Raw genomic sequence first — 71211 nt, 5'->3', positions numbered from 1 at the left:
TCTGCACAGAATTAGAACAAAAAAATCTTACAATTCGTATGGGAACACAAAGACCCCGAGTAGCCAAAGCAATCTTGAGAAAGAAAAACAGAATTGGAGGAATCAGGCTCCCCAACTTCAAACTATACCAGAAAGCTACAGTAATCAACACAGTATGGTACTTGCACAAAACCAGAAATATAGATCAATGGTGCAGGATAGAATGCCCAGAGATAAACCCATGCATATATGGGCACCTAATTTACGACAAAGGAGGCAAGACCATACAGTGGAGAAAAGACAGCCTCTTCAATAAGTGGTGCTGGGAAAACTGGACAGCTACATGTAAAATAATGAAATTAGAACAGTACCTAAAACCATACACAAAAATAAACTCCAAATGGATTAAAGACTTAAATGTAAGACCAGACACTATAAAACTTTTAGAGGAAAAACACTCTTTAACATAAACCACAGCAAGATCTTTTTTGACCCACCTCCTAGAGTAACAGAAATAAAAACAAAAATAAACAAATGGGACTTAATTAAACGTAAAAGCTTTTGCACAGCAAAGGAAACCATAAACACAACGAAAAGACAACCCTCAGAATAGGAGAAAATATTTTCAATGAAACAACAGACAAAGGATTAATCTCCAAAATATATAGACAGCTCATGGTGCTCAAAATAAAAAAAACAAATATTCCACTTAAAAAATGGGCAAAAGACCTAAATAGACATTTCACTAAGGAAAACATACAGATGGCCAAGAGGCACATGAAAAGATGTTCAACATCACTAATTATTAGAGAAATGCAAATCAAAACTACAATGAGGAATCACCTCACACTGGCCAGAATAGCCATTATCAAAAAAGCTAGAAACAATAAATGCTTGAGAGGGTGTGGTGAAAAGGGAACCCTCCTACACTGTTGGTGGGAATGTAAATTGATACAGCCACTATGGAGAATAGTATAGAGGTTCCTTAAAAAACTAAAAATAGAACTACCATATGACCCAGCAATCCCACTACTGGGCATATACCCCGAGAGAACCATAATTCAAAAAGACATGCACCACAATGTTCACTGCAGCACTATTTACAATAGCCAGGACATGGAAGCAACCTAAGTGTCCATCGACAGATGAATGGATAAAGAAGATGTGGCACATATATACAGTGGAATATTACTCAGCCATAAACAGAAACGAAACTGAGTTATTTGTAGTGAGGTGGATGGACTTAGAGTCTGTCATACAGAGTGAAGTAAGTCAGAAAGAGAAAAACAAATACCGTATGCTAACGCATACATATGGAATCTAAAAAAATTGTACTGATGAACCTAGTTGCAGGACAGGAATAAAGGGGTAGACATAGAGAATGGACTTGATGACATGGGGTGGGAGGGCAAAGCTGGGGCAAAGTGAGAGTAGCATCGACATACATACACTACTGAATGTAAAATGGTTGGCTGGTGGGAAGCACAGGGAGATCATCTAGGTGCTTTGCAATGACCTAGAGAGGTGGGAGAGGAAGGATGGGAGGGAGGCTCAAGAAGGAGGGGGGTATGGGGGCATGTGTATGCATATGGATGATTCGCTTGGTTGTGCAACAGAAACTAACACGGTATTGTGAGGCAATTATACTCCAATAAAGATCTATTTTTAAAAAAAAGAGTACAATGGAAGGGTAATTGTGTAAAAATAGTCAGGACCTTTAAAATAGCCAGAACCTTTAAAAAGAGGAATGGAGAGGGGAGTTTTGCTCTACCATATATGCTCTGCCTAAAAAATTTCAAATTTATATAGTGATGGGTGGACTCAGGAGGAGCTGAGTATCTCAGCAGAACAGATAAAGCCCAGAAACTCATCTATTTGTTCACTCAAGAATAAATAACAATAAAAATTGATAGCCACTGTGTTTTTTGCATTGGGAATACAGCAGCGAAGAAAATAGACACAATCCCTTCCTTCCTGAGGCTTATATTCTAGTGCATTGTCTGTGTGAAAGGTGTTACCTCAAATTGGGGGAAGGAAGGGAAGAAAGGAATTGTGGACAGGTAATGAATGGTTTGTGCAAAATTAGCAAGCTATTGGGGGAAAAATGTTAAATTCCTACGTTACAACATTCACAGCTGAAACTCACACAACATTGTATATCAAGTATATTTCAATAAAATAAGCAAATTAAAAAAAAAGTTTCACATCCATTAAAGTCCTAAATATAAAATACAAAACTATGAAAATAAGAAAAAAAATTGTATAGGAGAATGATGTTTAAGGTATTGGAGTAGAAAAGCCTTTCTAATATATATATATATATATATATATATATATATATATATATATATATATATATGGAAAAAACATTCTAATTTGTCTCCTTTAAAATTTAATTTACACATACATGGTCAATTGATTCATGACAAAGAAGCCAAAAAATTACAATGGGGACAGGATAGTCCCTTCCATAAATGGTGCTGCGAAGACTGGCCAGCTACATGCAAAAGAATGAAACTGGACTCCTGTCTTATACCACACACACAAATCAACTCAGTATATAAGTTGCAATGTGTGAGTGTATCACATCAACACATTGTACACCTTAACCTTACAGAGTTTCTGAACAATGAGAAAAAGAATTTACAAACAGACAACAAATCTAAATAGGCAACTCAGATATAGAAATTCAATTGACCAGTAAATATAAGATGTTTAAATAGTAATCAATGAAATGAAGATTAAAAGAAAAAGAGAGAGAGATACTATGTTTCAACCATCAATATGGCCAAGAGCAGGGATGGGGATGAGGTGGGAAAGAGCCCCAAACCAGAAAGAGCCCTGCCTTTCCCGCCTTTGGGGACAGCCTCAGACCTTGCTAGCAAAGCCTGGAAGAGGGCTATAAAGTCCTAGGGCTCCTGTAACAAAATACCACAAACTGCATGGCTTAAAACAAAAAGAATTTACTTTTTCACTCTTCTAGAGGCTACAGGTCCAAAATCAAGGTGCAGCAGGGCTGGGTCCTTCTGGAAGCTCTAGAGGAGACTCCTCTCCACGCTCCTCCATAGCCTCTGATGGTGGCCGGCAACCCTTAGCTGGTTGACGCATCACTCCAGGTCTCTCCAATTGCTGCCTCTGTCTTAACACGGCATTCTCCTCTCTGTGTGCCTCTGTCTACATTTCTCTCTTCTTATAAGGAGACCAGCCATTGGATTAAGACCCACTGTAATCCAGTATGACCTCATCTTGACTTGATGACATCTCCAAAGACCTATTTCCAAATAAAAGCATGTCCACGGATTCCGGGAGTTAGGACTTCAACTTATCTTTTGGGGAGCACAATAGCCCAAAACAGAGACCGTGGTCTCTACACCAGCCAGACTGAACTAGAACCTGCCTAATGGGATGCATCCTCAGCAACAGGCCCCCGCTCAGACAGGAGGAGAACTTCCCCCTCCACACCCAGGAGGCTAGTGTCTACACAGCCAGGGTCACTCCAGTGGGGACAGATGGAGATAAGCCTTCATGGCAGAATCACCTCTTAGCTCCACTTAGGACCCTGAAGGATCTGGAACACACTGAAAGAGGCACAAGCTGAGTTCTACCCCCAGTTTGGAGACCGCAGCCAACAGAACCTCAGTTTCCAACACACAGAGTAAAAGTTCTTCCTCCAAAAAGAGTCCAGGGACCCCCGCAGACATGAGGAGCAGCAGGTGGTTCTAGGCCCCCAGGTTCCCATACATCTGCAGTCCCTCCCTGGACACCAAGGATCAGCCTTGGCTACTGTTCAGTTCTCAGAGGTGAGTAGCCACACAGAGGAATGGGGCGGGCTTCTTGAGCTCTTAGTTAGCCCTGACCCCTGACCTCTGTCTGTCAGTGTCCAGGCAGGGGAGCCAAGCTGAGGAGAGAAGAACGCCTTGCAGGGGGTCAGCCCCCCCCACCACGGAAGGATGGAAAGCTGATTGTCTTGGGTGAAGAGAAGGTCTTGACAACTCCCAAGGGAAAGAGTCCTTCATGGGGATTCTTAGGTTGCCGTGGACATAAGATTGGTCCCCACGTTGAGAATCAGACATAATTGTGTGGATTGAGTAGTCACCTAAGAAAGTGGACAGTCACAAATTCACAAACACAGGTGAGCTCCCGGATCCTTCTGAATGGAGCCCCTTGGCCCGCTGTTGGTACACTCACCCCCCCCCCTCGCCAAACACACACCCAGGGCAAGGCTTCAAACAGCAGGTACTGTGACATCCTTCAGGGTTTGGAGCAGGGATCTGGGGCACATCCCCTGTGTTGGGGCCGCCAGCACCAGGCTGAAGTTAATTTCCTGCAAGTGACAGCAATATCTGTTGTAAAATAGCATAAAGTTGCCGACCTGCTTCCGAATGGCAGCGTGGAGAAAAGAAGTGAATAAAAGTCAACTGCAGGTTCCTTCCCTCAGGCTGTTTGAACTCTGTCGTGGTTTGAAAGTCCAGAGCCCAGTCGATGTGTGTAGCTGACACATCTCCCATGCGTGAGGGTTGCTGTGAGCGGGCACACCAGGCTCCATCCTCACCAGAGGAGACGGGGGACCAGGGACTCAGGACAGACTCCATGCTCCATTCCCCAAACCTGACTAAACCATGAGTCTGTGTCATGTTTCAGAGAAATTATCCCAGCTTACCTGTGCAAGAATCACTTTGGAAAGTGGCATAGATGTTTGTCTCCTAGTTTTAAAAACTACCTAAGGGAGAGTTTGATGTATTCTTTCACAAACACCCCTGCACACTACGTGGGACAATCCTCTCAGCTGAACTGCCGTCCTTTGCTGCATGCATTTCATTTCCTGTTTCCTGCAGAAGATGAGCATCTTGTCACCGAAGCAGCAGCGAGCTCTGCTAGGTCACAGCGTCTCAGGAAGTTGAGCATAAAAAGCGCTCTGGTTGTGATGGTGATGGCTGAGTGAAACCTGTCTTTCATCCCAGCATAGTTGTCGTGTGACTGATTCATGCAGCCGGGTGGACCTCACAATTAGTGGAAGCAGACAGCTCGGCCAGCTTCCTGGGCACCTTCCTGCCACCTCTGTTCTCCAGGGGGAGTGTCTCCTCACTCATCCACGGGCACCTCCAGCCACCTGGGAAACACACAAGAACATCAACTCTCCCTGTGGTGCCAACGGCACTGCCAGGGGGCTCAGCACAGCTGTCACACACCTGGATATGGTACCTTAACAGAGGCTGCCCTCGAGGATGCAAAGCAATGTACTCGGGGCCTCCAGCCTCCATGGTCTGCTTTCAAACACAAGAAGCTGACGGAGAGGACAAAGGATGGAGTGAGTTGTGAATCAGTCCCATTCTCTGGACCCTGTCAGCGAAGCCAGCAACTCTGCCTCCTTCCAGGCAGGGGAGCTGAGTAAAAGAGAGAGGAGCTCGCAGAGGACCAGGGGTCCCCCTACGTAAGGATGGGAAGCTACTTGTCTTGGGTGAAGAGAAGGTCTTGACAACTCCGAAGGGAAAGAGTCCTCATGGGGATTCGTAGGTTTCCATGGACATAAGATTGATCTCCAAGTTGGGAATCACACATAATTGTGTGGATTGAGTAGTCACCTAAGAAAGTGGACAGTCACAGACACAGGTGAGCTCCTGGATCCTTCTGAAGGGAGCCCCCTCCACTAGCTGTTGGTACTTGCTGCCCTCTCTCTGGTGCTTCCCCTCATCCACCTTCTCAAACCAATATTTGACCTCGTAAGACATCAGTTCTTATGAGAATTTGAGCTAATTAATAAATTTAATAAACAAATTTAAATAAATGTTTTCCTCCGGGGACTACCCTTATGAAAAAGAATATCTGTCATTGTCTTTTATAAGCATTATAAAAATAATAAATATTGCAAAAAAATGCATGCTAAATTTAGAACACTTGAGAAATGAAGTTAATTTTAAAAGATGAAATCACCTTTAATCCCACCACGCAGATAAACACTCATGTATGGAATGCTTAAGACACCATAGCACGTGGGTGTTCTGTGGTATTTGACATGAGTTCATCATGGATTTGCCTATTAGACGAATGCAAATCAAAACCACAGTGAGATATCACTTCACACCCACTAGGATGGCTAGAATCAAGAACTCAGATATTCATACAACTCAGTAACAACAACAACAAAAAAAGCAAACAACCCAATCAAAAACTAGGCAGAAGACCTAAATAGACATTTCTCCAAAGAAGACACAGGCAACATGAAAAGATGTTCAACATCGCTCATTATTAGAGAAATGCAGATCAAAGCCACAGTGAGGTACCACCTCACACCATTCAGAATGGCCATCATTAAAAAGTCTACAAATAACAAATGCTGGAGAGGGTGTAGAATAAAGGGAACCCTCCTACACTGTTGGTGGGAATATAAATTGGTTCAGCCACTATGGAGAACAGTATGCAGGTTCCTCAGAAAACTAAAAATACAGTTGCCATATGATCCAGCAATCCCACCCCTGGGCATATATCTGGAGAAAACTCTAATTCGAAAAGATACACGCACGCCAGTGTTCATAGCAACATTATTTACAGTTGCCAAGATATGGAAACAACCTAAATGTCCATCAACAGATGAATGGATAAAGAAGATGTGGTACCTATATACAATGGAATATTACTCAGCCATAAAAAAGAATGAAATAATGCCATTTGCAGCTACATGGATGGACCTAGAGATTATCATACTAAGTGAAGTAAGTCAGAAAGAGAAAGACAAGTAAAACATGATATCGCACATATGTGGAATCTAAAATATGACACAAATGAACTCATCTACAGAATAGAGTCACAGACATAGAGAACAGACTCATGGTTGCAGGGGAAGGGGGTGGAGGAGGGATGGATTGGGAGTTTGGGGTTAGCAGATGCAAACTATTATATATACAATGGATAAACAACAAGGTGCTACTGTAGAGCACAGGAAACTGTATTCATTATCCTGTAATAAACCAGGATGGAAAAGAAGATGAAAAAGTATATATATATGTACATATATATGTGTAGCTAAATCACTTCGCTGTACACCAGAAACTAACACAACACTGTAAATCAACTATACTTCAATTTAAAAAAATTCAGATAATCGTGAGCGTTGGTGAATATGTGGAGAAATCAGAATGCTCACACATGGCTGGTGGGCATGTGAAATGCGGAGGCCACTTTGGAAAACTGCTTGGCCGTTCCTCCATAAGTCGTACGTCGAATTGCCACATAACCCAGAAACGCCACGCCTAGGTATATACCCAAGAGAAATGAACAATATGTCAGCATAAAAACTTGTATATGAACGTCCATAGCAGCATTATTCAAAGTGACTAAAAAGTAGAAACCAACACCAAATCCATCCACCGTTGACAGGGTAAATGAAATGTGGTACCCACACAAGCCAATGTTATTTGGCCATAAAAAGGAATGAAGCACAGATACATTATGCTCAGTGAAATAAGCCAGACACAGAAGGTGACATATTGCATGATTCCATTTGTAGGAACAGGACGTTAGCAGATGGAGAGTGTGTGAAACTAGTGGGGAAAGTAATAACAACAAAAACAGCTGCATTGCATTCTCTCTCCGAACGGGAGTTGACTCTTCGTCCTCACAACACTGGGAGGTGGATATTACTTTACCCCCATTTCACAGATGCAAAAGGTAAGACCCCAGGCCAGGACCCCACCTCTAGGAGGTGACGGGGTGGTGAGGATGAACAGGCAGTCCCGTCCTGACTGCACGTGCCCCGAGGGAGGATGGAAAGGGTCCCACTCACACTGGCCCCAAACGTCTGCACTCACGCCCCGATTTCCACAAAGGCCAGTCGAGAGGCTAGACCCTGCACCCACCATGATCTCTCTCTCAGAGGATGGGAACGCTGGAAACCCACGGGAGCAGGGGAGCGGTCCCCAAGCTGATTCACATGCCAAAGACTCAGACCCGTGGTCCAACGCCCGATGAGGTTGACCACACATCACCGCCTTGGCATCACAGACATGACATGCGGAGAGCTGAACAGGTGACCTTCCTCAGCCCCTCGAGACACCCCAGTCCTTCGTGTCCTCCTCTCCATCAGCCCCATCACTGGACAGTCCCTTCTGTACCATCAAGGAGGCAACGTCTACAGAAGCTGGCATCTGGGCCATGCCCACTAGGAGACCCCTGCTTACCTCCTCCAAGGGACAGTAAGCGAGCACTCTGGGCTGCAGGTTTGGGACCCCACAATCCACACGTGGAACCCTAACGCCCAGTGTGATGTCATTTGGAGGCGGGGCTTTGGGGCATGGCCAGGGTTAGATTAGGGTGGAGCCCTCATGATGGGATTGTTACCAGCTCTAAGCTCGTGCTGCTCACGTGAGCAGTTCGGTGCCGACGACGTGTTGGAGCAAGAAATAGCGACTTTATTCAGAAGGCCAGCAAACCAAGAAGACGGTGGGCTCGTGCCCCAAAGAACCGTCTTTCCTGACTTAGGATTCAGCCTCTTTTTATACTACAAAGGGAGGGAGTAAAGTCAAACATTTCCTGGTTCCCATCAGCTTCTGGAGGGGATGTGTTCATTTCTTCCTTCCTGCAGCCATTCACCGGTGGGTCTGGTCAGGATGTTTCCTGTGAGCTAAACAAAGGTATTTCAGCTTCATGCTCATTACATGGGAGGCAGGGTTCCCAGAGGTGGGCCATGATGTGTAATTTAAGCTTGTAGGCAACATCCCTTTAGTGATGAACTTGTAAGAGAATGCAAAATGTTCTTCCTATTACAGGATTAGTGCCCTCCAAGGCAGAGGAAGACAGAGCTCTCCCTCCATGGGCACACACCAAGGAAAGCCCACATGAGGACACAGTGAGAGGATGGCCGTGTACAAACCAGGAACAGAGGCCTCCCGGGAGCCAAATCTGCTGGCACCCTCATCTTGGACATCTGACCTCCAGGACCGTGAGAAATAAACACCTGCTCTTTAAGGCGCAGAGTAAGCTGTGGTACTCTGTTGTGGCAGCCAGGCTGACCAGGACGGGGGTGAGCAAGTAGTTGGTTGGTGTACTGGGTTGAAACAGTGTCCTCCAAAAATCCAGGTCCACCAGGAACATCAGAATAGGACAATAATTGGAAATAGGGTCTTGACAGATGTAATTAGATAAATTAAACTCATCCAAAGCTGGTGTACTTATAAGAGGAGGGAAATTTGGACACAGACGCAGAGGAAAGACGGTCATGTGAAGACGAAGTGATGCTTCCACAAGGCAAGGAACGTGAGAATTGCCAGCCACCGTGAGAAGCTGGAAGAGGCAGGAGGGCTCCCGCCCTGGAACCTTCAGGGACAGCGTGGGCCTGCTGACACCTTGATCTCAGGCTTCCGGCTCCAGAATATGAAAAGATTACTGTCTGCTGTCTCAGCCCTCCCAGCCTGTGGTGCTGTCAGGGCAGCCCTAGGACACCAGCATGGCCTCTAGTGAATTACTGAGCACATGCCCTCATTCGTCTGGACCACTGGCTCACCGAGCCTTCAACCCTGATGGAGCACCAACTTTGGCTGGCGGCATCCCTCACCCGCCCCGTGGGTGCTGCTGTGCTGGGGGAGGGGGAGGGGTGTTCCAGGGGGCCACAGGCGCCACGGGAGCAGCCACGGAGCCGGAGTCCAGCCTGGCTCGCTGCCAGCCGGGAGGGGAGCCGTTCACGCACACTTCCCTCCTCTCTCCCCCCCACACACACTGCTGACAACTCTAGTGCCCATGTCCTAGGATCTGCTGAGCGTTAGATAAACCGTCCCTTCGGAGCTGCGCCTGGTGCATAAGCAGCCTCCGTGGAGACTGCCCGCGTGTCCTATGGGGCCACGAGCAGGGCTGTGCTTTTGGCTGAGTTGCCTCTTCTCAGGGGTCTGAGACCCCAAACACCGAGCACCTTCTTTCCATGGCTCAGGGGAGCTAAATGTCCTGCTCGTTCTCCCAAGCAGCGCCTCTGCAATTTCCTTAAATCGATAAGTCAAGAGCCCTAATTTCTGCATTTATGTCAAGAAGGGAAAGGTTAAGTCAGGATGAAAAGGTTAAATTGGAAAGATTAAACGTGTTCCTGTCATTTTCTGGGTTAGATGGGTTTCACTTGGTACCTTGTCAAACAGAAATTTAACTTGAAATTGTTTCGGGGGAAAAAATGTAATTATAAGAGAACAAAATCAACAGGCCCCATCGCAGGCCCCTGGGTGATTGCCTAGAAGCATCTGCATTAAGTCTAAGGGTGTGTTTTCCTGCATGTGTGCAGGTAAACACACATATACACGCACACAGGCACACACGTGTGTACACACACACATATACACGGCTCCCTCAATTCCATCATCCACGCCTTTCCCAGGTGGAGTCATTACTGCACGATGCTGTCCCAGGAAGGTGGGGATGAGTGTGCATTTCTTCTCAAAGTCACTAATTCTGTCTGTGAGAGTCCGGCTGGGGCAAGTCCCTTCACAGCGGAGGTGACATCGGGTGGCTCTTGGAGACTCAGTAGAGCTTTGCAGTCAGACAAGAAGAGCTCCCAGCACAGGGAAAGAACTTGGGCCTCATGGTGAAGCCAACATGAGCTCCCACCCAGTCCCCTGGACCCACAGGCACACTGGTCAGCCTCACAACCAGTCCTCATGGCCGTGGTCACCAGCCCAGGCTTGACCTTCCCGTCTCTTTGCGGGTGCCTCCAGTCACCACCCTCAGCAACGTCGGGACTGAAGGCACGCCTCCCTGTGGCTGGCAAGTGCTGAGGGAAAGTTCTGAGAGCCCCCGGCAGCATCAAGGCCCCTACCTCTTGCACCCTTAGTGCTGTGGCTGCACCAGAGCCGGCAGGAATAGCCCAGGATCTGGGCCACAGACCACCATCCAAATGCCACCCAGCTGTGCTTGGGTCCCTCTGCCCTGCTAGGCCACACACGCCTCTGTGACAACTAGGAGGAGATGCCCCGTCCTCTGGGAGGACACAGCCCCGCCGCAGGTTGCCCTCAGCCAGGCCCCTCGTGCAGAGAAGATTCTGTGTAGCCCGAAGCATCCCGAGGAGCCCATCAAAATCCCAGGCTCCCGGGCAGACACACGTGCTGGGAGGGCCAGAGTTGGTCCCAAGGGGCAGGGGGTCTGGCCCAGTGGGGGGTCACCCTTGCAGGACGGGACAGTCTAAAGCGGCCAGAGGAGCCCCGTGGCACCAAAGCCCATGGAACGGGATCACAGAGAAGCTGGAGGGCAGATGGCGAGGCAGAGGGAGGTCCGGGCCTGCGAGCTCACGCAACGGATGGCAGCACCCGCTCCAGCGAGGACAGAGCCCAGCGCTGGCCGGCCGTGGCTTCAGCCTCTGGCTGAGGAACAGGGAAGATGGGATTGCAGGTCTCCTGCTGGCAGAGATGACGACTGGCCGGCCCTCCTGCAGCTGCCGACCTCCCCCACCCCCGACTCCCGTCCCCAGGGCTGCTGGCTCCCGCCTCCCGGAACAAAGAGGCGAAAGCTCAAGGCAGAAATCAGCCCAGGCACACTGACCGCAGAGGACGGCCAGATGTTACACCCACAGAGCACAATTCTCCCCGGGACAGCCCCACCCTACGGGACCTCTGGTTCGTGAAGGCATGCTCCCTTCTCCCCCAGGCTCCAGGGAAGCTGGGGTCCGAGCTGAGCCAATGGGGACACACCGGCCTCTAATCACAGAGGACTGGCGCTTCTGAGCATCTGCGTGCTGGGCAGCGTTCAGGACTCAGCCGTGGAGAAAGCAAAGTAAAAGGCTTCTAAAGCCCTGCTTCAGGGCTCCCACATCAGGCAGAGGGGGCCGGTGAGTTGAGTGTGGCCTGAAACTCCCCATCCAGCTGGGGCCGGGCCAGAGCCAGGTTTCGTGGGGCTGAGGGATTCTGCCAAGGTGCACGGGTGGAGGAACAGCCCCACGGAGTGTTCTGGAAGCCAGCCCTCTCCCTCCTTCATTCCCTCCCTTCCTGACGAATATCTGCTGAGCACCCACCATGCCGGGGGTTGGGGGGGAGGTCAGGGATTAAGATTCAGGATTAAGTGCCGGTGATACCTGCTGAGCTCTGAACGGCCAGAAAGAGCCCAACGGCACGTGCCCTGCCCACTCGGCCCCTGCAGGTAAGTGCCCACACAAACAACTCTCCTGAGGGCGGGGACGAGGCACCGCGCCTGCTTCTCCCCGCGTCCCGGGCTGCAGGGTCCCACCACCCCTCACGGACCAGAGGGGCTCACTGTGTCCAGACCATGCCGGCAAGAGCTGCTTCCTTCTGGGGTCTGAAATTTCCGGCCCTGCTGGGCAGTGGGTGCCCACGTGACCAGCCCCCAGGAAAAGCCCTGGGCACCGGGGACGGCTGAGCTTCCCTGGAGGACAGCACTTCTCGCGCGCTATCTCAGCTCCTCCCTGAAGGAATTAAGGCCTCCCCCGCCCACCGTGGGGCTCCCCCGGGAGGGGCTCCTGGCAGCTCATGCCTGGTCCCTTCTGGACTGCACCCCGTGCACCTCTTCTCTTTGCTGGTTTCGCTTCGTATCCTTTTGCTGGAATAAATCTGAACCACAAGTACGATCGCATGCTGAGTCCTGTGAGCCCTCCAAACAAATCCCTGAGATGGGGTGGCCTTGTGGAGATCCCACACAAGCCCCCCAAAACCCCAGGCAGACAGTGTTAGGGGCTCACAGCGGCTGAGCATCTGGCTCTCAGAGCGTCCCCGTCGGGGTGAAGCCCCACACACTACCCAGCTTAGCTCACCTCCAGCTCGGCCACCGCAGCAGTGCTGGGTGACAAGTTGTCAGAGACGAAGCACATGTGAGCCAACTCTGCCAAAGCCCCCGGCCCCGCCCTTAGCATCCACCCAGAGGCTCGGGGAAAGCAAGCCGGTCTCTGCCCCGGCAGTGAAGGCGGGCGGTTAGAGGGCAGGGGGTGCGGGTCTGTTCACAGCTGTGCGCGTGCAGAGAAGTGCTGATGTCACAACATAAACCAGCAGCAGACTCGCTGCCTTGTGTCTAAAAGCATTTCTAAGACCCTGGGAAGAGCCAGTCTGGACACAAGGGTGATTCCCTTGTTCTCGGTACCGTCTCCTAGACGCTGAGGGGCGGCCAGAGGGCAGCTCCTCTCTGCTCCCTTGGGACTTGCCTCCGTGCCCAGGACACGCCGTGATCGCTCCATCCACGTGGTGGCGCCATGTCTGAGCGAGTGAGGAGAAAACCCCGCGAGGCTGGGAAGCGAGGCAGAGGCAGGTCCTGTGTCCTTGCAGAGTCAGATCAGAGCAGCCCGAGGCCGGCCCTCCGGAGGACACAGGACACACACGGCTGTGACCCCCTCGTGACTGCTGGTGAAGACCAGGCAAGCCGCGTGCTAACTTGTGGATGTTGACAAGTTGTAGGGATTTCTGTGAGGCGGTAGAAGCATCCCCAAGGCTAGAGCTTTACTATCCCTCAGGACATGGCACACTTTTCACCTAAGTGAACCAAGCTCATTCTAGAACCTTCTTTCACTGACTCTATCAGTCTCTCATGTCCTCCTCTGAACCAACCGAATGGAAAAACCAATTTAAAGGAGCAGGTACGCAGCTCCAGGGCCCTTCCTTCTGCCTCAGGAAGAGGAAGTGATGCCGTATCAGTTCCTACAGCTGCTGTAACAAATGACCACAAACTTGGTGCCTGAAAACAACACAAATTTATTCCCTTACAGTTTTGAAGCCCAAAATCAGTGTCGGGGGCTAACGCTGAGGGTCGGTAGGGCTGGCCCCTTCTGGAGGTTCTGGGGAGAGAGATTCCTTGCCTCTTCCAGCTTCAGGTACCACTAGCGTCCCTCCTCTTGTGGCCACATCACTCCAACCCTTGCTCCTATCACTGCATTGCCTTCTCCTCTTCCGTAGTCAAATCTCCCTCTGCCTTCCTGTTAGGAGAACACTTGCAATTATATGCAGGACCTACCCAAACAATCCAGAATAATCTCCCCATTTTAAGATACTTAATTCAATCACATCTGCAAAGTGCCCTTCACCGTGCATGGTAACATGCTCAGGTTCTGGGAATTAGGACATGGGCAGCTGTTATGGGCTGAATAATATTCCCTCCCCAAATCATATGTTGAACCCTGACCTCCAGAACCTCGGAACGTGAACTTATTTGGAAATAAAGTCGCCGCACATGAAACTAGTAAAATGAGGTCAGACCGGAGGAGGGCAGGCCCCTAATCTGACAGGTGTTCTTATCAAAAAAAGAAGTTTGGACACAGGGACGGACATGAAGAGAGACACCACTTGAACATGAAGGCAGACATCCAGGTGATGCTTCTGAGCCAAGGGTTGCCATCAGACCACCAGAAGCTGGAAAGAGGCCTGGACCGGAGAGAAATGCACCCTGCCCACACCGGGATCCCGGACTTCCGGCCTCCAGGACTGAGAGACAATAAAGCTCTGTTGTCTAGCTGCCCCGTCTGTGGTGCTTTGTCACAGCTGCCTCAGGAAACGGACACAGCATCTTGGGGCCATTCCTCAGCCCAGCACTGTGTGCCCAGCACTGGGCAGCCAGCCCAGCATGATCTGGGGCACAGGACCACCTTGCCCCGCCCCCAGATTTTATCCTCCACAAGCTGAGAAGCAGGGGCTGTGCTTCTCCAGCATCTCGACCCACAGACTGCACTCCAACTGCCGTCTCACCTGGGCCAGTGTCGGCACCAGATACAGAGCTCAAACTGCATCAGCACGCAGAGGTTCCCCACTCAGGAAGCTCCGTACAAGCACTGAGCGTGGTGGGCTTGCACCTGTGCCTGTCTCTGAAGAGGAGGCCCACGGATAGCCCCTGATGACAGTGAGATCCCTGCACTTCACCTCCAGAGCCCCCGTCCCTGGAGCTGGGCCTCCCTCACCAAGACAATCAGTGGTTGTGTCTCTGGAGGAGATGGCTGGACCCCCAGGAAATCCCTGCGTCCCAGCAACATGGATGTCAGTGTGTTTGTGCTGAATCTCCTCCCTCACCCGCCTCTTCCTATCTGAAAATGACAACAAGCAGAAGGGTCCCCACGTGTCACAGCGGTCCTCAAAACCACCTTGAGGTTCAATGATTTGCTGGAAGGACACATGGAACCTGGAAAAGCTGAATTTATGAGAGCAAAAGGATACAGACCAAAATCGGCAAAGGCAAAGGCTCCTGAGAGAGTCCAGGGCAGACAATGCATAAGCGTCCAGCTGTAGTGTCCACGGAGCTGTATAGACAGTGCTGAACCCTCCCAGCAGTGACATGGGACCACAGTGTGAAGTATTGCCAACCAGGGAAGCTTACCTGGGCCTTGTGTCCCAGGTTTCCCTGGGGGTTGACCTTGGATCCTCAGTCTCTGGACCCTCTAGAGGTCAAACTGATTACAGCATGAACAAAGGACCCCAGGAATCACACTGCCAGCCTGACAATCTACCAGGGCCCAAAGCCCCAGATAACCGAAGACCCTCTCATCAGGAGGGACATAGGGGCTTAGAGGTGACCCCCCTAGGATGGTCAAGGACCACAACTTTTGGAAGGATGTGCAGGATTTATCACCCTGCTGAGTGAGCCTTTCCCTGTATACTGAGCCTGTGCGTCTAAAAGCCCTGTCACGGCTGATCCTGCTGGGAGATGCTCTCCGCAGAGCCCAGCTCCAGAGCTTTTATTGCCAAAGCCACGGCCACCAGGATCCAGCCCCCCCAGATGAACCACATGTCCGGACCTGCCCAATTTAACCCCCTGTGTTTCTGTGGATGTGAGGCGCCAACTGGGCTTCTAACATGATGGAACCTCAGAAGGTTTCTTCTTTGGATGGAAAAGAAGCTCTCACCCACCCGGGTCCTGTGATTAGAGCCTTGAATAGCAATCTCACAGGTAGTGAAAAGTAAACATGCTTCATAGCTTCATTAGTTTTTATCCCACATCAGTTGTAGATTTTTATAATAAAAGCAGTATAAATATAAGGCTAACATAAAAACTCTTATGAAGCTGTGACCACAAAACTCACTGCCCTCTAGGACAGGGATTCCCTATACTGGTGATAATCAGAGCAAATTCTGAGTCCACAGAAACTATTACTTTACTGTATTTTTATAGTACATTTGGGTAAACTGGAAAAAACTGGGGGCATTGACATGAAGTGTGGCAAAAAAGTTTTTCCCTTTTTTTTTTTTTTTTTTTTTTCAGTACGTGGGCCTCTCACTGTTGTGGCCTCTCCCGTTGTGGAGCACAGGCTCCGGACGCGCAGGCTCAGCGGCCATGGCTCACGGGCCTAGCCGCTCCGTGGCATGTGGCATCTTCCCAGACCGGGGCATGAACCCGCGTCCCCTGCATTGGCAGGCAGACTCTCAACAACTGCGCCACCAGGGAAGCCTTCCCTTTTGTATATCATTATAATTTTACAATGAAATACAGTATATGGAGATAATAAATGTTGCATTTGTGTGAAATGTCCAAATAAAAGCTTTTACTATGTTTGTAATAGAAAGTTGGGGTGGATTTCTCTGAGCCTGACTTTTTTATGTCAAGCTATGTGTTTGAAATGGTTGTGTGATCCCTGTTCAGGACTTTTTAGCGACGATGTCTTCAAATTCTTTTTGACCCCATGGGTGAGACACTCTGTTAACGTGATTGGGGAACAGAGCTCAGGAGGGCATTCCCCATCACCCTTCAAACAGTGACCACCCTTGGAATGAGGGTGAAGCACCTGACAATCCTTCTGTCCCTTCGCTGATGAACGTAACGTGAATTTCTCGTGTGACGATGACTATGATCACTGAGTCCAGCGGACTTTTCGCAAGTAGGGATTTGAGTGACAACGATGCTTTGGTTCACCTAGGCTCTGCCTGGTTAGGGCAGTCTCCCTGAAGCTGGTTTTGAGCCACCGTGAAGACACATCTCCTTCCAGCCAGTGACAGAAGCGGGGTGGGAGCCCCCCCGGCCCCTCCCAACCAGAGGCCCTCAGGCTGGGCACCAGCATCTCGGATGTCTGGAACTCACCCTGTGGATTCCAGCGTCACCTGAGCTCACTGCCTGTGGGGTGCGCTGGCCACACAGACCCACCCTGCCCTTTGTCATCCAAGGAGCCCCCAGGCCAAGGGAACCGGTGTCCCCAGAGTGCTGGTCCTCGAGGGTGGCACTTTGGCCACAGGTGGGAAGCCTTAAAAGAAGCTTGGTTCAGACAAAGGGTCAGGCCACACTCACTCCCGCCACTTACAGGGTCAACCCCCCCCTCACCCTCTCCCTCTCTCCTGGGTCACCCTCCCAACTGCCATGCACCCCCGGGGTCTTGGGTGCTGCGCCCACCTTTGTCCTGAAGTGGGGGAGGGAGGAATGAGGCCGGCAGGGGGAGGCCGAGAGCCCGGCCTGGGCTGTGACTTGGATAACGTCACCAAGAGCAAAAAGAAGTTGGACGTTTGTGAAGTAAGATAGCTTTCATAGGGACTTCCCTGGTGGTCCAGCGGTTAAGACTCTAAAATTCTGCTGCCGAGGGCCCGGGTTGCAGCCCTGGTCGGGGAACCAAGATCCCACATGCCAGGCGGTGTGGCCTAAATAAATATTTAAAAAATAAAAAAAAAAATAAAAACACAAACACTGTATATTAAAAACTAGCTTTCATAGTTGTTTGCTTCAAACTGTCAGATACACAAAAAAACTGGGTTCTGGGACGAGCTGGGTTTCTGAGAAGAAAGCAGGACTTCCTGGAATCCCTCTGGTGGACCTGGGGGGCTGTGTCTGCTGGGGAGGGGAAGGGGCTGGGAGGCCCCGGCCCCATGGGAACAGGGCCTCCAATGCACCCCAGGACTTAAATAGGCAGAGAGAGATGGAGGTCCCTGAAGGAAAAGCAGAGAGAGAATAAGAAATATTTCTTCCACCAGCTCAGGCTCTGAGCATCTATTTGCAGAGTGTTTGCCGACGTGGCTGTTCTCAGAAAGGGGCCGTCAACCTAACAACCCCCCGAGTTACCAGCCCCCAGCGTCCTTGGCTGCAGGTCGGGGCCACAAGCAGTCCCTCCAATGGGGCCGAGTGACCCTCCCCTCCCCGCGGTGGCGGCCGCAGCTCCAGAGACCTCTGTCCACCCGCACTGCCTACGGGCTCCCCAGGGCCACGCCACCCCCAGGGCCAGTGCCCCCTCTCTGCGTGGGAAACTCTTCTCCCCCCAGGAGATGCTCCCCGCTCTGCTCCTGTGGGGCTGAGCGCCGTCTCCACTACGGATCCCTCCCCGAGGTCCAGCCGCTGTCCTGCAGCAGCTCCCCCCTCCCGGTCTCCCTCGCAGCACATCGTCGCCGTCGGGGACCTGTGGACAGCAGGGCCACCAACCCCCTGCCCGGGCCAGACACGCCGTCGGGTCTGCACGGAGGGTGGACGCCTGATTTCGGCAATTCGGGGCGCCCCCTGTCGGACCCGACGGGCATCCCCGGAGAGGCAGGAGCGGCCGCGGTCCCACCCACACTGTCACTGCTGGGAGGTCCCAAACCTCTCTTGGTCGCGGTAGAAGAAAAGAGCTGCTGCCCCCTTTCCCTGTGCTTTTGTAAGACCTGGGCACGTGGTTTCTTTCCAAATATTAACTGAGCTCACAGCCCGCCGCAGGGGGCCGTCCTCCGTCGGTAAAGGGACCCTCCCGCCGGGCGGAGGGAGGGAGGGGCCGCGGCGGCGCTGGGCGGAGGGAGGGAGGGAGGGGCCGCGGGGATGCTGGGCCGGGGCGTCGGCTTTGAGCCAGCAGCGCCCCTCCCTCCTCCGCGGGGCGAGGCTCCCTCAGGCCTTGCGAAGGGCCGGCAAAGCAGCCCCCAGGGGACAGTCCCGGGCCGGGAACGACAGCGAGGCCCGCCCAGACCCCGGTCGTCGCACAGAGGTCCCCTCGCCGGGCAGGCGGCGGCGGCAGGACGGCAGGAAGGCCTGGAGCACCTGTGAGGGAGGCAGATTGGCCGCCAGTAGACACCCCATCCCGGAACTTGGAGATGGGATGGGGTGAGATGGAACAAAGCGGCCAAAGCAAACGTTGACAATTGTCCGGCTTCACTGTGGCTCCAGCTTTTCTTCCTCCCGTTCAACTAGCTGGCAGGCAGGGTATCAAAGAACCAAACAAAACTCTCCAGGACAGGCAACACCGCAGTGAGATGTGTTACAGCTAAAGGGAGGACTTGACATTCTTTTAAATTCTAGTGTGCATCTAGACTCCAATTTTCCTAAAATGAACCTGGAGTCTTACTATTTATTTCCTGCTGCACTTTTCCACATAAAAGCATTTTTTTTAACTCACTGAAGCTTTGCTGTCTATTTGCTTCTTTCCTCCCTGTGTAACAACAGAAGCAGGGAAGAAGCATGTGCACCTCCCTATAAACCGGTAAGATCTCAGCAAGCAGTTTCGCGATGTCCCGCCTGGCACTGAGGCTGAGGGACACACACAGGCACGCACACACACTCACACACCTCAGAAAGCTCACGATCTACTAAGTAAAGAAGATAAATTTGAAAAAGTCAAGTAACAGCCTTCTTACCATGGTATAGTAAATATAGTAAATATCAGAGAGCAAGTTGACTGACTGACCAATGACAATTACGGGACCCAGCAAGGTGCAGACAGCCCTTCTGACCCTCCAGGAGGCTCCAAGCAGAGGAGGGAGCCGCTGGGTGTGGACGGAGGAGCCGGCCCTGGAATAAGTGCACAGAGAAAAGGAGGACCCAGTCACCCCCAACCACAGCCAACATTTCCCTATGCCAAAGAGGGACCTGGGACACACAGGTGGAGGCCAGGGGTGTCAGGGCCTCCCACACTCAGGAAGGACCCCCTGCCCTGCACCAGACCTACCTGGGCTTCTACACCTTCACAGCGAGCTGGAAATTCAGGACATGAGGAGGGAGGGAAGCCAAAAAAACTCCCAACTGCTCTTTGTTTTGCACCCCAAACAGAATTCAGCAGCATTTAGACTGTGACCACAGTGTCACCTCCAGCCAATGAGATGCTTCTCAAAGGGCCAAGCCCCTCAGACCCCACCCAGACAGTTTCTCTTGAAAGCAGCACAGGGGATGCTGGTCTGGCTCAGGGACCCCAGGAAGGAGCTGCACTCCGCTGGCTTCCCACCCTCCTCGACCGAGGCAGCTCATGTCCTCTCTGGGCTCCGGGGTCTTGTGCTTCAAATGATGGGTCCAGACCATCAGGGCTGGCGAGAGAGATGCAGTGGGTGAGGCCACCAGCACTCTGTTTTGTTTTTATTTTTTAACTTTTTATTGGAGTATAGTTGATTTACAGTGTTGTGTTAGTTTCTGCTATACAGGAAAGTGAACCAGTTATATACCCACTCTTTTTAGGTTCTTTTCCCATATAGGTCATTACAGAGTATTGAGTAGAGTTCCCTGTGCTATATAGTAGGTCCTTATTAGCTATCGATTTTATATATAGTAGTGTGTATATGTCAATTCCAATCTCCCAGTTTATCCCTCCCCTTCCCCCCCCCTTTTTTTTTTTTTGCGGTACGCGGGCCTCTCACTGCTGTGGCCTCTCCCGTTGCGGAGCACCGGCTCCGGACGCGCAGGCTCAGCGGCCATGGCTCACGGGCCCAGCCGCTCCGCGGCATGTGGGATCTTCCCGGACCGGGGCACGAACCCGTGTCCCCTGCATCGGCAGGCGGACTCTCAAACCACTGCACCACCAGGGAAGCCCCTCCTCTTCCCCTTTTGTTTGTTTGTTTGTAATGAGCTAGAGCAGGATAGAACAGAATCGATCCCACATGTAAACATGAGCAGTGGTTCATTTAACTTGCAGAGTCATATGTACGTGGCGGCAAAGTAACATGTTTTCCTTTTGGTGAGGTGGTCGTAGAAATAGGACACATGATGCAATGGGTCTCATCTGGGCAATGGGTCTCATCCTGACCCTACAGGAGAATCCCCTGAGGCTTAAAGCTGGTGGGCACAGGCTCCATCTACACAGTTAATTCAGATCCCTACAGGTGGGGCTCAGGCAGCCAGCCTCCATATAGACACCCACACAGGTCTTCCAATCACTTTTGTCAAGAGCAGTCGTGTAACGTGGGCACTTGATGGCCACCCACAAGAAGGAAACACCACAAGTCGTGTGTTAAATAAGTGTCATGGGCCTTCCCAAAGGATAAATGCTCCCCAGGAGGGCCGTGGAGAGACCTGAGGACAGGTGGGAGCCACGGTTCAGAGCAAGGTGAGGGACCAGTTGGGTCCCCAAAGCCCAGCCACGGCCACATAGGGAGGTATGAACATGGATGGGAACATTTAGACACCCGAACACCTGACAGCACAGCTTTGGTCTGACGGATCCAGTAACGAACCACATGAGCTTTTAATCTGTATATTTATAAGCAGGGTTTTGTTTTTCCACTTTCTTTTCCTACTAACTCATTTTTTACTGTATTTTACATGACTATTGGTAATGGCTGACCAGATATTAAAAAATAAACAACTCACAAGTCCTTCAGTACAGACCATTTGAGAGACAAGTGTTCAGAGGTCATCGGAAAGGGCAGCCTTCTCTTCAAAAGGGCTGCCCGGCCCCCTACAGGGGAGCCAGGGTGGTCCTACCAGCCAGCCACGACTGTCCAGGGCTCTTGAAGGCTCAGGCCGAGCTCTAAGGGAAACTTATGCGGGGCTGTGGTGAAGCCAGTGCCCCAGCGCCCGGGCTGGCCAGTGTCCCCTGAGAATGAGGAGGCAAACAGGAAATGAGAGGTGACTGGCTTCCTCCCTGTTCCTCTCTGGACCAGGCGCGTTTGGGGGTGCAGAACCCCAAGAAGCTCCCAATTCCAGTCACAGGATACAGTGCTCTGGCCAGCCCCGCAGCATTTGTACGACCTGCAAGTCTCAGCCCCAAACCACTTAAGAAGGGGTATCTTTTCCTTCCTACATAAATGGACCTGCGTTAAAAAAAAAAGGAGGTAAGTAACAATTCAGTAACAATTCAGGCAGTACACGCAGAGAGATAAAACTGGGAAGGAACTATTCAGTACTATAAAGCCTGATGTTGGGGAAGGCCGTCCTGAGGACCCCGGAGAGACATGCCGGGATTTGAGAAGCAGAGACAGGGTTGAGGTTGTGTTTTTGAAAGATGGTGCTCCGTGGAGGGAAGTTGGAGAATGGAGGGAAGTTGGAGAATGGACTGAAGGCTGACCCCTGCAGTGGCGTCCAGGAGAGGGAGAGGGGGGAGGGGAGGGGGAGGGGAGGGCCGGGGGAGGGGGAGGAGAGGGCGGGGTGAGGGCGGGGCGTCCGAGAGGGGCGGGGTGAGGGCGGGGCGTCCGGGAGAGGGGTGGGGATGAGGGCGGGCCCGGGGCGGGGCGTCCGGGAGAGGGGCGGGGATGAGGGCGGGCCCAGGGCGGGACGACAGGGAGAGTAGGGAGGGTGATGCGGGTAGGGCAGTCCCAGGCAGTCAGGTTGAGAAGGAAGGGATGGGTCTAGGTCCTGAGGAGTTGTAGGTAGCAGATTTAGAGGCCAACAGATGCCCAGTGGATGAGGTAGGATGATCGAGGAAGGCTGAGGGCAGCCACCCTGGAAGCAGGTGAGGTCACAGGTGGAGGAGAGACCAGTGTGGCCTTGGGAGTTGCTCCTGGGGAATCCAGCCAGGGTACAAGCAGAGTTGGGAGACGGGAAAATGCCGTCGAGGAGGCCAAGGAGGTGAGGGCGTCCTGGGAGCCCAGCCCAAGAGAAGCAGAGCTGAGGTTGCCCCGAGGTTTCACAGAGTCGCAGGGATGCGAGCCCAGAGGGGAGGCAGAGGGTGGAGAGAGCCATGCAGGCAGCTGGTTCCAGAAGAGGCCAGGAGCCTCCAGAGAGGGAGGAGACGGGGGAGACCTGAAGGGTTTGGAGGCTGGTGGGGGACAGAAGCAGGGGTCTGAGACAGAGGACAGGACAAGTGGGCCCAGCAAAGGCCGGGCTGCACTTCCTGTGTTTATTTACAACGTCAGGGAAGGAGCAGGGCTGGTGTTGCAAGCACCCTGGGGCCCGGGCTTGCTTTCTGACCCAGGAGGCAAGGCCATGTCTGAGAGGGGAAGGAGGGGAGCAGGGAGGTGGGGTGTGGATTTCAACCAAGTAGGGGTCGAGACCCTCCTCGCTAAGAAAGTGGGAAGGACCACCTGAGCCCTGAGGGTACGGGGAGTTGTGTCCCATCTCACCCCACACCTGTTAACTGACCCTGGCCGAGTCACCTCCCCTCACTCACCTGCAGATGGGACGGCACCTGTGCCCAGCGTGGAGGCATGCAAAGCCACAGCGCTGGTGGCGTCACAGGGTGATCCGGGCCCACTAAGTACTTAGAACGTCAGCCTCGTCTCTGCGGGGCCCTTGGCCCCGGCCTTAGCTGACCCCCATCCCCGCCCCCGCTGTCCCTTCCCCTGCGCGAAAGGCCGAGGGGTGCGGGTCTTGCCGGGAGAATGCAGTTGAGAGACAGCGGTGAGGGATCTGACCACGAGGGCCTGAGTGCGCTTGAAGCTGGATGAGAAAGGAGGTGCCAGGGGCAGAGGAAGATGGGGTCCATCAGGAAGGAGCCGAAAGGACCAGAGGGTGGGATGAGAGCGCACTTTCCGGAATCCGTCTTTATGAGGGCCACTATCTTACGACATAAACACTGGCCATTAAAACCAAGTCCAGGTAGTTTTCTCATAACCATTTGAACACATCAACCCGGGGGCTTCCGGCTGGCCCTCAACACCAGTGTGAGGCAAAGGGGTTCAGCCTGAAGTCAGCAGTCTCTCGGGGGATCATGGGAGACCTTGAGGCGCTCCGGGCTGGCACACGGTTCCAATGAAGGCAGAACTCGCCCTACCTTCTGAAAACCCCACTAACGAACACCAGGTTTATCCATCTTGCCCAGAATTCACTCTGGGGCCTGTGAATCACGAATTGGTCCTTCTCCAGGACCCTGTGATGCTGGGAGACTGACAGCGAATGACACTAGCCGGTGTGGCCAGGGTGCCTTCCTCATCAACTGCTGGGGAACTGCCCTGCCCGCACGCAGCCAAGGAAACACAGTAATGAAACCTATTCTTGAGTCGCTCTTAACCAATGGGAAGTAGCCCCAAGGGTGGGGTGTTTGGGGTTCTGTGCTTCATGGTAGCCACTATCCACTGTCATCAGCTTGCTCTGGTCATCTAAGTCGCCTAAAGATTGGCAAGAGCTTTGCAAGTCCTGAAGTGTAATGATAAACATCACACCCTCCTCGAAGTTTCATCAAATCATCACAGGGGGTGGATGTAGCCAATATTTCATAATAACTTTAAATGGAGGATAAGCTACAAAAATATTGAAATAATATTTTGCACAGCTGAAACTAATATTGTAAGTCAACTATACTTCACTAGAAAAATAAAGAATACGTTTTAAAAAATCATCACAAGGTGACTGAAACAAAAACGTGTACGTGTGTCTGGATTACCAATGTCACCGCCACCGTGCACACAGGCTGTCTGGGGCCCACGTGCCAGGCACCTCGAACGGGGATAAGACAGGGCACGAGAAACCCTGCAGCAACTCGAAGAGGAAATCCTGGAGGGAATTCCCTGGTGGTCCAGTGGTTAGGGCTCCACGCTTTCACTGCCGAGGGCCCAGGTTCAATCCCTGCTCAGGGAACTAAGATCCCACAAGCCACGAATCTCAAACAAACAAATAAATAAATGAAAAGGGAAGTCCTGGAGACGTGGTCGCGAAGGGTTTATCTGGAAGCCTGGGAGTCAGCGCGGATGGGCCCTGAGACAACGTGCTGGATGGGCAGAGGGTCACACTGAGGCTGAGCTGCGGTGGGATCCTCACGACAGCCGACGCTGGCTCGCCAAGTCCCGGGAGGACGCAGGGCCCCGCCGGGACAGCACAGGTACCGCCTGCCCTCTGAGCTCCCCGAGGCCCTGCTTACACTTCAGGTAACCGCAGTCTCCACGCCCCCGGGTTCCAGGCTCCCGGTGCAACTGGCCTGTTCAGCCCCTGCTCCTCGGGGAGGCCTCAAGTATCTGCGGTCACACCATCCGAGCTCCTGCGGAGAGCTGTGGGCAGAAACCCCGAGGCGGCCAAGGGCGACCCCAGCCCCCCGCCCATCACCCCCCGTCCACCAGGCGGCCTTACCAGCTCCACCTCCAGGCCGACCCCGGATCCTAAACCCGCACTGCAGCCCGTCCAGTGCCCCGAGTGGCCGTCCTCTCTCACCTAGACCATCCCAGCACCATCCTCCAGAGGTGGCCACAGTGGCACGGAGAGCCTCCCACCTCCCCTCGCGGCCTCCAGGAGCTCACCCAGCCCACCGCCCTCCTATCTAGCTCCTGCACCCTGCCTCGGCCATCAGGCCTCCTGCTGTGCTCCTGATGCACCCAGCTCCCTGGCGCCACTCAGGCCCCGGGCTCCAGGCCGCCCCAGGCGGTCCTGTTAAGAAAAACACACCCCTCACTCTTCACCTCCAGCCACGGCATCCTGCCCTGCTGAGGCCACGTGGCGTCGGCTGCTCTCGGAGGTCTCCTGCGACCTCACTGGAACGTGGGTGCCTGAGGAGCAGGCCTGGCATCTCCAGACAGCACCTGCCCAGGGCACCATCGGAAGGTGGAAGGACCCGAAGGAGCACTGGACCCACGACACCAGCCTTACAGCACGCCAGGCTCTACCAACCAGGTCCTGGAGCACCCCACCCGCGGGCCTCGCAGCCCGGGACAAGCGGCTCATCACTCGCTGGTAAGGAATGTTATACGTTTCCTATAAATCCTAATCGTCAGCTACACTAAGACGCATCGTGACGTTCGGTGGTTTAAAATGCGTTATTCTGAAGTGATGATAACGTTGACCTCAGAGAGCCGTGGAAGAAACAGATGAGTCGTCGGGAAGTCAGTACAGTGTCACACCGCGCACAAAGAGCATCATTTAAATGGCTTTGGCGCACCCTGCCAGCCTAGCCTGTGGCGGGTCTGGTTCTCCTGCGCTCAGCCTGCAACCTCACCAGGTTCTGAGTTCACCGAACCAGTGGTAACACAATGGCCCGCCCTCCGAACTTACAGAAGTCAAGAACATAAACTGCAGGAGCCATAACACAACATAAACCCCGCAAGGAAAGACACACTCAAACACAACCACCTCCTGGTTTCCAAAGTTTATTAAAAATCAAAGAATAGAAAAACTTTACATAAAAATATGTCAATTTTAGCTTCCACATTGTTGTCCACACACACAAAAAATCGAAACATGATATCCTGTTGTCAGGCCCGCGGCGCGTGGCCACAGGCGGCCGGGCCAATTCATTGGTTCACCGTGACGGGGCTGGAGCCTGGCGCCCGGGTCAGGGACTGAGGGTCCCGAGGCACACCCGAGGGCGCTCCCACCGTACCCCGCAGTCCCCCGCAGCGTTTCCTTGGAGGAGGGTTACAGTCAATATTGCTAACGCGTAGAGATTAGTACAGGCCTACAGATCAGTTTTTATAAATATTTCTTTATCAATAGGTTCATGATTTAAATATCTTTAAATACTTTTGATAACCTCCGATCATCAAGAACTGCAGACAAAGCGTGCTACTCGGCTCTGGGAGCCTCCCAGGGAGCCCTGCAGGCGCGGCCGGCCACTCTCAACGCACGGGGGCCAGTCCTGCTTCCAGGGGGCCCGCAGATGCGGTGAAGCTCTCTACACTCAGACCCCACTTGAGGACGCCCCGCTTCTGCATGTCACTGGGGTCACGGCAGTAAGCTTCTCGTCCCAACCTTCTCTGCTAGTGGACTTCAAAGACCATCCCACCTGTAGCGTCAGCAGGGCCAGGACTCCCATTTTAAAAATGGGAGTCGGATGACCTAGAAGAGGCACCTAACTCCCAGGACACCTGTGGTGCTCCAAAAACTCAGGGTGAGGCAGGATGGGTATATTAGTGTTCAAAAATGGGTAACAAAGACAGTGGCTGTCATGGCAGAACACACTTGCATAGTATACCTGTATGCTTCTCGAGTCGGGCGCCAGCCGCTCCGGGGCCCGACACTGGGCTGTGCTCTCCTGTGATGTGTTAAAAACCCCTCCACGGCGCACTGAGCAGCTCAAGTGCTTCTCCTATATTTGCTCTTAACAGAACGAATGCATACTGCTACAGATTCCACAATGGAATCAACATAATTCCTTTCTCCACATTCCTAAAACTGGGTACCATTGTCCGTGACGCTGTTCACCAGACCCATCATTTACAGGCTATGTTACTAAAACTGAGGCGTTTCAAAGTTCACATTTGCTTAAGATTTCATAATGTGACAACCTTTTCTCCCCATAGAAAGTTATACACTCTGGCACTCTAAATGCTGGGTCTGTTGTCTAGTTTAAAAGAACCAAACCCAAAACATTAAAACTCCACGGTCAGAGCAAGACAACAGACAGGCCGGACGGCAGAGCCGGCGGGCAGCTGGTCAGAAGGCTTCGGAGCCAAACCCCTTCGGAAACCCGCTGCGGGGCGGGTGAGGGGGAGACTCAGCTCCTTCACCACGAACTGAGAGGCCTCACGTCTGACCAAAAGAAGGAACATAAAAATAAACCCCAAGCCCCTCGTTCGCGGTGTTCGTAACAACGCTCATCAGACAACCAGCCGACAGGATGAACCCAACTTAGAAAATGCAACTCGGGAAAGGATCTAAGCTCGTTTAAAAAAATTCCCTTCTCCCTTAAATATAACTTATGTGAAAATATGAAATTAAATAAAAAATATCTGAGTTATTGCACAAATCATAAATTTCCAATATTTACATAGAAAAACAGTTCTGAAATTTGAAACAAAATGTGAGGGCAGTAAAACAAGGATGACCTCCCAACAAATAACGGGGTTCGATCTCCGTTGCTCTGACAACGTGGAATGAAGTACCAACGCAAAGGACAGACACGGTACCGAGAAAGGCCAAGGCCCCGTCCGTCCCCGCAGTTCCTGGTCCAGCACTGAAGGGAGACTCCTGGGAAGGCAGAAGGCAGCGTCCACGTCCAGTAAGGCTCCACAGACGAGCACAGGAGCCGTTCTTCATGACGGACGTGGCCACCGCACAAGGAACATGCAGAGCGAGCAGCCGAGGGCGCCGGGGGCCCGGCTGGCGTGCTGGGTGCTGGTCTCAGGTCCCGGGGGCGCCGAGGCCACCCGGCTCCAGTCTGGGAGGTGTGGGCCGGGTGGCGCCACCAGGAGTATTATCTGCTGAGACTGACGGGCAGGCTGTCCCTCGTGTGTGTGTGTTTTCTCCTCCTCCAGCCGGCGCGGTTATACTGGTGGTGCCCCCGGTTGCCCACGGGAGGCCGCACCCCTCCGCTGCCCACCGCACTGTAGCTGCCGCCTTGGCCGTGGCTGTGGGAGCCCTTCATGGACAGTTTCATGCCGCTGTGCTGCTGAGGGGACCAAGAGGGACACAGGGTTGGAGGCCATCCTGGACAGGGCCCACGTGGAGACCCGCCGCCTCCATGGGCTGGGAGCCCGAGTGAGAAGGAGACACGACCCCGCTGGGGGGTCTGAAGGGCGGCGGGCCCGCGGGAAGGGCTGCAGGCTGCGCACGGTGGCCCGCTGCGCATGTGCACGTGACCCCAGATGCGACGGGACCGACAGCGAGCCTCCGCTCACGCCTCACAGGGACTCCTGTTGCTACCTCCAGACACGGAGAACTACCCCTAACCCAGAGCGTTGGCAACACGAGAACTGTGGGCCTGTTTCAAACCACACGTGTTCATATCCAAATATGTCTGGAACCTCGCTTCTAGCTGCTTCTACGTGTCCAGAGATAAGAGGGTCCCTCTCACTTTCTCCCCCAGACTTCGACCATGACATTCTGGAAACACACGAGCGGGTTCCAGGTCAGCGGGGTGTGTGCAGGCTGCTCCCAGGCCGCCAAGCTCCACGCACAGCAGACCAGGGAAGGCATGGCTGGTCTCAGGAAGGTTTCAGAGCAAAACCAGCAGAAGGGGGTTAAGAAGGAAAGCCAAAATGCTATTATTAAGGAAGAGCACTTTTGCCCTCTGCAAAGTTGTAATTTCATCCTGAGTATTTCTAACAGATCAGCGTAGCAAGCCAGGTAGCGACAGGATGGATAAATCCAGGAAGGAACGTTCTATTACTTAACTCTAAATGAAAAAGATAAGCAGGACTCAGTGACATAGGTCCAAAGAGCCAACCTCAGGGATCAAAACTCACTGGCAAATGTGATTAGACAAGCAACAGAGAGCGCTGACCAGAGCGGAGGTGGACAAGCGCCGTCAGCCTGGGCGCGTTGGCCTTCGGGCCTCGCACCCCAACCCCCATGCCTGGACACGGTCATGGTTCTTTCCAACATCCTGGCCCCTTAACAACGACCTGTCTTCCTGATACCAAGTTTCTAATGTGTGGGATCTGGACTTAGAGCAGCCACAGGGCAATGGACAAACGCATTCACAGGGACCACCCCACCCCGGTCACTAGAAAGCCCATCGCACGCAGGCCCTCCCAGGCCCTCTGCCCAGGGCACCCACGGCAAAGAACAAGGAGGGAGTGAAACTGTGGGAAGACAGCACTGCTCACGGCGTGGCCGTTCCTGGAGAGCAAAGTTCTTTTAACGCAAATTAGCAGAAAAGCGGGGGCAAAATATTCCTCGCTTCAAACATGACCTTCACGCTAACAAATCCACTAGAAAAAAGAGATGCATGATGAATTAAACTATACGAAATTTTAAAATAATTTCTTAACACTTGTAAAGTTTTGTTTGTTACAAGGGAAAGCAAACATGAAGCTGAATGATCAGAGAAGAAAAAAAAAAAAAAAAAAAGAATCTCTGTGGAATTCCCTCTCTGGTGGAGAAAGCATTAAGCACCGGGCTATCACAAACCTGCTTGGTGGGAACCCAGGACCCGGGCGGACAGGACTCATACCTTGTGATACAGGTGAGGACTGGAAAGCGCGTTAGGCGGCGCAGATGGGACGGCCGGGGAAGACACGTGGTGGACAGCTTTCAGCGCCGGAGCTCCTTCGATGCCAGCTGGTCTACAGGGCACGGGGGCCACCCCGAGCGTTGGTGGAGGTATAGTAAACCTGGTCTGGGAGAGAACGAGCAGAGACATCCATGAAGCACCAACGCAACACAGGCTAAACCAGCCCGTCCTTACCATGGGCGCCGACGAGGGTGCCATTTGCAAACAGGCCCCTTAGCTTGTGCCCGACTACAACATCTTATTTTGAATCGGACACATTCTATACTCTGAAACAGCAACGACGATGTGAAGTATGTCCAGTCACCCAAGTCGTGAGGTTTTAATATTCACTGAAGACCAAACAATTCAAAAACATTACAGTCATCAAAATACCTGTACCCCCTGGTCTCCAGAAAGAGCCCTCAGCAAGGCAGATGACAGGCGTGAGGCTGGCCCGAGCGAAGGCCCACAGACGGGGTGGACACCCTCCCCGCTCTCGTCAGAGTCCCCAACGCTTCCGTCTTTGCATCACTGGCCCGTCACGGGGCAGAGGTGCTGGCGGGAGCCCCTCCACTCACTTTCAACAACCTCACTGCTCTCGTCTTAGAAGTGGATGCATTTGCCCCAAAGACCTCCGGAGCGTGACCGTGGCCACCGGGGCAGCGGCTGCAGCAGGAGCTGGGGCCTCAGGGATGCGCTCGGGGGCTGCAGGGCACACACAGTGCCCCTTCCTCACACCTCCTCCACCCCCCCCCCCGGGGCCTGAGCACACCCGCGGCCTCTCCTCCGTGGGGGCTCTGCGCCCCCAGGGGCACAGCTTCGCAGCCCCAACTCTAAGTCCCCACTGCACCCCGAGTGGGCAGGGGAGACTGTACACGTGAGGTTTTCAAGTGGGATCTCCCTTAGTTACCCCACTGGAAGTAATGTTTGAAGTTTGGGAATACAATGAGAAAGTGGGCTTTGAGCCTCGTCTTAAAACTTGAATGACCTTAGCTTCTGCCTCACTCACTGTCCGTGCGGGTGACAGATGGGAGCCGGCACAGCCTGTGGCCCTGACCATCCCCCCGACATCCCCAGCATCCTGGAGGGAGAGCACAGGCAGCATGGATCGGCACGCAGCTCTCGAGGGAGCTGAGCCCAGGGAAAGGTTAGAGCCAAGTTCATCATCTGTGAGTTTACTTTCACAGCGCAGGCACCTGCCTCTTCATTTCACGCTTACGCAGCAACTGAAGGCTTCTGGGGGTGCTATGCTGATGGCCGCCACCATGCATCCTGGGCCCGCTGCCCTCAGTCCCCGCGGCCTGAGGCGTGTCCCGAGAACGCCCTGCCTGGATGGAGAGCCAAGCAACGCAGAGGAACTCGGCAATACATTCGCACGCATCCACGGTGCTTTACACTCAGATTATACCCCACACTGTAGAAACAGGTTCTACTTTAGAAGTCAATTAACGTGACGGGTTTTATATACGTGTAATTGATGTATATTTGGGAAGTAGGTACAAATTTAAAATACTTAAAATTAACTTTTACGCTCTAATTTTGTCTAAATTTTTTAAAAGAGGACATATTCAAATAGAAAAAAAACCTATAAATACTGCCTAATGGATAACGTGGAGAAGTCAAAGTTTATATCAAAACTTAGTAAGAGTGTAAACACTGAGAATCTAGGGGAGAGCAAGGACAGTGTCCGTCTCTGCCCAGGGACAGCAGCAGAATCCCTCTCTCAGCATGGCCCCAGGGAGGTGGCCTCACGCTTGCAGAAAAGCCACCTCGGTGCCCGGGAACCAAGAGTCCCCTCGCTGCAAACACAGGGCCTGGCGGGCCTCAACTGCACGGACGTCCCTTGAACAACAATTACATCCTATCCACCCACAGAAGATGAGAATTTCCTACAAGACAGAAGTGGAACTTCCAAAGACTTAAAGTTGCTTCTCTAAGTTCTACCGTATCAGCCAGTCCTACAGCGCAGGCAGCAGCTGGGAGCTGGTCCCGGGGCAGTCACCAGCCACGTACCTGGGTGTTAGTTGCCATGACCAGCGTCCTGGGCGTGGCCGACTGAGGTCTGCCGCTCGGCACGGGCAGGGCGGCAGGCAGGCTGGCCGGCAGAGGGGCAGGCACCTGGAGGCTGAACTGGCGCACGCTGGGCGTCGGGCAGGGGGGCGTGTCCGAATCCTGGGGGTGACAAGAGGATGGCTGCACCCGAGGCCCGTGCCCCTAACATCGACGGGAGCGGCCAAGGGTGAGCCCCCAGGGTCCTGGGATGTGGGCAGCCCCAGTCTGCCCAGGTCTCCCCCGAGTCATAAGACCTGGGCAGAAGAATGTAAGTGAAGAAGAATGTAAAGGAGATGCAGAAGAGACGCCCAGACTGCAAGGTCTTATCTCTCAGTAAGTGGGTGAGACACGATCCATGGCAGCCACGCTGCGCGGGCCCACCGCTCCCGAGGGGCCACGTGCCCGCCACCTGAGGCTCTTGGCACAGCGGGGACCGCTGGGCGCGCACGCGGGGTGGCCTCAGGCACACAGAGCAAGCGATAAAGCGAGGGGGGCAGAGTTTAAACTCACTGCTGCGGGCGTTTTCCACACACACACAAACACCCCCAGCAGAAACACTCACGATGTCACTTCCGGAGAGCGAGGACACAGAGGAGGCAGACGAGCCGGAGGACAGGAGCTGGGGGCTGGGCAGGGATAGGGCCAGGCGTGGGCCGCAGGGCGACTCGGGGTCCCGGCGCGGGGGCTGCTCCCCCTCGCACTTGCCCGTCCGCTCGGTGGTCTTAATCCTGTCGTCTGTGGAGGGAAGACAGAGCTGTCACGCACCTCAGCCCGAGGGCCCCGCCGCGCCTTAAATGCTGCTCAGGGGCCTGACAAACCGCATTTCTAATTTACTTCGTTTCGATTAATTTTTAAAATTACACTTCAGTTACTGGAGAGCATTTAAATAGGCCTGGAACAACGTGGATGTACAGTTTCATCTGGAAATTGCACAAACCCTGATCACGATGTGCTCTAGGTATAAAAACACACTGGATTTCAAGGGCACGGTACCGAAAAAAAAAATCTCAGTAACTCTGTATATTGACTACCTGTTAAAATGTTAATATTCTGAACACTAGAAGTTGAATAAAATATATTATCAGAATTAATTTCACCTGCTTCTTTCCATGCTGGCAATGCAGTTACTAGGAGCTTTAGAACTGCACGTGTGGCACACACGTTATTTCTACTGTACAGCACTGGCCTAACCTTAACAGTTTTAAATGAAACTCTCACAGAAAGCGAGGTGCCCCTGGAGTGAACAGTTTACCACCAAGGGACAAAGAGACACGGCTGCACCGACGGGTCAGGCGGCGCAGTGACGGCCCTGGGCTGGCCTCTCACCGGGGTCTGGCGGCGCGTGGGCCCGGCCGCCCCACTTCTCCTTGATCCACGCCCGGTAGTCGATCACCTCCTGGGTCACCTTGATGATCCTCCCTAAGGTGCTGCAGCAGGAGGACACGGGCAGTCAATAGTCCTTCCCAGCAGCTACTTTACATTCTAACACAGAACCTCACTAAGCGAAAGGCGGGCAAAGAGCTGAAATAATTTTACAAATCTGTATGACTTCCGGGGTTTGAGCCCAAACATACTTTGTGATCACAGTACAGAAAAAATGGGTGCTCTTCGGCAGAAATCCTTGGACCTACGTCTATCTACAAAAGACCGCTGAAGCCCGGGGCCGAGTAGGGAAGCCTGCCCTCCCCAGCCCCAGTGACCACAGGGGTCCCGTTTCCCAGCACTCGGGCGAGACAGCGAGAGCCCAGCACGGGCCCAAAGCTCTGCCTGCAAACGCTGAGTGGACTGAGGCCGCAGAGCCCTGTGCCACCACCGCTGGGGCCAGGCCTCAGAGGCCACTGTCTCCATCACCTACCGAGGAAGGAGGTGGCGGTCCTGCTGCGGTGACCACTGGTGACCATCACCTCAGCCTTCCTCTCAACTCCCCTCTCCCCCCCCCACCAAGTCCCTCCACCTCCACCACAGCAGCAGCATCTGGGCTCAGAAAGAAATATTGCTCATCGCCAATCAAAGCACACACCACGAGAGTGCACACTCAAAACGGGGAATGGGGGACAAGTGTGCAGGAAGGGGCCGGGGCGGGGGGCAGACGTGTCCCTCGGAGCTAAGCACCCACATTTTGAAGACGGCCTGAGAAAAAGCACCACGTGCCACAGCTTTAAAAGCCAGAAATGAGCTCCCCAAAACTAACACCCTGAGAAAATGTTAACTCCCTAAATAAATTTTCCATCCTTGAGCACGATGACCATCCTGAACTCCTGAAAGGCCTTCCTTTACCAGTATTTCCCAGTTCTCCCAAGATAGGGTGGCACACCCGTCAACAAACGACAGAGGCCAGGGCGCCGGTGCTGCAGAGGCTGCGGCACCCAGGACAGGGCTACCTTTCGGAATCTCTGTTGGGATAGGACCTGGCGAGCGGCGATACGGCGTGGCTGAGAACGATGTAGGCGTAGTCGAACACCTGCTTCACTTGCATGGCCCCGTAGGAGCTCCGGCCCACGTCGTTCCCTGAAACAGAAAGGTTGCCGTGGGAGCTGCTACCCAGCCGCGTGGTCCTCTCGCATGAGCCTTTCCCACACAGGCTCCCAGCCCTGAAACACCCTGCAGACCCCCCAGCACAGCTGGATCGGGCGCCAGGAAGTGCACAGCGCCCACCGCCGTGGGCAGCTGGGGGCGTTGCAGCCCGAGGGCCCCTCTCACCATCAGATCAGGATCCATGTCCGTTAAAGGAGCCGTCATTCATGGAGACGGAGTGACAGCTCCTCAAACGGTAGGGTCACCCCCCAGATGGCAGGAAGCACAATGGAGCCAAGGCACAACCTTAACCAGACGGCCAGGGCCTGCCCGAGAGGACAGGTCAGCCTGAGCCCCGCACCTGTCAGCACCGAGGGGGCCTGAAGGAGCAAACCCTCGAGCACAGAAGGTGCCAGGCCGAACTCTTGGGTGGATGGCAAATAAAGACGAAGCCACCACTGAAGTCGGCAAGAGCCACAGGCAAGGAGGTGACTTTTGTTAAGAATGGCAGGGTTTCCAATTTTAATTTTTACACGTAACTCGCTCTTCACAATTCAGGTGAGGGTGTTTTTTAGGAGATATATCCTTAAGCACTGGAATTGTCTCCTTTCCAGGCTTAATAATAATGTAACCCAGTAACTGTGTGGGTTTTCATTTTTCAGTTATATTTCAGCAAACACTGAAGACCAAGGAATTGCCTGCCATTTAACTGATCCAAACAGACAAACCGGTGAGAGAAACCTGTCCTACTGGGCTGAGGGATAAGCACCTGTGTGGACTACAGCGTTTACAGATCACAGAGGAGAGTCTTTCAAAAGATTTTTAAGAAATAAATTTCATACCCCAGAAGCCACAAAACAAAACAGAAATCATAAATTTGAGGATGTTGGAAAACATATACAGGAGCAAAACAATAAAAAATACCAAATACAGACACAAGACACAAAAGTACAGCATGTCAACAAAGAAAGGCTTCCCTGACGCACAGAGGACCTTACAAAGTCAGTGAGGACAGGCCAGCAGACAGATGGACAAAGCACATGAGCTCACGCAAAAAGTAACACAAAGGGCAGTGGACCTGGAGCTAACAATCTCCACCACCCTTCCTGTCACTTGTCTGTCACTGACTTTATCACCAACAGTAAGTACACTGTGTCACCTAATAAATGCTCGATAAACATTTTGTGCAATTGATAGTAACCATGTGTTTAACCTCACTCATCATTAAAGAACTGTAAGGTACGTGACAACGTGTACTGCACGGTCTCATCAGATCGGCAAAGATTTAAAAGACGGTCACCAAAGGTGTGGGTGTAAAGTACCCTAACCTGCCTCAGGGTCTGCAAGGAGGAAGCCCTTACAGCGAACACTCCCCATGCACAGAGGAAAAGGGTCTCGTGTGCATTGTTTAAATAAAATGACAAGCTGCAGTCTGTTGGTATTATGTGACGCCATTCAATTAATAAGGAGGCAACAATCAATGTTAATATCCACGTATGGAAAACTGGAGAAAAACACATCAAAAGGGAGGGGATTATGGCATACTTCACTTTTCTATGTGACAAACTTCTGGGAAGCAGATGGTTTATGATGGATACGTAACACTTTTCTATTCAGAAAAAATAAAATTTTTTTCTTAATTCTCACTTTCTATGTTCTTCTGATTACAGAAAGTAAACAAAGTTGCAACTTTACAGTACGTTGATTAGAAGCATTAAGAATGAATTCTGAACGTGCCACCATTAACTCTGTTAGTACAGCAGGAACCTACATCAGATCACATGCCCTCGGCTCAGGGGGGGGGGGGGTGGGCGGGGGCCTGTGGATGCCCTTCCACACCCAGCTGGCGCGCGATGCCTCCATGCTGGGGCGAGTGCAAAGCGAGGGTCCTTACCAGGCAGCAGGGGGTCCTCAATGCACAGCATCGACGGCCTGTACCCGCTGGTCATGGCTTTCATGATCTCCTCTTTGGCGATATAGGCACCTCCTTCTTTTATTCTAATACCAGTTTTCAAGTAATTAAAATTTCTTCCGTAGAGTTCAAAAAATTCTACAAGAAGCATTCCAAGGTTTTCATCAGCTCTCCGGGCATCAATTCTTGGATGCAACTGTAAAAGCAAGGCATCCACAGTTTGTTCGGATTCTGGTCACTCTCTAGGGACAGCTGCGCGAGGTGGCATTGGCTAGCTAGCCAAGGATGCACACAGTCGGTGGCCCTCGCTTGCGCACCAGCACCGTGAGGACACTCGCAGAGGCAGCCAGGAGGCACCAACAGAGCCTGGATATCTTTTGCCAATCAAGAGTGCTCAAAAGAAATAAAAGTTTCTCATCTGAATTTTTATATTATACTTTAATTCTTTGAAATTTGTAACCCACATAGCTACCTCCTACACAGACATCTGATGAACCGCAAATTCACAAGCACTGATAAATAAGTGGACCATATTCTGCACAATTTAGAGTCACCTAGATGGTGGAGGTGCTTTCACAGATTCTAATCTCAATTCCATTGTTCTGAAATACAGCCAACAGGGGGCAGTGTGAGACTGAACAGTACCACAGGGCAACATGAAACGGTTAATGTTAACCGTGTATGGTAGTCAGCACCGCATCAGCACCGCATCCTGATATTTACAGCAAACTCACATCCCTGCCCGGGCATACGGGTGCGCGTCAGCCTCAGCTCCACGCCACGCGTTCTTGAAGCAGGTAATGGATTTATTCTGAAGCTCCAAGCCCCTGTCTACTGACCCCACCCAAGTGTCACTAATTTAAGAGGCTCACGAATGTGAGCAACAGGGACCTGCACTGCCCACTGTGACGGCCACGAGCCGTATGTGAGTATTTATATTTAAACGAATTAAAACAAACAAATTAAACATTCAGTTTGCTGGTCTGCTATAGCCACACTGCCAGCGCCCCGTAAGCACACATGGCCATGCTGCTGGACCAAGCAGACAGCACCGCCCTCACACAGCAAGTCACACTGGACAGCAGCAATCAAGAAAAGGACGGTCAAGTCCAAAAGGACGTAAAAGTCCGAGTCCTAGCAGAAGCACAAGGGCTGAAAATGTTTACAACACAGGGCTCCTCAAGGAAATACGGTTTCTAAAGCCTGCAGGTGTTTTCAGGGTTCGGAAGACCTTACAAAGGCACAATGCTGCATTCTTACTTTTGCCTTACCTTCTCCCTTCCTTATTTTCCTGGCCTTAGTCAAAAATCATCCAGCTGAGAGCCCACCCGGGGCAAGGCTGGGCCTCCTGACCTCAATGAGCCACGAAATGAACACAGACGCTACAGCAGTCACGGCTTTGAGGCAGGGCGGGCAAGGCACCGAGGGATGGGCAGGGGATAGCGGCAACCCCGCCCCAGACAGGTGCGGCCTCCATGGTCACTTCAGACGGGGAGCCCAGCACCACAGAAGTGGGCAGTGGTCCGTTACAAGGCTACTGGAAGAGTTTCAATCAGGAAAACGGGAGGAGATAAATTAAGCGCACAACGTCGTGCTCTGTTCAAAATAATGTCCGGGGCTTCCCTGGTGGCGCAGTGGTTGAGAGTCCGCCTGCCGATGCAGGGGACACGGGTTCGTGCCCCGGTCCGGGAAGATCCCACATGCCGCGGAGCGGCTGGGCCCGTGAGCCATGGCCGCTAAGCCTGCGCGTCCGGAGCCTGTGCTCCGGAACGGGAGAGGCCACGACAGTGAGAGGCCCACGTACCGTTAAAAAAAAAATAATGTCCGAAAACTCGGGAAGAACGGCTACAAGGGCAGCATGTCCGAGGTGAAAGGGGAGGCCAAGGCAGTGTCATTAGAACGGTAAGAAAATGGGCGCGGAACTCCATTTTCACTGTTCTTACAGCACCTCTGCAAAAACATGCCAAGGAAATCAACATGGTGAAAGGCGCTGTGACCAGCAATCCTACTGTCAGCTGTACTAATGACACTGAGAAAAATGACCAAATTCTGGACATAAAACCACAAATGCAAACCTGCTGATAAATACGGAGGACGGTGCTGTGCAGCTAGAACACAGGCGCAGTCCTTCATTCCAGTAAATTTAAACGGGGCAATTCATGTCTCCGTTAACTTAGAGAATATATGTCTAAAAAGTAGTATAAGTATAGTTTATCACAGCATTTAATACTTAGGGAGGTTCTCTCTTGATTGATTTTTCCATGGTACTCAACAAAATAAGCGCAACAGATAATTAAAGACAAAATACTGACTTTTCATCACTCAGAAAAAAAAGCCCTCTTGAGTATTTTTTTACCTTCTGTGGTAGCCAACTATTTTTCTGAGACAAATTTTGCAGTATAAATCATAGTCAAGAACCGAGAAAAATAGTGTTTCACTGTCCCTCAAGGCATGAAGTTTTTCTAAATATAAAGAGTGTTTCTTCAAGGTTAGATCAATATACACCCGATTGACAGAACGAGATAAGCCATCCCTCCAACAGTTAAATCGGATACAAAAATAAGCTGCGAAGGAGCAAAGGAAATAGTATTGATCAAAACAGACTTCTATGATGAAGACTAGAAGTCAATTTCTACCACACCAAACAGAACACCGAAGGGACAGCAAGGAGCTGGGACCCATGAAGCAGCCGGTAAGAGCGTCAAGGAAGGGCACTCCCACGGAAGCCTCAGGGTCAGGGGTTCTCGAGAGAAAGCACACCCACCTGCAGAAAGCTGATGGCCATTAAAATTAGGCTGTACGAGCTAATTCCACCTGTAAAAACTTCATTCAGGTCCCTCTGCAGGAGGAACTGTTTCAGTACTAAAATCAAGTAAGGCAGCAATGAATATTTCTGCAAATTCCAAAAGAAAAACATCATCTGGTTAGATTCTGTAGCTTTGAAGACTTCTCACACAGTAAATTCCACATGGCAGACAGGAAGCTCCCTTCATCCTCTTGCCCCTTGGAAGGCTCGAGGCCAATCATGCTCACACCGTAGGGGCCTGAGAATGAATTATGTGAGGGGCTCGTCAGGGCCACGCTGGGCCGCCCCCCGCCCCAGGTTATGGCTCAGCAGGGGTGAGGTGGCGAGCCTGCATGGAGACCCCAAGCCCAGTGGGGCTGGGGAGAGAATGAGCCTCTCCTCCCAGTGTCTCCCTGCTCGCCAGTGGCAGTGCGCAAACGCCAGCACTCAGAAGCACCCGTGAGAGGGGCAAGGGGGGCAGCAGGAGGCCAGCAGAAGGCATCATCGCCAAACGCAGGGCGAAGGGTGGAGGGCAGAAGGGCTGAGAAGCAGGTGGAGGGATGTGGAAGCTCCTGCTGCTTTTCCTGCTCTGCTGGGGTAGAAATGGCCCTTCAGGCAAGCGGGATGGTGCAGAGGGAAGGGGAGCACGTGGTCCCGAAACTGTGGGCAGAGGCAGGGTCCAGATGATGGGGCTGGGGTCGCCTCGCCACCTCCACGGCAACAGGAGGGAAGGACTCTCCATTTAACTGCACCACACACCTGGTCAGAGTCCAGTGAATGCGTCCCATCCTTAGGCACTGAGACCACCCAAAGTAAGCAAATCTACATGCACTCCACTATGATGTACTCAACTTGCAATCAGGCACGCTGAGCTACAGGGATGGTCATTTTGTAATAACTAGAAAGAATATTTCAACAAAGTGCTCTAAAATAATGCTCGAGTGTATGAAATGGTTAGCCAAGGAAGGCAAATCTACAAAACAGCTCTGTAGTTTCGAAGTGTCTCTAGAAATAGTACTGTAGGATAAATTCAACTGCTACAGTCTTTGTCATTAAAGATTATCACCCCCTGGTTTTTACTGTGCTAACTTGCTGAGACAGCACCTTCATGTAATTCTTGATGAACTCTGCTGCCCGGACCCCAGTCTCCATGTTAAAGCTGATGTCGACTTTAACTTCCGTCTCCTGGTCTGTGAGTTTTATTATCGGTACCTGCAAGTATTTAATTGTGCTTTAGAAAACAGAAAATTGTGCTTTAATAGGCAACTTTCCACGGTCAGGCATCAGATGTTTCCCAAGTTGTACAGAGGGTTTTTCTCCTTATACACAGAAGGGGCTTAGAGATCATGAACCCCAGATTGTAAAGATGAGAAGAAAAGGGACTTTCCCAGCATCAACCCCATGCGCCCCCAAGGCCGCCCCCCCACCCGACAACAGCTAGCGCTCATCTCTGCCCGGCCCTGCCGGCCTGACCCGGCGCCTCGCTGGTGACCGAGCATCAACCACGGGCTCTCTGCAGGACCTGTGCTCCCCAAGCCTGCCTACCGCGAGGGGAAGCCAGCTAAGGCCCTGTCCCCCCATGAGGGCCTGGGGATGGGCAGAGCTTTTGGTCCCCAAATCACATTTGCTAGAATTTCTGAAAGCATTCAAAGTAACTTCAAAGCTGTTTTTTAAATTATATTTTGTACTGATATTGTTTCTCCAAACAACTCTACTGTGGGTTTTCATTCTTTAAGACAATTTAACTTAAAAACAATTTTTTTCCCTGAAAATCAAGTAAAAGGCTATTCTGTAAATGCTCTCAGTAACAAGAATCATCACCAGAAGGCACCCAAAACCGGCCTCATAAAAGCTGCCCAAGCAACCATTCAGACCACACCTGCCCCACACAAAACTGTGTTCTTACAGAAAAAAACGCAGCCTCTAAGGAACAAAAAAGGACATTCCCTCCGCCAAAACAATCGGGGTCTCACGAAAGGTTTAAAATGTCTGGAAGTCAACAGAGGAACACGCTCTTCAGTGCACACCTGCTCTGGGCTCTAAAACATATACACCTGGGGGCAAACTGCCCAGGACACATGTGAGAGGGACAGGCCAGCAGGTGGTGGCAGTCTCTCCTGGAGATCACCTCCACCACCAGGCAGGGCGAGGTCCAAGGAGGTAGAGGAAACAAAACACTTTCCCAAAGAACCGATCAAAACTGCTTCAGAAGGAGCCTATGGTCAAGGGCCCACGCCTCCCGGACGTGGTAAACTCCTCAGGAGTCAGCATCTTCCCCGGCACCTCTGGACACAGCTATGAAGCCTCTTCTATACGCACGGACTTTTCTCCCCAAGTCACTCCTGGCACCCTCCTGCCTTACACAGACACACACACACACACACACACACACACACACACACACACTGTCCCTCTCTCCCTCCCTCCCTCCCTCCCTCCCCCTCCCTCCCTCCCCCCCCACCTCCCTCCCCCCCCACCTCCCTCTCTTTCTCTCTCTCTCTCTCTCCCCCCCCACCACCCTCGCTCATGTGTTGAAGCCCCAGATTCTGGAGATTAGTAGTAACACTGCAATACTTATTTTCTGGTGGTTGTTCAAAACAGACCAGTTTCCACCTTAAACACAGCTCTCATGCTGGGCTCAGGGCCCGTGATGAGATGCTGGTGAGGTTGCCCGGCAGAGAGGGCTGCCTGGCAACAGCTGACACTCGTGGAGGCCTAAGACGGGCCTCCAGCAGCTGAGGAGGTGTGTGACAGCAATGAGGCCACCTGACCATGCAGCTCCTGCAGCATCTATTCAGCACATGGTCTGTCCTCCAGAAAGTTCTGGAACCCAAGACATTCAGGCTGAGCCTCCTCAGCTGCTCTACACCTAAACAAGGACACCTGGTCAGAGACCACCGGCCACCCACCGTGCACTCTCGAGGGGCCAACACGACGGGACAAACGGCAGAGCCACAGAAGGGCAGAGCCGAGACTCTGATAACCCGCACACAACAGGCAGGTAACACGGAGCTCCTGAGCTGTCGGCGGCCCTGGACCAGGGTGAACCTGGGCCCGCGCTTCCAAAGCCACCTCATCTTCCATCTTCTCCGGAGAGAAGCACAGTTTTCACGTGTGTACAATTTTGGAACGATGAAAGGAACAGGCAAGCTTCTCTCTCTGAAGTATAACTTGGCAAATGGTAATCCTTTTCTACGTGATAAATGCCACAGTCTAATCATTCTGCTACATTCTCCACAAAAGGCAGCCTCTGAATCTGCCTCGTTTCGGGTATTAATATCTTCTCCTTACGCGGCCTCGTAAGAGGCGACCCCATCATGCATTTTAGAGCAGGAACAGTTTGGTGCTCTCACAACCTCTACTTCAGATGGTGTCTAAACATTCTCAGCTTCAACTCCTAACCACAAAAAAACAGCGCGTTTACACTACAAGCAGGGAAGTCTTCAAACACGCAGCCAGAAACCGCTGGCCACATCAGCTAACCCCACGGGACGCAGGCTGCCTGCAGGCGCGCAGAGCCCCTGCACGGGCCCGGGGCCCAGAACCCACGCTTACCGTCGCCTTGTCGAGGACCTTGATGGAGCCCGGCTCGGCCACGCTGTGTTTCCGCAGGGCCTGCTCCAACAGCTGCAGCGGAGGGCGCTCCCATTTTCCAAAGACCACTAAGTCGATGTCGCTGGGAGGGAGAAAAGCGAGTGTGAGCCCTGCTCGCCTCCCCACACGGCGGCACACATGGCCGGCAGACCGGCGCCCCGGCACAGGCCCGCAGGTCCTCTGAGAGGCAGACGGCGTGCCGGGAAGCCCCTCCCGCTCGGTGAGAGAGCGCAGCTGACGAGCCACTCGTAACAGAGGCGGAAAGCAAACGCTGACCGAGTCTCCCGCACCCCGAGGCAACCGAGGCCCTCACGGCTGCACTGGCCCGGGGTCCTGGACACCTCGAATCTGTCCAGCTCCCCGCTGGCCCTGCCAACGCCAACCCAAATCCTGAGACTGTGGCCTCTTTAGCCTCCAAGGGTTAACAGTGGCTTGGGAGAATATAAGCTTTTAATAAAACGATGCACATAAAACTAAGATACTGAAGCGTCCTTGACGAGGGTACACTGGAGAACGGCTTTAGAATGCAAACTTCTTTGACCTTTTTCTATCCAATAAAAATCCTTACAAAATACTGTTCAAGTAGAAGTTTGCTTGAATCTTCATTAAAACAAAAGATGAACTTTTCAAAAACAAATCCAAAAGTCTCAGACCGTCTTCTACCGCGCTTGCTCCCACGGCTCCCACATCCCCCCGCTCCTAGGAGCCAGCGCTCTGCATCCCACCACATTAAGTGCAAGGGGAAGAATGCAAAGCAGTCAGTTACCATAACGGTCATTAAATTTTTATTTCCTGCAATCTCCCCTCCGTGCTCCACCGTCTCTTCCTCTCGCTCGCGTCTCTAGCCTTAGCTTTGAATGCAAGGAACCTACTTTAGCCTTAACACGCGTGCAGACACCCACCCGGCTATGCAGACCCAACCCTGGTCCTCCGCGCGGCGGTGCAGCTGGGCCTCACCTGGTGGGAAGATAGAGGCCCGTGCTGAAGCTGCCAAATATCTGCACCTGCAACAGAGAGGGGGCGTCTCAGACGCGGCCACGCGGACGGCCCTGCCCCGCCCCCTCTCACGCTGCGGTGCTGTGAGGGCCCAGCGGTCAAACAAACTCCTCTCGGTCTGTAAGGTAAACGCCAGCCCCTGAAAGGAATCTTTAACAACTCAGCACTAACGGGCGTAACAATTCCTGGCCTCGCCCACAGCCCACAAAGCCAGGGCCTGCTGAGAGCCCAGCGGCTCAAGCCCGTGGAAGGCACAGGGCAGGGCTCTGTCCCAGGGCACCGAAGTGCAAAGCCGGAAGTGCCGTGTGTCACTGTGCCCTGGAGGGGAAGCCCGGGGCCGGCCAGAGGGCCGTCTCCCACTGGCTCCGCGCTCCAAGTGCCCACGGACCGCATCTCAACGTACACGCGTTAGCTCTCTGGAAAACTAGTGTGTAGTTTCAAAAAACGGAACACACACTAGGATGCGTGACGCAGGGAAGAGGTAAAACTTCTCATCTTAAGGTAAACTTAAACCAGGAAGAATAACAACACTGTTCCAAAAAGAAATTCCCTCGGGCCGATGGTCCTCACACTTGAAGGTGTCAGAACCACCCAAGTTCGGCAGAGATCCCACCTGGGCAGGCCCAGGGTTTCTGACTGGGCAGGGGCAGGGCGCGTGCGTCTCTAACCAGCTCCTCGGTAAGGGCGGCCACCCATCTCAGGACCCCCTGGAACCTGGAAGCATGGCCTCGGCCACGTCTGCACTGATCCACAGACACAGGTGGCCACAGGGTGCTGACATGAACTTGTAGCGACACAGAAGTGCAAAGGGTATACCCACATCAGCCGTCGGCCAAAGATCTTTAACCACAGTTTCGATCCTTTTCACCACCTCTCTTCTCATGGCTGCTTCTTCAGGACAAGGGGACATGAAGTTATAAAAGTCAATTATTTCCTCATGAAGTCTAGTGGACAAAAGAGAAACAAACTAGAGTTACAATTAAGCTTAACCACACTTCTCATTCTGCTATTAGATCAGCATGACACTAAAATATATTTCTGGCCACTTAAAATCCAGTTTCTTGTTTCCTCTGAAAGTATATAATGAAATGAACACTCTGTGGTGGATGAAATTCCACGGTACGGTTTAGCACCACAGAGTAACACGAGCAAATTTTGCTGATATAAATATCAAAACTTTCAATTGGCATTTAAAGGCTTATTCAAAAGAAACATTTCAGGGACTTTACATGAACGAACTGAGAGAACTCCATCCGTGAGAGATGGAGGGTGATCCCAACTGAGGCAGCGCAGGGAAACCCAGTGGGTTTCTCACCCTGTCCGGGCTGTGCTCTGCACCCACGGGCACCCTCACTAAAGGGTCTGAGACAGGCCAGGCCAGGAAGACATGTGTCCTCGGGAGCCTGGCGGCCCCAAGTCTCGACAGCCAGGTCTGCCTGGCCCACCAGCGGACAACACCCTAGACCCAGCACCCAGGGCCCACGACCACATCTCTCGGGCAGAAAGCCCCACTCAACTCAGCACTGGAGCATCCCCCCTCAAGATTCCCGCAAGGAGGCCAGCACCAAGGTGTGCAGGGACACGAGTCAGTTCGGCCCTCTCTCCCTCTCAGTCTTTCCTAACAAAGGTCTAAAAAGCAATGGTTTCAGGAGAAAGGAGCGGGCTCCAAAAGCTGCCTCACACCCCTGCCCCAAAACTCACGTCTCTGCCAGTCCCTGGCGGTGGCAACGGGGAGTTAAGTCTCAGCCAAGGATCTGGGCCGCAGACCCAGGAAGGAAGCACAGGTCACCCTCGGTTACTTTTAGGGATTTAAAGACGGGCAAGCAAATAACCCGATTCTAGGAATTACGTCAAGTCAAATCTAGCTGCTTCCATTCTAAGTTTGATTATTAGCATGGAAAAGAGAAGACAAAATGAAATTTGTTCAATAATGCTATCATGTTAGTTAGCTCAACAGCTAGCAAGACAGTCCACCCCACAGCAGGCAACACTTAACAGGACCTTCCAGCGCCAAACGACAAAGGTAAGGACAGGATGTCTAACATCTCACCTGCCCTCGGCTCCTGTTTGAGGCCAACCTCACTCTCTCACCCTCAGGACTGCCACCCCCACTACTCACTTGAAGTGACCATCCTGACACTCAGTTTAAAAGCTACTCGAAACCGCTGACAGCACACATGGGACACACACAGGAAATAAACGCCCGACACGCTTGTTCACGGTGCATCTGCAAGGTCAGTGAGGCCATCACTGATTGGAGCCCTGACGTTATCACGTTTAATTTTTTTAAAAAAAATCACGCAAAACTTCACCCCAAGCATGCCGCTGATTCAGCCATGAGTCCCGTTTTTAGAAAGCCCAAAAAGGTAGAAAGTCAGGCAACATTAAAATGCAGTAATTTTTCCAAAATATCTACCCAACTCTACAATTTATCAGGTAGAGCTTCTAACATCTCAACAACTACCCAGCACCAACTACATCCTAAGCCTTTAACTGCATCTCTTCCAGCAGCTCAGCAGGCACGTCACGTCGGTGGCGTGGCCAATGGTTCCCAGCGCTCGGCAATGTCGTCAGCAGGACCAGATGTGTCACGTTAGTGACCACACCGGGGACCTCCCCCTGTTAACAAGTGACAGTAACATTGTCACCGGGCAGCTGTCAGGAGACAGCACAGGGCTCCTCAGGGCAACAGCATGTGCCACTGGACCAGCCGTCACCTCGCTGAGAAGTCAGTCCATCAATGCACTAAGAGCACACGGTCTCCTGCAGCTCAGCGCTGCTCTGGTAACACCAGGAGTACAGAAGCATAGAGACGTTAGATAAGGATATGGGCCTAGAGCACCTAAGCAACTGGCCCAGAGACACGGAAGAAGGACAGCAAACCTGGTGTGGCAAAACCCTATCCACACCCCACAAATGTAACACATTAAAGCATCTAGGAAACAGGCCATTCCGATTTGCCAAAATGTCACTGCCAGTCTGCGCCTGCAGGGTGGAGAGAACTGTCACATGTGAAAGAGCAACGTGAAAAGTCGCCCGTCAGCTTCCCAGGAGGCACGGACACCGCCCAGTGTGACAGTGTCAGTCTCGTCAGATGTCTGTTGACTTACCTGTCACAGAGAAGGGCGCCCCTTCTCTGTGACAGGCAAGCACGCCTCCCCTCCTGATTCAGGAGAGATGAGTAACGAGGCCGAGGCGTGCCCACATCCCAGAGCAGAGTGCCAGCAGAGCACACGCCTCCTGATTTCAGAGCTGGGTTCCACCAATAAGATACACTAATGAAACGCCTACCTGAAATTTGTGTTAAACTGCATCTAAAAATTAGCAACGGCTGTAACAAATATTAGGAAGAGTATTTTTGCTTTGCCTTCTGGGAATGGAAGGGATCCTGCTGGCGGCCTGGTTGGACAGGGTGGCTCTGGCCCAGCCCCTGCAGGCTCTTACTCGAGGCAAGCAGGGACCGGGAGGCACTGCGCGACCGCTGGGGCCACCTGAGGACCGCGTGGCTCTGGAGGGTGATGCACCACTGGTGCAGCAGAAAGACACGAGAATGTCTAACAACCATCATGAGGCCCGGGCAGATCCAAAGAGCCCTGCAGCTGCCTCCTCCGGCTCAGGCTCTTGGTGGAAGGAACGCAGAGAGGAGAGAGGAAGCACGGAGGGCTGGGAAGGGTGGGGCAGGCAGTGCAGTTGTGGGTTGGGGCAGCCCAACAGAGCCGGCAGGCGGGAGAAGCAGCGCCCCGCCCTCCAGCTGGTGTGGTGACCGCCCCCGCAGCCGGGCTCTGTCCAGGGAAGGTGACCTCCAGGGGCCTGATCTCAGCGCCGAACATCGCTTGCTTGCTTACCGTGAGCATTCAACCAGTATGTGTGGGATGAATCAAGTTTTGATAAAATGCATATTTTGCTTATGACTTTGTCACTTAAGGTCTACCTTCCCTGTACAATGTCATCAAAAATCAACATCCAAGAAATAGTTTACCCCTGTACTGGATAACTTGCTTTGTCAGCAGAAATTACTTAAATGGCCAACTGTCCTTTTAAAAAAATGTAAAACAGTGATAAATAAAACAGGTGGGATTATTTACTCAGTACCACGTTACAAGTAGCTTCCTCACTTTAAGAAACGACCCATGAAGGTCAGGACAACACACTTTCACAGTAAGCGCCAGCGACCACGTGTGCAGCCATCGCTTCCAGCACTGAACACACACACGCATTTGGTTCTCCAAAGTGCTCTGCTGAATTATGTCTGTGAAAAGTTTTGATCTTTTCTACTTGAAAACGAGGACAGTTACTCTTCTCACATATCAGAACCTCAGAGGAAGCTCACAGATGACAAGACGTCTACATAAAACCACACCCAAGTCTCCTCCATGGCTCACAATTTAGTCACCGCATCTCCTACAGCTCACGTCACCCCACTAGCTTTCAGCCTCCAAATCTTCCAAGGAAATTTCTATGCTGTGACCACCATGGAAAAATTCCTCCATCATGGGTCAGAGAGGTGGTATCTCAAAACCAGCAGGAACAATGATCGCCTGGGGGGCCCAGGCCACTTAAGAGGCCAGGAAGCATCTGCCAGGCCCCAGGAGAAGGCCCCGGGGAGACCTTCTCGGAGGGTTTCCTAAGGGGAGAGCTCCCACAGCCCTTTCCCCTTCCCCTTCCCTAGTCCCAGCGTGCTGGCCTGTGGCCGGCCTCCAGAACCGTGATCCCCGCAAGGCTGAGAAAAGCAGCAGAGGGAGAAGGTGGGCTGGTCCCCTGGGATCAGGGCACCATCACTCTGTTACTTTCACTCTTTGTAGCCAAGCCTAATCCTGACACAGCAGCAGAAAACCAATGAAGTTAGCTTCCTGCCTTGTTCTACATTTGAAAACATAACACAGACGCAGAGTTAAATTACTAAATGAAAACATCAAATAGAAGAAGTCAGGGGAAAAAAGCAAGGGAAATCATCAGCCATCTCGAACTTGAAGGAGGCCTTTCCAGACTCCAACACAAAAATGACAATCGCAACGCAAAGACTGAGAGAGTCAAATAATTACCAAGACATTCTAACAAAAGACATGCGGAGTGTAAACAAATTAAAAAGCGAACGTCAAGTGCACATGTCAGAAGCAGGAAGGACTTGTTCAGAAAGACCAGGCCTCTCTCGGGCTGGACCTCACGCTCTGGGATCAGCTGACAACGTATCTCAAGAGAAAGGCATCCCTCGCTGAGCCCGGAACCCCACGCCTGGGCACCTGGGCTCCAGACCCCCCCCCACACGCTCGCGGCAGGGCCGTGGGTCAGGACGGGCGCCGTCCGCCCACCAAGAAGAGCAAGGGGAGGCTCCGTGACAGACAGGTGACAGACATGCCCCGCATGCACGTAACTCAGGAGAAGGTCTAAGAGGCCACGTGCCAAGGCGGCCAGGCCTCCTCCTGCAGGTGACGGATGAGCTGGTGAGAATGGCCACCTCCTGCTCTACACGCGGGCGCTGCTGGAATTCTGGGTTTTTACAAGAATGTACTCAGCATATGTATAAACTTAAAAGTGAAAAGGAGAAAAGATGATACATTTTAGAGGGAAAACAACTGCCCGAGAGGGTGCTCATTACATCACTGATTATATCTAACATTTGGAAACAACAAAACATTAAATACAACGCAAAGAAAAGTCAACTGTATTTCTAGATGACAAGATTACCTGTAATTTTTAAATTCTTTTTGCTTGTATTCATCTCCTAATTTTAACAGTGAATATTGATCGCTTAATTTAAAGAAAAGAACATCAAGTCGGTCAGGCTTCTAAGCCCTGACGCCACTCTTCCCATCCCGCCCCTAAACAGCAGCGAGGTTTCCAAGCCCCTCAGTGTACCTGGTGCCGACACCTCTGCCAAGCCCTAAAATCCATGCGGAGTGGGGAGGCACAGGCTGCGGACAGGACTCCTGTGACAACACAACGTTCTGCAAGCGGCTACCGGGCACCTGAGGCGTGGCTGCTACGACTGAGGGCCTCAGGTTGTAGCTTCACTGAATTCAGTCCCAACAGCACGTGGGGCTCGTGGCTGCAGTCCTGGCCGCCGCTCCCTCGTCTCCACCCCGATGGCCGAGCAACGCTACGCTCAACACAGGCAGAGCAGGCGGCCCCAGGACCGCACGTCGTCTCTGCAACCCTCACTCCTTCCATCCCGTGAGACGCCACTGTCCAGGAATGAGGGGCGGCTTCCCCAGGGGTCACAGGCCTTGCCTGGGGGCCTGGGGAGAGTGCACCCTGCCCACACACCTTCCAACGGGAGACAAAGGATAAAAACACACCCTGGTCCTGGGGCTCTCAAAGGTTCTCTAAGTAAACGTTTTAGAATCTTAGGGCTAAATGTGGACAAATAAGAGCCATGTCTGTCAAAAGCAAGCATTATAGTTCTTGATATAATTTAAACACATACTCACTGCTCCATTTACGAAACTAGGATTTAAGAGCCCGACAAGATGTTGGTAACAATGGTGCCTGATTGGAGCATTTTCCAAAGTAACTGATGTAATTGTGGAATTGAGCAAGGCTATTCTTTCGTCATCACGAAAATGTACTCTTTTTTCCTTAACATTTCCACATGTCTAAAATTGGGATACATCTTTCAATCAATGGCTGAGCATCAAATCAATGCAAAACTAAATATTTTTCTTTCTTCATGGTACATTTCATAACAGTGCATCTCTTTAGGTTGGCTGATCTGCAGGAAGTTGTCTAGATGAAGTTTATATGGGGCTGGCCACAAAGTTCGCTCGGTTAATGAATATGTTGTTCAATAAAGTTCTTGGTGAAAATGAAAAAGGCGTCTCTTACTTAATGCCGAACGAACTTTTTGGCCAACCCAATATTTCTGCCCTGCAAGAAAAAGACAACTTCGAATGGGTTGGGTTTTTGCAAGTAACAGCACCTCAAATCCAAAGAAATAGGGGAATCAGAAGCTGACCACAAGGCATCTTGTGCGGAGAGGGCAGCAAGAGCAACAGAGAGGACCCACTGGCATGTGAGGCCCGTGCGGCCACTTTGCAGCCACGAGGCCGAGAGCGAACTCTGGAAACCTCCGCACAACGCAGCCCTCATCCTAAGCTGAGGACCCGAGTGCCCACGCCACCGTGGGCCCTAAAGGGATAAGGCCGGCAAGGAGCGGCGCTCTGGATGGCTTTGTGTGGTGGCGGCTTGAGCCTCTTAAGCGGTCTCATCAGGTGGGGCACGGTGGGAAAGGTCTGCTGTCTGTGTGCAAAAGGAACCCTGCGGGCAGCGGAGGCAGGAAAGCGCCGCGCGCCTGATGCCTCGTCTCCGAGCAGTGGATTCTGAGACACTCTAGCCTTGGCTACTGGCCCATACAGACCACACGCAACTCTGAGAGTCAATCTGGAAGAATCTCAAATTGATACAACGCAGTGGAGCAAGCCCTGAACTGATTCACTTCCTGGCTATTTTAAGAAAGATGAAAATGGTGAGACCAGAGTTTTCAGTGCATTTTAGTTTTCATCATGAAACTACTGGAAAACAAACTTCTGAACATTATTACCAAGCATGCTTTTAATCTAGATACTAGAAAATAAAGTTCACTGAAAATGAAAAAAGACATTTCTCATTTACAATCGCTCTCTTGTAAGAGGCCAAACCCATTCAAAAGGTAATGACTGACTTTTCAATTTTTAGTACATGTCCCAAATTAATTTTTGCTTTTGGTCCCAACTTATCAAGATCGGCAATGTTTCCGTATCTATCTCAGCAGCTGGTATACGGTTGCTGTGAACATTTATGAAATCCAACTCAATGAGCTTTTTTAAAGAGCAAAAGATGGATTGTTAAGTTAGAGAACCAAACTATCTACTTTCATAGCTAATAAAGCTATTCATGAAAAGAGATGACCCATTTCAGGAGGATGATTTTCGATTTCAGAAGCTGGGCTGGCAGGGTTGCAGGGTCCTCGACTCCGTCTAAATCTGAATGGAAGCCGGGGAAGGCTGGCTGGTTCTGCAGGGGGCACCCACTGCCGGCTTTTCCCTGCCTCCTGGCCTGGGAGCCTCGGTGTCCAGCCCCAGGCACAGCTGCACCCTCTCCCATTCCCAGCCCAGCGCCACCTGCAGGTTGTTCCACGGTGACGTCTCTGTACGCAAACAAGGAGGACAGGCAGATGCACTACAGCAGGTAAGAGACACGATGACACAAGGGACCAGAAGCGAGGACTGAAGTACATTTAAAATAAAACAGTGTGGACAGAAAAGGGGCAAAGCTAACGGGCCAAGCAGTTACTGATGCGGGTCTGCAAGGGGGAAGCACAGAGGGTTGCCTGTTCCCCTAGATCTGATATCCCCACAGCTTTTTCTAAAGAAAGCCATGGTCAGAGGTCAGATTTCATTCACTGCTTTAAGGAACAGAAGAGCCAGATGAATGAACGCAACCTCCTCCAACGTGGTTACGAGACGTGTCAGCACCCAGTCCTGTAGGTAAGAGCTGTGCTCTCAAGTATTAACTCATCCAACTCTCCCAGCCCACCGTCCCCAGGGCCCCGCCCTACTGCTGCCCTGAGTCACGCCTCCCCTCCACACCCTCCGGGAACCTGCTCAACTCCAAGTGCTTGTGGAAAACCAGGCTTTCTGATTACAATGTAAAATGCCACAGAAAACACTAGAAACTCACTTCAACTGTTAATTTATTCTCTCCCTCTCCCACTCCTTCCAAGTCTTCTTAAAACCCTCAAAAGCCTTGAAAAGCCAGCGGTTTCTCAGAAGCTGGAGCTCCCTCCCCTCAGCTCCACAGTGCTCACTGTCTGCGTTTTTGCCAAAAGCAACGGCTTGGGGAAAGTATTTGGAGTTATAACTACTGGAGTTTTACAGCAGATTTTCAAGCCCGCATGGATGCACTTACACTAAGACGGCGGAGTCCGAGCGCCCCGGCGGCCCAGGCGGCCCGAGTTAGCAGCTGCCTCTCCACCAGCTGCAAAGAAGGGCTCTGGTGGGCAGTGACCAGTGAGACCTGCAGCGAGTGACTGAGTCACTTCTATTTTGGGGATGGAAGATCCTTTTTTCTGTGTGTGTGGTACGCGGGCCTCTCACTGTTGTGGCCTCTCCCGTTGCGGAGCACAGGCTCCGGACGCGCAGGCTCAGCGGCCATGGCTCACGGGCCCAGCCGCTCCGCGGCATGTGGGATCCTCCCGGACCGGGGCACGAACCCACGTCCCCTGCATCGGCAGGCAGACTCTCAACCACTGCGCCACCAGGGAAGCCCAGATGATCCTTTTTAAAACTCCCATTTCCTGACACAGTTAATGAGCTAATTATAAATCATTTTATTTATTTTTAATTATGTTACAGGCCAATTAATGTCTGTACCACTATTTAGAAAGTCTTGAATCAGACCTTCAAAGGTTGTTTATAATCTAAGCTCAAAAGTGTGAGGAAGCTGACTGAAACTGCAAAGCAGAAAGCCTGTGTTTCCAGAGCGTTCCTTCCAGCGCCCCCATCAGCCTGCCCGCGGGGTCTGCACCTCAGCCTCTCTCCGCTCCTGCAGCGCCCCACCTGTGCATAGCTCCTTCTCTAGAGGGAGAGAGCCTCTAAAGAGCCTCTAAAATGTTAACGGGAGAGGGAGGCCATCAGAGAAGCTGCTGCACAGGGAGGGGCCTGAGAGCTGAGTGACAGACAAGAGGCGGCAGCGGGAGCCGGCCTGGGGGCACTACTGCACCCGGCCCAGGCCACCGCCAGCCCAGGAAAGAAAAGGCTCAGACCCACAAAAGAGCCGGGACAGCTGGAGCAACCTAGAGGGAAGCACCCCACTCACGCGGTACGTCCTCAACCCATCATGGGCAAGAATGACCAGTGGGCCTCAGCCCCCCAACACTGGTGTCCTACGGAACCCACAGTGCACTCCAGGACCCCCAATCTGGAGGAGCTCACGGCCGGGAGGGCCGCTGGGACACAGGGGTGCCAAGAAGGCACTTGGCTGGGCCCTGTGCACTGCTTCAGGCCACCGGCCACGCAGCCTCACCAGACAGCCACAGCACAGACCCCTGCAGGCCACGGTGCTCGGAGGGAACCGCCAAGTCTGAAAGCAGGATGGCCCGGCCTTGCTCACTAGCTCAAGTAGCTGGATCATTTTTGAGATGAAAACAGCTATATTCTCTGTCCTAATTTCCAGAGATGCTTACTCTCGTGAAGGTGAGCTGGATAATCTTTTGGGAAGCAGTATGTGTGAGAGCCTGAAAAGATGACTACCCTGAGATACTACACAATACCATCCATATTACCAGCATTTTCGTTAGTCTCCCAAATAGTCCTTGAGGCAAGTATTATTCAATATTTTCTCCATTTTACAGATGTTACAGATTTTAAGAAAACTATTCATTAGACAGATGGTAAATGGCCCAAGATTCCACGACCAGGACTCAAACCCAGAGCTGTGCAGCTCTCGATCTTGACGTTCAGCCACAGGGCTGTGAAGCCACACTCAGGAAGTGGCCCAACATACAGAAGCATGCAGAAATATGCACTATGGGCTGTTTACAAAAAGTGAAAAGTTGTAAACATCTCTCCCTAGTTATTTAGGAAATAATATACATCAATTCCATCTTTAAAAATTGTTTAAAAGAGCTTTTTTTTTTTTTTTTTTGTGGGCCTCTCACTGTTGCGGCCTCTCCCATTGCGGTGCACAGGCTCCGGACGCGCAGGCTCAGCGGCCATGGCTCACGGGCCCAGCCGCTCCGCGGCATGTGGGACCCTCCCGGACCGGGGCACAAACCCGCATCCCCTGCAGCGGCAGGCGGACTCTCAACCACGGCGCCACCAGGGACGCCCTAAAAGAGCTTTTTAAGACAGGAGGAATCACTTATCTAGAGTTAAATTTAAACAAACATACAAAAATGACACATTTAGGGCTTCCCTGGTGGCGCCGTGGTTGAGAGTCCGCCTGCCGCTGCAGGGGATGCGGGTTTGTGCCCCGGTCCGGGAGGGTCCCACATGCCGCGGAGCGGCTGGGCCCGTGAGCCATGGCCGCTGAGCCTGCGCGTCCGGAGCCTGTGCACCGCAATGGGAGAGGCCGCAACAGTGAGAGGCCCGTGTACCGTAAAAAAAAAAAAAAAAAATGACACATTTAAAGTAGCATTAAAAATAAGAGAGACATATGATTTGTTAAGAACAGGAAAGTGTTAACAACAGGAACATTATGGGTAGTTTCCTTTCTGTATTTTCCAAGTTTCTTCAGTAAGTACTTTATTGCTTTTATAATCATAGCCAAGAAAAAGTGTCATCATGTCAGCTTTACTGACACTGACTTTACTCCAAAGATCAAAGGGCAGACATCGCTGTGCTTAAGTCTTCTTTGAGACTGGCTGCCTTTGGCCTTTACATTAAGGCCAAACCCACGTGGGCTTTCCCTTTGGCTCGGCCCATGCCCAGCACCCTGAGGGCCAAGGAACTACTCGTGTGACTCTGCTCAGCTCCAAGGTCCAGCAAGGCTAAAGGCCCCTTCACCCCTAAAGTTCTGGTTCTAGTGCCACCCCAAGTCACTGGTTTAGCATACACGCCCCCCTCAAAAGACAGGGCTCCTGAAAAAGCTAGCCTACAATCCCAGAAAAACCTCTGCAGATGTAGGTGACTGAACCCAGAGACCTGTGAGGAAGGGGGTGTTCTCTCAAGTACCCCAACCCTCTCTGTCCACACCACACCAGGGACAGCTAACGGGCTTCCCCACTGTCCCAGCGCCCATTGATGGCACTGCTGTCAGACAGCTGTGTTGAGTAGGATTCTGAGGCTATATTCAGACTTAGAAACTTAAAATTCATTAGTGATACTATCCTACCAGTATTCTTATTATGATGATAAGTAACTGACACGTACCACCTGCCTGCTCTGTCCAGTCAGCGTATGACACGCTTCATGAGGATGATCCTGAGAACCACCACCACCTCCCGTTTTACAGATGCTCAGAGGCTGGACAACCAGCCTGAGCCTCACGTCTGGCGTGAAACTTCTTGGCACAAACCTCTACAGTGTGTCTGTGCTCACACTGCTCAGAGTGTGCCCCGGAGCCTCCACACCCCATCGACTGCCCCTCCCATCTGCCTCCTGCAGACTTCTGGGGCCTCAGCTCCACTTCCACGGCACTAGCTGCTCCCTCCCTGGCCCTGACCCCTCGGTGGTGATGCTAGATGATGCTAGACGGTGATGTCAGGTGATGCGAGACGTGCGCAGCCTCTCCCCGAGACACTGTCCTGGCGGGATAAGTCATCCCAATGACCCTCAGGACAGGAAAGCCCATGTGTGTAATGCACCTGACGGAGGGCATGCCAATCACTTTCCACGTCACCAAGAGTGGCAAAGCACTCGTTAAGCCTGTGTCCAGTCCCGTGCGCCCTGCAGATGTGACCAGAGTGGGCGCTCGTCATCGCCAGGGGCCAGTGCGCATGGCCACACGAAAGCCAGGTCTCCCCACACGCCCGAGTGTCAGCATATCTGAGCGTCTGCTGTAATTAAAGCTACTTAACGTCCCTGTATCCAATATTTGCATATATATCAAAGCTTGATCTACAGTATCAGAAAAATAAAAACATAACTTTTAATTATCAAATGTTTACTTTTCATTCAATCAGCAGGAATGTCTCCATCCAGTGTAAAGGAGGCCGTAAATCATTTGTACCAATTCTGCTCAGCATGAACTAGGCGTGTCTACCTCTTCAAGTCTCAGGAGACAGGCCAGGCTCCAGGGTTCTGGCTCAAGATGGCAGGAAGAGCACACATCAACCTCCCAAGACCCACCATGATGACCAGAAAAAAATGTTAAGAAAAAGGACAACACAACAGCACTGGAAAACTAGCAAAAATAGAAAGGCAGGGAGGAAGGGAGGGCAAAGCAAAGAACTTAACGGATCCAAAGGTTTAAGTCAATATTGAAGTACAGAAAGCAGACGCAAGTCATCACTGCACAGTTATTTACTGCCAACCCACGATGGACCAGGTGCTGCTCTGACACAGGCTACAGAGTGAGCAAGACAGAATCAGTAAGTCCCCCATGCTTGCTGAGCTGGGTTAGAGGCACGGAGAAGGGAGCAAAGTAAATAACCAAGATCAACCCCAAGTATAAGCACACTACACAGAGGTCCCAAATGGTGGCCACGGCTGTCTTCATGGCTATTTATATCGTATGGTCAGGGACGGCCTCCCAAAGAGCTGATACTGCAGCCAAGACAGAAGGGCAAGAAGCAGCCAGATGTGCAAAGATCAGGGGACGAAGCTGGAGGCCCTGAGAGGAAGTCAGCAGGGCCTAGAGGACAGGGGGAGCCTGAGTCTGACACACCAGCAGCGAGGGTCTTCTGTTCCCCGGGCTGACTTCAGAGCACACGACACCAGGCTTCTGAGGACCCCGAGGCCATGAAAGGACCGGGCCAGATGAGCTGGGCCCTAAGAGGCTGAACTAATTCAGGGAACAGACTTCAGGCCCCCAACAAGGTGGCCCACGGACCCGCCCCAAGACTCGACTCTCCACATGGGGGCCGACAGGTCCCAGAAGGTCGGCCAAAGACGCAGCAGCCCCTCAAACCTGCAGCCTGACCTGAGAGGGAAAGTTCTAGGGGATGTCGGAGGGCTCAGAACACCCTCAGGTCGCATCAGCAGAGATGGCAACCCATGAACGTGGCACAGCAAACAAAGAGGAAGAGAAAGGGGCCCAGGACATCATGAGGACAAGGACCCCAGTGTGGGAGCAGACGCCAGCCGGGATCAGGAAAACCCACTCCCACGCTTCGTGCTACAGAAAACCTCAGTGAGAACGTGGTCGTAAACACAGGGTGAAAAGAGGGCAAGGAGCTGCAGGAGAGGACAGCGAAGCCACTGTGCCAACACCTGAGAAGGGCCCATTTAAGGAAGACGGACAGAGAGGAAAAGAGAGTCAAGCCGTCCACGTGGAAAAGGTGGAAGATGAAACCAGGGCCACGCCGAAGGCCCGACAGGGGACCAGCCCCTGAGGTCAAGGCAGAGCCCGGCCTGTGGGTGGAAGGGCAGTTGCGGTCCAGGAAGGGCTGATGCAGGGCCAACGCTGCGGAAAGGACCAGGTGAGCACAAGAGGAAGGCGCGGCCAGGCGGGCATCCAGAAGAAACCACCTCCCTGAAGCGGGATCAGTCTCGCCCCAGATCTCCGACAACATTTGCAGCCAGAGACATCGGGGAGCATGCCAAGGTCGTGAAGCGGGGACCCCGTTCTCCAGGCACCCGGCAGGCTTCGGGGAACGCGGAGCTCATGAGCTCTCCTGTACAAACTCGACTCCCAGCACGCAGCACAGACGGAACGCAGCAGGGCTGCATGGACCCGTGGAGCGGGCTGAGGGCTACCAGGCCGGGCCGGTCAGAGTGGAGTGAAGGGCTGTGCACAGAGCCCATCCCGCAGGGGGGCCAGGCAGTACGGCCCCTGGAGCCCTGCCGAAGATGTCCATCAGAACGTGGAAAGCTGCCGGCGTCCCGGTGAGAGCCTGGCACACAGCATGAAGTCTATGCAAAGACAGAACCCAGACTAATCGACTGCAAACTGTAGTGTTCAGGGCCAAGGCAGGATGGCAGGATCCGCTACGAAACCCTGTGGGACCCTCAGCTGCTCTGGGCTTCAGTCTCCTCATGTGAAACATGAGGATGCTGATGGCGCCCCCTCACGTGGCACTGTCAGGAGGATTTAATGAATACAGACAAAGTATTTAGAATGGGGTCTAGCACTCAGTAAGAGCTCAACAAATGGTAGTGATCATAACTGCAGAACAGAATACAAATGCCTAACTCATGGTGGCAGACAAACAACATAATGCAAATCAGGAGCTGGGAGGCTACATAAAGGGTTGTCTTAGTCTGCTTGGGCTGCTGCAAAGGGATACCACAGACTGGGCGCCTTAAACAACAGACATTTATGTCTCACAGTTCTGGAAGCTGCAAGTTCAAGATCCAGGTGCCAGCAAGGCCGGGTTATGGGGAGGGCCCTCTTCCTGGCTCGCAGACTGCCGACCTCTCAATGTGCCCTCACATGGTGGAGAGAGAACGAGTGAACTCTCTGGTCTTTCTCATAAGGGCACTAATCCCATGATGAGGCCCACCCATGACCTCATCTAAACCCATCGCCTCCCAAAGGCCGCACCTCCTAACGCCACCACATTGTGGCTTCAACCTATGATCTGAGTGGAGACAACTCAGTCCATAGCAAGGGCTAACATCGCTAACCTACATGGCAGCAGACAAACTGAAGTGATTTCATTAAAACTTTAACTTTTCTTTGCACTTAGCCACATAAGGTTTTTAATCTTCTTTATATTCTTAGTCTCAGCAACATCTCTTAGAAACTATTATTTCTTTTTGAAGTTGAACATTACTTTCACTTTCAAGCAAAATTAATAATTTAGTAAATTGTATTTAAGGAGAACATAAATTGTAATAGAAGTATTTCTGTTGATCAATGCATGTGTCCGTCCATACAGGGCTTAGAGAGATGTCTACAATGGCAGTCACCTAATGGGTCCGTGGTTATTTCTGGGTGGTGGGGTTGAGTGATTTTTAAAGCTTTCTGCTTTTTACCGAAAAATACACACAAATCTGTTTTATAAAAACAATATCATTATTTAAAAATCAGCATAAAGCACAGTCCAAATCAGTCTCTCATTTTAAAGCAACGAGCAAACAGAACCATAGAGGCACGGTGTCACACAGAGCCGTGCTGTCACCGGTTCATAAAGGAGCCACTGGAGAGCCGCAGGGTGATAGACCAGGGCCTGCTGCTGGCTCTGCAGGAAGCTACTCAGATTCCTCTTGGGTCCATCTGCCGGGTGCCCGAGAGATGTACAGGGATGGGGCGGAGCTTCATGATGTCATGTGCTACCCCTCCTGAGAAGCCAGTAGTCATTTCTCTTGACCTAGAGACTGGGACTCAACGTAAGCAAGTGTTTTCTTCCTATTGTTATTCCTCTTTGGACAATCCCCTCTTTGCTCCGAGGGTCCAACAGTTAAGAAGACAGGCTGTGGCATCAGACTGCCTGTGCTCCCGTGCCAGCTCTGCACCTATGGGCAGTGTGAGCCTCACACACTCTCCTACACCACCCTCTCCTACACAGTAAGGAGACAAGAGCCCCTCCCTCTCCTGGAAGGGGCGAGGGCTCAGTAGGGCCAGTGAGGATTAACACCATGACAAGTACTGAGGACCATTCACCTGATGGGAGCAGAGGAAAAGGTGAAGCATCCAGCTGCTATGGCCGGAACACTGAGCTGTCTTCCCAGCCCAGCTTTTTACTTACTTCCTAGGGGCTTACTCTGATCCCAAGAGGCCCTTTTTACTCTTACCAATTTTGCAAGCTTCCCTTCATTCCAGGGCTTAGCCTATGACAATTCTCACAGGTCCCCATTCTTTGGAATTTGGTCTCAGTTCTATACTCTTATTTCTATCCATCATATTGTACTTAGGTTTTGTTCGTCTGTCTCTTGTGAGGCAGTCTTCGAGAGAGGCACCGACTCTTTAGACAGATTCCTCACCCACGTTTTTACAGGAGATAATTTCTAACAATACTTCAGAATTTCTTTGCATTTCACAAGCCTCTTTTCTATTTCAGTCATTTCAGAGTTATACTTCAATTTTTTGATCTGTTTGCTTACGTTTAGAAAAGACGCCAGTAACCAAAATCCTCCTTACTGCATGGCGCTAAGCCCCCCCCCCCCCCCCCCAGTACACCAAGTTCCTGCTTCTGGCTCTTTCTCTGAGGGCACCAACCCCTTCCTGGGAGGCACCAGTGAACACAGGGGCTTTCTTATCAAGCAGGCCTGCGCTGAGGCGCCCGCTCTTTTACCTTCTAGTAGCACCCTGGGCGAGATGCTTCTTCATCTACCAAGACTTAAAATGAGTTACTGTCCGGGGGAATTGGGAGAAAGCAGGATCTGCAGCGAAGGCAGCGCCTGACACCAAGGAGGAAGTCGGCAAACGCTCGCCAGTCCTGTTTCTCGGCCTTTCCACTGTCTTCCAGAAAAACACAAGCCAACGATTCATCGGATGCTTCGTTTTTCATAAAGTGTAACTTCTAAGAATAACCCAGATGGCAGGAGCCCTGCTGCCTCCACCACAACTGCCCCCAGGCAGCTTCGGATGTCTGGGGGAAGCAGGAACTCCTTGTACTACAGCAGCAGGATGGGCTTCTGGTCCCCGGGGCCTCCCCCAGCGCTCCCCTACCCATCTCCCGCATATCTGTCATTGGTCACCTGACTGGCAAAGTCCTTATGGGAGGACCTGGGCCCCCTTCCCCAGTCTGCTCTCTCTAGGAAGGCAGAAAAGCAAATGGCCCTAAGCAGACACACGAAAGCCAGGTCTGCAGAGCAAGCTGCTAGTTTCCATTCCCGCGTCTTGAGGGCGGCTCCTTCGTTTCAGGAACTTCGTTTAAGCTCTTCATTTAAGAACTGTTTGCAGCTCCCCAATGTCAGAGCTAGACTGACATTTCCACATGTAGCACCTTTGGCCAGATCACATTAGCCTGTCTAGGCTTTGCTTTTCTGTCTCCAAAGCAAGAGAAAAACTACCCGTTTCATGGGCCTGCTCTGAGAACTCAGGGAGGAACCTCGTGCAGACGGCCGACCCCATGCTGGAGTCCCTGTGCTCTGCTGCTGCTGCCCAAGGACACTGCCCGGTGGGAAGAGGCTGGATTATGTCATTAGCCCGTGTGCACAGGTGCAGAGAACCACCACCTGCCTGCTGGACCAGACACCCCGAGCCGTAGGAACCCATTTTATACTTCATGTGTTACTGAAACAGCAGCCCTCTGAAAAGGGTTTATACTAGAAACGCAGAAACAATTTCTGGAGCTTTCCAGTGGCAACCTGCTGAGTAGCGCGGCTTTTGCTGCTGTTGGAGTTCGGATGTATTTAGGCAGCAGTTGCTGAATCAAGGAAGGAATCTGTGTTCCAAGTAAGGAATCTAAAGTTACTGCAGTTCGGTGCTGTCCAAACATAAGACCATTTAAATTTCAACTAAAATTAAAAACAATTAAACTCCAGTTCCTCAGTCCCATTTCAAGTGCTCAGTGGTCACACGTGGCCGGCGACTACTATACTGGGCAGCACAGAACTAGAGCCCCCCCCGCCCCCCTCCTCACAGGATGTTCCACAGGTGGTGCTGTTCTAGTCCTGACCTTCCCAGGCCCTCACTTCTGCTTCCTGCACTATACACAGAACATGTGCTGAAAGCTGCAAAGAGCTCAGAGAAATAGCATAACATCCACTCCTTCCACTCTGCAGAGAACAAGACCAAAATCCCAAACAACTCCAAGCAAGTTACACAGGGCAGCACACACATACCTGATCAATACATCAGGAAAACCCTGAAAGCTCTGGGAAGACAAGATTCTTCTTAAAAACCTAGAGGACACATGACTCAGGCATTGTTTAAATTTTTAAAAACAGAAAAGTTTGCCTTGGCTCAAAAGGAGAAAGCATTTCCACGCATCAGGTGGGTCTGCCTCCAGCTGTGCCCGCTGCCTGCCCTGAAAACACCAACTGCAAGTCTTCAGCAGTCTCTCCAAGAGAAAAGTTTTGGCCTGAGAGGGAAAGTTGTCTGTATCCGGTTGGCAACAAGAAGTTTGGTTTCCATTTCTTTAGAGAAGAGAGGAGAAAAGGAAAGGAGCAGCCCTCCTAATTCCCCCACGTGACCACTCACACAGCGAGCCCACGTCTCCTTTCTCTAATAAGCCCTGCAAGGGCAATGGGGCAGGCCCTGCTCCACGGGTGGGACGCTGAGGCTCAGAAGTGGGAACCCTCGATGAAGACAGCCATGTCCAGACCTGGGAGCCAGGCTACCCGAGATGCAGGCTAGCCGGCAATCTCAAGGCCTCACACATGCTTCCCGATGCTAAAGGGATGGAAGAAAAAGAACGCATAAGTAGTTCGATTTTTCATTTCCCTTTAACTACTAGCATTCTAGCCATTCCTTCAGATTCCCAGGATTCCAGAAACGTTAAGATCACCTGAAATCTCTTTCAAACATGAAAAGATCTAAACTACCTACATCCACATGTTGTCACTCAGGAAATTAACTCTGACCTCAAACCACAGAGAGCTTAAATGATTGCTCGGAGCAGCTGATTTGGGAACTAAAAAAGAGCACAAGCCCACAATAAAAAGGCATGGTGCTGATCATCAAAGCCACTCCCCACCGGGGGAACCTCAGAGCCCTCAGCCAAGTCCACCCCGTCAGTGCAGAGAAGGACAAACTTCTGAGCCGAGCCTCGCTGGCCAGGGCGGGGCCCAGCCTCCGTCCCCTCCCACCAGCAAAGGGAACACAGGCCTTGGAAGCCCAGGCCACGTGCGTGCGAACAGGTGACAGGACGCTCACCAGGTACCAAGTTTTCTAACTTTTCATGTCAGGTATTAATTTTATAGTAAGAAAAAGACCAGTTGGAACTATATGGAGATGCCTTTCTAACGGAGAATAGAATTTTGTTGAATGTTTTGTTTTTACATTCTGTCACAAGGCATAAAACTGATTTAACCGCACTCTTCAGGAAGGCAGGCAGATACACTGCAAGAGATTTCACTTCATTCTGCATTTAAATAACTTCAGAGCTGGCAATCAAGTCTGCAGAAATTCTAAGACAAACAGCAAAAGTTATTTTTAGCATTTGGTTTATTTAAGCTCTGCAGACTGGCCGCACCTCACTTGCCCCTCTAAGCTGCCAGAGTCCTTCTCTCTTCCTTTCTTTCTTTCATTCACTCACTCACCAGACACTTACTCAGCAGCGGCTTGGTGCATGCCTGGCACTGGGAATGCAGGCTAGGACGCTGCCCATCTTCCCCTGAAGAGACCCAGCAGAGCAGGGGTCAGTTTTTAAGAGTAGTAGTGACTCCACAGGAAGGGACAGAGCTCTGAGGCGGGGCTTCTGGGCAGGACACCACTCCCGTTAACCTGCGCTGCAGGGTCTTCTGCAAAGCAAGGATGGACTGTGGGGATCCATGTACTGACTACGGAGGCGACTTGGGTGAGTCACCGACCTTCCTCCCCCAGCACAGGAACGGCACCTTTCCTAAGCTGACCAGTGCAGGATACCTCGCAAACGGGACTTTGCAATCACTGTAATTTCCGTATGTTCATCCCCATGGCTTTCACATAACCTCTTCTCAGATGACATATTTTAAGAACAGTCTGTGAGAAATGCACAGAAAGGCACTTACAGCTATGATCACTCTGGCTGTCCCTGAGTTCAGGGGTGACAACCAAGCCAGAGGACAGACAATCTGCAAGAGTCATCGTGATGGGCTGGAGTCCAGTCAAAGGAGAGAAGTGTTGGAAAAGAAAAACACAACCTGTGTTCCCACAGCATAGAAGTCTACGTATGAGAGAACACCTGCATGCACAGCAGGCAGCCCCCAGAAGATTCTGTACCCTGACCCCCGGCACCTGCGGCCGTGATGAAATTGTCACTGCTCCTGTGATTATGCTGTATGATTACATGCCCTAAACACAGACAGTCACTTGGGTGGACCTGACGCAACTCCATTGAGTCCTTAATGCAGAAGGCTTCCTTCAGCTGGCAGCGCCATCTAGAGATTCAAAGCCCTGTGGTGGGTTTGAAGATGGAGGGGCCTCGAGCCAAAGGATGCAGGTGGCTTAAAGGAGCTGAGAAAGGCCCCAGTGGGCATCCAGCAAGAAATCAGGGACCTCAGTCCTATAACTGCAAGGAATGGAATCATGCCAATAACAGGAGTGAGCTCACAGGAAGACCCTGAGCCCCGGCAGAGAGCACAGTGGGCAGCCCCGAGACTTCAGCCAGCGGGGTGCCTGCACAGAGAACCCAGCCCCCAGCGCCAACCTCTGACCCACAGAACCTGTGAGACATCAATGAGTGCTGTTGTAAAGCCACTGAGCCTGTGGACATTTGTTACACAGCAGCAGCAAACCAGTGCAGCATGGAAATCCTAGCATAAGATATTTCCTTTTTAGTGCAAATCCCAAGTCACTGGGGAGAGGCACCTGTGAGCACCTCACTGGGAGGCTCGTTCGTACTGGGGGCAGATGTCTGGGGCACCTGTCTCGACTACCGAGACCACCCACCTGCCCTTCCTCGGGTGCCACACCCACTCAGCAGCCTTCTGAGAGGAGAAATCCCTGACAAGCTGACCAGAGTGTTCTAGGCAGGCCTCTGCACAGCTGTGCCGGCCAGTGGCAATTTCCAGGTGACGCCGTGGCTTATGACAACCTCCTATGACTCCAGTGAGAGATTCAGTCACCCCTCCCCGGTGACCCTGCCTTCTGGCTGTACCATCAAAATCAAGTTTCTGAATCCGAACATCACAGGTTTTTGTTTGTTTACTACAACCCTCTTCTACTTCACAACCCAAAACCCAAATCTTAAACCATAATGACCTAACTGTGGCGCACAAAGCCTTATTTTCCAAGGATGACTGTTATCTCTCCTTCTATTTACATGAATCCATTTAAAATGGGGGCCAAAATTTCATATTAAACAGCAACCAAAAGAAGGTCTGAGACTTTACTTTGAAAAACAAATCTTAAATTCTGAAAAACTTGTTTACTTTAAAACACTTAAGAATACGTTTAGGAGCAATCAAGTCACAACCACGTGTCACATCTAAGAGGCCACAATGGCACTGCCTTGGCACTGCTTTTCCATCCAGAGCTCACAGCAGCAGGACGTCCGCTTTATCCCACCCTGACCTCCACAGCAGGAGCAGTCGGGAGGCCATTCTTTACAAGATCATTCGAGGGCCCACTTTTCAGAGGACTCCTCATATCCTGACCCTCCACTTCCAGAGCTCCGTCCCGCCCCTCCCCCTCCCCCTCCCCGGCAGCCCCGTCTCTGAGCGTCAGCTCTGCTAGCTTTGCCCGTCCTCCTTTACCAGCACCCAGGCATCACTCTCCTCGACTGTCACTGCCACCATCTTGTGCTGGATTTTCAATTTCACTTCGCAGAGAGACTGGCCGCGGCACGAGGGGCAGGGACAAGGATGCAACTTTCACGCAGGGAGGAGTGTCCGAGCAGGAGCTAATTTCATGAACGGTCAGTGCAGCAGCAAACTCGTGCCCAGCGCGTCACCCTCGGGGCCTCCAAGGATAAAGACTCAGAAAACAAGGCCCACGTGTGCCACCATCTCACAATAACCATTCCTGTGCATCCCCAGACGTCTGCAGGAAGAGATGAGAATGAGACAAAGGCAACAAGAGTGGTGACAGCCATGGTCCATGGCGGGTCCTGCTGGCCCTTCACCTGTGCCCTCCCACTGGTCCCCTAAGGACGAGCCGTGGGAGGCCATTCGTTGGACTGTAGGTAGTGTCACGTCAGGCTGGAGGCACAGAGGGAGAGGAGGGATCCTGAATCTTCTCCAGGCACTGACTTGGGAGAAAGGGGAAAAGAGAACATGTGTGGAGTTAGAAAGAACCCAGGCCGGGGCCCAGCAGGGCACATCTGTCAGCTGCTCACAAACTTCAGGCTAAGTGAATTTTCTCTGAGGGAACAGAAGATGTTAAAAAAATGAAATACTGTCAAGGGACCTGCAGGGAGGGTGCTGCGTGTGACTCTGCACACTGCGGGCAGGCCACAGAGGACAAACGCTGAACATAAGCCAGGGCAGGGCCCGGACTGCAGGCATCCGCCAGAGCGCTGGGTTCTCTCCCATTCCAGGATCTCCTTCCTGGGGGTCTGCAGGGCACCAGGAAGGATGCGGCAGAGTATCTGAGGTTCACGCTCCACTCTCACTTGTGCAGGACTTCTCTTTACCTTTGAACTGGGAAGGTTTCTGAAGCTGTTGAGACTGACCCAGGCAAAGTCACAAAGTACTGCTGGGTCAGGAGACAAGGGCCAGAGAGAGTGGCGGCAGCCAGAGGCCAGGACACATGCTCAGGGTCAGTCTCAAGGCTGAGAGCTCAACCAAGGAAACTGACTAAGAACTAGAACCAGCGGCAGCTCCAAAACAAGAATTTGACCTTCTCCACTCTGAAGGTTCTTGCACTAATTCCTGTGCACTTTCACCTGCTTTTTCTTCGTCTTAGGATGCAAACAGGTTGGTCACCTTACAAGGCGGCCGCCAGGCAAAGTTCCCAAGGGCAGAGACCCCCCCCAAGAAAGAAGGGATGGTGCCAGCTGCTACATGGGCTACCAGGCAAAGGCCCAGTGGGGTTCAGCTGATGCTACTCACACCCCCCCATCACCAGCAACTGCTTACCCTTTCTTGAGGACTGCAGACACTGTCTTTCCAGAAATGCTGTCCTGAGACTAGATGGGCTGAGCAACATCTCATCAACAAGATTTTTTTCTGCTGGCTGGCCTAGGCGATCTCTTATCTCAGTTCTTTCCCTGTCTAAGCCACAAGTGAGGGACCTTCTGGTGGCCTTCCTCATCACTCTGGGTAGGCTGGCAGCCTGAAGAAAGTTCCAGACACAGCTATCTCTTGATACCAAAAAGTCAGTTGGAGAAGCCCAGCAGGCCCGTGGCAATGTCTTTTCGCGAAGGACGAAGGACGACGCCTCCCTCCGGGGCGCGTCAGCCCTTCTAGATGGGCAGTCCGCTAGGATTCAGAGCAGCGAACCAAGCGTAGGGTATCCACCCTTCCAGGCAAGTGACAGGCAGTCCTAGCAGACTCCTCCTCTAGGCAGGGATGGCAGGAGTGGACAGGCCCAGGGCCACCCATAGAGGTGGGCAAGGAAGGGCGGCCAACACAGCCCGCCTATTTAGGTGGGCCGAAACACAGAACTCCTGGCCGCTTCGGAGCCCACTCTTCAGCCCTACACGACTTGGAGCCGACTTCTAACAGGCTGATGGGGGTGGAGGCGGGGGACCCTGACAGAGAGGGAGTGGAGACCCCAGGCAGGGCCCAGAGGGGCAGCACCTGGGAAGCAGGCCGGGTATCAGGCTTTGCCTCTAACCTAAGGGGGGCGAGGGAGGTGCCCGGGGGTGGGACCTGACCCAAGCTGCTGCCAGAGGAGAAAAGCCCACTGGCTGTGCCGGGAATGGTCCAAGGGGGGCAAGAAGGCGTGATGACCATGTCGGGGTTCATGAGCAACCTCACTAGAGACGACGACAGGCCACGTGACAGTGAGGAGGACAGGCAGAGAGAGACTGGACAGGCAGGGCTTGTGGGCCCTAGGTGCGGGCAACCCGGACTCAGGTTTCCAAGTCAGGGTCCTGAGGCTGTGTCTCCCATGCTGACCCCACCCCCAGATCCCAGGGCAGCACCTGGCAGGTAGTAGGCTCATTTATTAAGGAAAGCGACAGCAACCTATGTACTGAGGCGTACTAGAAACTATGGGTGAGGAAACAGCTTCCAGAGCCTGAGGAGTTTGCACAGGGGTATCACACTGGCACTGCTGGCAGCTCATGAGAGGAAGAAGCGGGACTCCAGACGGTCTGGGCCCAAAAATGCTCTACAAGCAAAGACCACGTGCCTTCTGTTTTCCAAGTGCTAAGACACAGAGTCAATTCCAGTTACAAGACAGGTTGGAAACCTACAGGTCCCCCAAAGAACTCTTACGTTTAACGCCATACATCAAGAAACTGTGTCTGGGACTTCCCTGGTGGCACAGTGGTTAAGAATCCGCCTGCCAATGCAGGGGACATGGGTTCGAGCCCTGGTCGGGGAAGCTCCCACATGCCGCGGAGCAACTAAGCCCGTGCACCACCAACTACTGAGCCTGCGCTCTAGACCCCGCGAGCCACAACTACTGAGTCCACGTGCTGCAACTACTGAAGCCCGCGTGCCTAGAGCCCGTGCTCCACAACAAGAGGAGCCACTGCAATGAGCAGCCCGCGCACCGCAACAAAGAGTAGCCCCCGCTCGCCACAACTAGAGAAAGCCCACGTGTAGCAACGAAGACCCAACGTGGCCCAAAAAATAAATAAATGAAAGAAAGAAAAGAAGAAAGGAAGAAACTGTGTCCCCACCACCTATTCTCAGAAAGTTCTACAAGTAAGAACTGGAGAAAGAGAGGGAAGAGGAGTCTGGGCTCCTCCCTGGGGCTGAGTGCATGCTCAACGCTTCAAGGAATTTAAGAAAGTAATGCTTCCAACCCACACCAGGTGAAACGAGTTGCAGAACGCAGCTATTACTGTGTATCATACACTCTCTAAAGTAGTATCAACTTAAGTGTTTTACAACACACTTCAAAGCAGAATAAACAGACCTATGAAAAAAAAAAGTTACTTGAAGAGATAATTTCAATACCTAGCAACTGAGGGATTTCTAAGCCTCTAATGTTTTCCAACCCTAACACCCAGGAAAATCATTAGATGCCCTTTAAGTCAGCATGAGATTGTACAAGGAGAGTTTATGATTTAAGTCCTGAAATACCAACATAAAACCTACATACAGATATCTTGTTTCCAGTGCTCAGAAAAGCACAGGAAGGTAAGAGGGCTGGGTAAGTAGCACTCACACCTGAGCAGCATCACCTGGGACTGCTCCAACACAACACAACACAACACAACACACAACACAACACACACACACACACACCTTTTTCACCAGTCCTTGCGTCTGTAATTGCACTAACCCTAAAAGGAACTTCTAATCCCCTTTAGGCTGATGTGGAAATAAGTAAAGCAGAAGTGACGCTTTCCAGAGAATAAGTATTTGCTACAAACGTTTTTTACTTCCTCTGAATGCTACTAACTTGTTTAAAAAAATGCAGATGACGCTACTTGTCACTTTCGGCACAAAATTAAACCGTAACATTGAAACCCCCTCCCGAAAATGTAATTTTTAAATTCGCTGTTGGTTAAATTGTATCGTTACAAAAAATCTAATCCTCTTTCAAATGTATTTCCGCGGAGAAACAAAGTTAACATTTAACCAATATGTACCTTCCACTTAATTCAAATTCCTGGCAATACTATAATTCTCTGCAAGGTAACAAACTCCACACCTATCTGCACCCCACTCTGACAAAAGGTCCCTAACCTGTCGGGGTGGGGTGGGAGGAGATGGAGAGAAAGTTAGGCGACCTCCTTTCCAGTTTCGCCAGGGAGAAAAGGAAAACATCTGCACAAATCGGACTCAACGGTCCCTCTCCTACACTGTTAGTGCAAGAATCCGGACATTTCACTCGTTTGTTAAGAGGAGTTTAAAATGGAAATAACAACCTCCCAGGGAGTCGGACGTTGGCCTCCAACATCCACCCTCGGGAGCCCGGATGGGGACCTCCGAGCTCCCGCGGCGCTGCCCGGGGAGCCGCGCGGCGGGGTGGCGCGCCCGGCCGGGCCGGGATCTCCACGGGCGGTCACCGCCCCCCCCCGCCCCCTCCCCGGTCCCCGCACCGCGCCGCGCGCACTCACCCCTGGATACCCGGGCTGTACGCGCGGCTCTTCCACGGCGTGCCGGGCCGCGGCGCCTGGGGCCCGGGGCCGCCTCCTCCGCTCAGCGCGGCCGCGCGGCTGCCGGACAGCAGGTAGTTGAGGCCGTACGTGCTGGCCTTGTTCTCGCGTTTCCGGCGGCCCGGGTGGAACTGGTGCTGCGGCGGAGAGCCGGCGGGCGCGGGGCCGCGCGGCCCTGGGTGCCCGTTGGCCGCGCCGGGGCCGGTCGAAGGACCGTCGGCGAAGTGGAAGAAGGCGCCGCCGCGGCCTCCTCCCGCCCGGCCGAGCGAGGCGCTGCTGGAGGACGAGGAGGAGCAGCCGGGGCTCTCCGTGCCCGACTCGGCGTTGGACGAGGACGAAGACGACGACGACAGAGACGGCGACTTGTGCAGGCGCCGGGCGCCCTCAGCCGCGGGCCCGAGCGCCGTCAGCAGTGCGGGGGGCAGCGCGGCGGGGCCAGACGCGGGCGGCGGGGGCGACGCGGCGGGCAGCGCGGGCCCCGCCAGGCCGCCGCCGCCCAGCCCGGCCGTCCCCGCCGCGGCTGCCGTGTCCAGTGCCGGCGAGTTGAGGCAGAAGTAGGACGCGAAGCCCGAGCCGCCGCGGCCCACGCCCTGCGAGGTCTCCCAGATCTGCATCCACAGGGCATTGGCTGGCCCCTTCTGCTCGGGCTGGATCCAGGCCACGCGCGGATCCATCCACGCGCCGCCCCGCGGGCCCGCGCGCCCGTCCGCCCCGGCCCCGCCCCCGCCGCGCCCCGAGCCCCGGCCGCGCCGCGCACGGACGGACGGACGGGCCGCGCACGGCCGGGCGGACGGACGGGCGGGCGGGCCTGCGCCGCGGCTCAGGCCGGCTCGCGAGCGGCGGTTCCCGTCGGGGTCCCGGCTCGCGGCGGCCTGGAGGGGCCCGGGCAGGCCGCGGCGGGCTGCTCAGGCCTGTCGGGCTCCCTTCACGCGGCGCGGGGCGGGCGCGGGGGCCGCGGCGGCGGCGGCGTTCCACTCGGGCCGGCGGGAGAGGCCATCGGAGGGGGCGGGCGGCAGGGCCGAGGGGGCGGGCCCAGGCGCCGCGCAGCCCGGGACCCGCGGGAGGGCCGCCGCCGTGCGCCCGGCCCTCGGTCACGCTCGCGCCGCTCGCTCCGCGTTCCTGCAGCGGCGGCGGCGGCGGCGAAAAGACACTCTCGGCGGCGACAGGGCGCGGGGGAAGGAGGGGGCGCCGCCGCCTCCGCTCCAATGAGGGGCGGGGAGGGAGCGGGG

General features: G+C 52.6%; 1 protein-coding gene across 4 annotated transcripts; it reads right to left on the bottom strand.

Moving 5' to 3' along the window:
* Window positions 1-25999: 25999 nt before the first annotated feature.
* Window positions 26000-70738, bottom strand: TENT4A (terminal nucleotidyltransferase 4A). 4 transcript variants are annotated; one of them, XM_022581363.3, is made up of 13 exons: window positions 69944-70738; window positions 44474-44597; window positions 43615-43661; window positions 42619-42739; window positions 40168-40275; window positions 39043-39171; window positions 36261-36474; window positions 34234-34360; window positions 33179-33279; window positions 32415-32587; window positions 31814-31972; window positions 29762-29926; window positions 26000-28255 (listed from the first exon to the last, which is right to left on the bottom strand). In XM_022581363.3, the coding sequence occupies exons 1-13, from the start codon at window positions 70654-70656 to the stop codon at window positions 28061-28063; spliced, it is 2376 nt and encodes a 791-aa protein (XP_022437071.3). In that variant the 5' UTR covers window positions 70657-70738; the 3' UTR covers window positions 26000-28060. The 4 variants fall into 4 exon arrangements, with proteins under 4 accessions (XP_022437071.3, XP_089764792.1, XP_089764793.1 ...); XM_089908666.1 differs by having other exon boundaries at window positions 26000-28252; XM_089908667.1 differs by lacking the exon at window positions 40168-40275.
* Between the last annotated feature and the right edge of the window lie 473 nt (window positions 70739-71211).

This window comes from Delphinapterus leucas, chromosome 3 (assembly GCF_059928025.1).
Source record: "Delphinapterus leucas isolate spDelLeu-1000000601 "Yukka" chromosome 3, BTC_Dleu_Yukka2, whole genome shotgun sequence".
Lineage (NCBI taxonomy): Eukaryota > Metazoa > Chordata > Mammalia > Artiodactyla > Monodontidae > Delphinapterus > Delphinapterus leucas.
This window is presented reverse-complemented; position numbering and strand designations above follow the sequence as displayed.

Coding starts and splice junctions, on each gene's coding strand:
- TENT4A (XM_022581363.3), bottom strand. CDS start 70,656: ATGGATCCGCGCGTGGCCTGGATCCAGCCCGAGCAGAAGGGGCCAGCC. Junction 44,598..69,943: donor TACAGCCCGGGTATCCAGGG/GTGAGTGCGCGC, acceptor TTTGTCCACTAG/ACTTCATGAGGAAATAATTG. Junction 39,172..40,167: donor TCATCAAGAATTACATGAAG/GTGCTGTCTCAG, acceptor TGGAATTTGCAG/AAATATTCATTGCTGCCTTA.